The sequence below is a fragment of the Peromyscus californicus genome, unplaced genomic scaffold, assembly GCF_007827085.1.
Source record: "Peromyscus californicus insignis strain IS unplaced genomic scaffold, ASM782708v3 Scaffold_8__1_contigs__length_139910024, whole genome shotgun sequence".
In the NCBI taxonomy this organism is placed as follows: domain Eukaryota; kingdom Metazoa; phylum Chordata; class Mammalia; order Rodentia; family Cricetidae; genus Peromyscus; species Peromyscus californicus.
Window position 1 is genome coordinate 119,129,675 of NW_026294606.1, and position 71,204 is coordinate 119,200,878.

The 71,204-nt window shown below is 45.1% G+C and overlaps 2 protein-coding genes across 2 annotated transcripts; one reads left to right on the plus strand and one right to left on the minus strand.

Moving 5' to 3' along the window:
- Positions 1–7,435: 7,435 nt before the first annotated feature.
- On the minus strand, positions 7,436–11,112 carry Irx5 (iroquois homeobox 5). Its single transcript, XM_052728017.1, has 3 exons — positions 10,422–11,112; positions 8,944–9,349; positions 7,436–8,792 (listed from the first exon to the last, which is right to left on the minus strand). The coding sequence occupies exons 1-3, from the start codon at positions 10,665–10,667 to the stop codon at positions 7,990–7,992; spliced, it is 1,455 nt and encodes a 484-aa protein (XP_052583977.1). The 5' UTR covers positions 10,668–11,112; the 3' UTR covers positions 7,436–7,989.
- A 1,256-nt stretch (positions 11,113–12,368) lies between these two features.
- On the plus strand, positions 12,369–35,908 carry LOC128104590 (uncharacterized). Its single transcript, XM_052729518.1, has 5 exons — positions 12,369–12,520; positions 12,652–13,191; positions 17,928–17,990; positions 29,385–29,529; positions 32,668–35,908. The coding sequence occupies exons 1-4, from the start codon at positions 12,369–12,371 to the stop codon at positions 29,452–29,454; spliced, it is 825 nt and encodes a 274-aa protein (XP_052585478.1). The 3' UTR covers positions 29,455–29,529; positions 32,668–35,908.
- The last annotated feature ends 35,296 nt before the right edge of the window (positions 35,909–71,204 follow it).

Genomic DNA, 71,204 nt, shown 5'->3' on the forward strand with positions numbered 1-71,204 from the left:
CAGATTCCCGGGGGCTGGAGGGGGGCATGAACAAAAGAGGAGCTCTGATCACAACATGCTAACATCTGTGGCTTTGGGAGAGGAAGTGTCTGCTTTGGAATCATCCATGGACACAGGCATCTTATCTGGGCATTTGAGTATTTTTGTCACAGGCTTCCCAACACATCCCTGAATTTGCTCCAACAGCTTGGGTGTCATGTCAAAAAATATCTGGCTTTCTTCTATCTGAAAAAGGAAATTTCTTTCTTCCTGGGGGAGAAGACTTTACTTTCTCCCTGGCTATAGCTACGACACTGGTCCTTGGTGCGTTCTTCCCTCGGGATTCTCTGTTGGCCTCCTAACTCATGTCTCTCTCTAACTGTCCACCCAGAAGCTCAGCTCACACATGGGAAGCTTATAAATATGAGTTAGATACTCAGAATCCACCACATCATCTGTCTATCATCACCAACCCCAAAGATCTCATTGGACCAACAAGCCCCCATGTAAATTGCCCCTGGCTTGGGCCCTGGCCTTCTCCCACAAAGGTCTCCCTTAAACCTCAGAAGGTTTGTGTTTCCTGTTCTTTGTGCTTACAACTCTTCTTTCCCCAAGTTCCTGGTTGGCAGGCCCCCTAGCATCTTCAGGTTCCCTGTCACATGACCACTCCAAAGGCACTCACTGGGCTCCCTAACTGAAAGAACCCACTCCGTACCCTCTCCATTTGCCCTGTAACGCTCATCACACAGATACGTGGCTCACTTGTTGAGCCACTGTCTGGCCCTCTGAAGTAAAAGCACAAGGAGGGTCGAGCTTTGCTTTGCTCAGGCTGCATCTTTAGTCCACAATAGATCCTCAGTTAGCAGGACAGACGAGTTGGAGTAGATCTGCATTAACAAAAAAACCACCTTAACAATACCCTAGAAGGGTCAATGCCAGGGTCTTTCCTGCCTTCTCTTCCAAGAGGGTGGATGTCTTGGAAGCAAGGGTGGAACTGATTGGAAGTCTGGGACAGACAGCGTGAATGGGCATGAGCAAGGTGGTGAAGACATTGAATTCCAAGAAAAGAATCCTAGATAAACTTAGAAGTCTTAGAGGCTGCAGATTCTTGATTGAGACCAAAGGGAGTAGCCCAAAGGTCCTTGTAGATGTATTAAAAAATCCTGGTCAAGGATGCAGGGAGCTTGGGAAACAGCCTGAGCAAAGGGGACATAGGCAGTTCCTGGTGGTTTTCCCAGGTCAGCCCAGCAGATCATTGGTGGGTCTGACTGCCTTTCTAGGCTCCCCCAAATTTTCCCTTTAAGCTCCTGCCGGTGCTACTGGCCAGGGGAAGTGGAGAAGAGTGCCAAGGAGGAGCAGCTATGCAGGCAGGATCCTGCCTCTCCTCCTAAGCCTGAGCTAGTGTCTGCAGGGAACCTGAGTCTCTAGGAGAGCATACCTTAAGAGCTATACTGAAGGGCACTCTGTGCCATGCACCGTGCATGTGCCATGCACCGAGCATGTGCCATGCAACCCCCCGGGGTCGGGGGTGTTTCGGTCCCTTTTCACAGCTGAGAACATCAGGTTCAGACTGGGTATTGAAACTGGACAAGAGCACTTAGGAAGACAGCTTTGAGCCATCCCTGCCCAAGCAGCCACCCAGTAGCTATGATATATCCGGAACATAGCCCATGCTCACAGCTCCAAGTTATCTCAAGCTCCCCAGTCACCTAGGAATCCCGGAGGCTTCTGCGAACCTGTGTCCTCCTCCATCAGGCCCAGCCCTGTCCCAGGCTTGAGCGTCCTGCCCGCAGGGGGCGATGGCGGCCAGCTAGAACCCGCTCTCCTCTTCCAGAACCTCCGGATTCCATTCCCACTTCTGAATCTGGGGTCCAGGACCGCCCACAGGAAGCATCCTGGGTGAAAGCGAAGCAATGCAGCCAAGGCTGGGCACGTGGGAAAACCCTTGTAGGCGCTGGAACCCGGAGGCTGAATCCCAGCTGGGTTGAGCGCCGCCGCCAGGCTCCGGATGTGTACGCAAGCTCTGAGTCCTTGTTTGATGAGCAGCGGCCAATAAATTCATTAATCATCATTTTATGCCTCATCAAACCCCCTCCAGGCCCCTCCATGGGAGTTACACAAATTAGCCCCTGAAAAGACAGTAATTTCAGTTTAGCGAGGTAAATGCTCCGCACACACAGCTCTCCTGACAAGCCCATCCATCAGCTCGTTGGGACCCAGCATGTAAGCGACATCGGTGCTGCCCAGCCCAGCCCCTCGAAGCCCAGCTTTGAAGCTGGGTCTACTGGGAGAGCGTCTCCGCCCAGGGCGCCCCTCTCTTCTCCTTTACACTCGCTCTCATCGACCCTCATCTTTTTGAACCGAAGAGAAACTTTTCCAAGAAACCGGAAGCCCAATTTGAGAAGCACAGAAGGATCTCCTGGCTCTAAAGGTCTAAACTGCTGTCTCAAGGGAAAAAAAAGCGTCAGGCAGTCCTTTCCCTCCAAATAGTTGTCCGGACTCCGAGACACCTTGAAATTATTGTATCGTGTATTGAGTGCATACAGTATTTGGGGGTTGGGGAGGGGATTCCAGGCGATTCTGAAAGCAAATTCAGGCTCCAAAAGAAGGCCCTGTAGGGACAGAAAAGGGATCCTTCCACGATGAGGACCGCTCCACCTGACCCTGAAGGCAGAAGAGGTGGTCTGCTCTCCACCCGCCCGCGTCCACACCCCGGGGTCTTTCTCTCTGCACCCTTACCTAAGGTGGAAGAGGTGCCTTGGGAAAAAGGGGGGTTTCTGTCTAATGTACTTAGCTGCTGTGACCCAAGCTCCGGGGTTTGGACGAGAAAGCAGAGCGGGAACAAGCCGAGGTGGAGAACGACGAGGACCCGGTATTTGCAAAAGAGACAACAGCCTCTGGCCTTCTCATCTTCCCAGGCAGGCTACACAGAGGGTCCCAGGGGGAACACCACCAGGCTTGGAGGGCCTCCATAAAGGAGGGCGACGAGGTGGCGCAGGCCTCGCAGCGCGGGCCTGTCTGTGCACCACCGCTGCGAAGAGCTGCAGAGCTGAGCAACGCGCTGCGCCTTCATTAGCTTCCCCTCCACGCGGCGCTGCATGCCTCGGAAAATAAGTTAGCAAACGGGGAGCCGTTTATCTCTTTTATCTTGGGGCCTGATCCAATTAAATAAGTGCACATTTACATTTGCATCCATCAGGCGGGAGCGCTGAGAGCCTGGGGTTTGCTCGGAGCAAATAAAAGCAGATTTCACTGGGAAAGTGACGTCTGGGCGCGCGGGACTCGTTCCGGCGTCAGAAACCAGCGCTGCTGGGCTAGCAGCCTTGGGGAACCCAGGGTCGGGGACTGCAGCCCAAGAGAGGCGGAAGACCAGGAGCAGCCCCGTGGGGCAGGCCGGACAGAGTTGCAGACCTGCCCCGAAGGCGTTCTCCTGTTAGGCCACAATCCCGGTCTGCCCACTGTCGGTGGCTCAGGTTTGTATTTATAGTGAAAACGAAAAGGAGACCGGGTCCAACCTGGCCACAGAGGTAGACATGCAGAGTGGGCCTAGGGACCTTGCCAAAGCTTTGGCTGGCGAAAAGAGCGCACGACAAGGTCCCATTCGGGTCCGATTTCTGTCCAGTTCGATGGCCCAGAAGCAAGGAACGCTCAGAGCCAGTCCGAAGGCACACAGTACTCTCCTCAATATCATCCACCCCATGGCACTTCTGTGCCTTACGTGCTCGCCGTGGTGAGCACTGCAAGCTTTGCCACTCAGATGCCATTAAAGGTACTGTTAAAAAGAGGGGGTTCGAAGCAAACTGAAGGGGAAATAATCCTTCCCTTATTTTGTAATGTCCATTCCCGGGTCAAAACGGTGTTGCCAGGTTAGTGGCCTGGTAGGCTCCTCCCGAAATGGCAAACCACAAATTAAACAAGACTGTGTGGGATTCCTGGCGCGCGAGAGTGGAAGGATCAACAGAAATGGGGTACACGTGAAACGAAGCGGACCACGATCGATCGTAGTCGCGTTAAATCCCCTACCTGCAGGCTACTTAAGCCCGGACTTGCAGGCTATGGGTCCCACACTTCTCAACTGCCCGCTGTCTGACTTTTGAGTTAGCTAGGACGTGAATCCGTAGAGTTAAAGCTGACTTAATCAGGGCCTGCTACCCAACTTCCCTGTGCTAACTAGGTCATAGAGTCCAGGGCCTAGGCAACTTGGAAACAGCTTGAGGTCGTCCAGCTGAAGGGCAGAGCCAGGGCAGGGCCGCGAATTGTGGCCTGGCCAGCTTCTTCACACTGCGAACCCCGTGGCTCCGGGGACCAGTAGGCGGCGCCCTTCCTAACCTGCAAGCCCCGGGCTCTTCTTGAGAGTTCAATTCTGTTCCTTTCACTTTGGGCCCTTTGAATTGACCTGCCCCCGGCTTTCACCTGCGTAGCAGGCTAGTTGTGGGGGGACAGGTGAGCTGGAAGACCCGGCTTGGGCCCAAGCCACACACAAGATCCTCCTTCCCCGCGTTGCTTTGGGCCCCAAGATTTGGGTGGTAAATGGCAACGAGTGGTCCGAAGGTGTTTACAACGTAAAAGGTCTGGCAAAAGCTCTTCCCCCCGGACTGGGAACCACTTTCCCCAGGTCCTAACATCCGACTTCTGGGAGCAGGACTCCCCCCGCTCCTTTGCCACCTCTCAAGGCCCTGCCATTCGCCCTGGAGATTTCACCAGGCTATTTCTTCTTTGACTACTAAATCCCTTAAACTGACTGGGCCTGCACAAAGGGATAAGGGATAAGGGAAGGAACCCTGCCTCAGGAGACTGACTGCAGAGACCCCCCGAGTCCCTAAAGGACTCGGCTCCTTTTAGTCCCTAAGTGCCAAACTAAGGTTGGGGGGGGGGGGGGTGTCCAAAACTGACCTAGCCAGGCGCAGGTGGTTGACACCAGCACTACTCAGCTCTGAGGCATTTTAAAGGTTTTAAGCACTGTCTTTCGCGTCCGAATCCAAGCTTGCAAACAAACCCTGACAAGGAGCACTGGCAAGGAGCACCTCATGCCCATGCCTCTAAGATGCATCGCCTCCTAGACCTCTTCAGAGGAGTCAAAATGGAGGTTCAGGGTCACGGGCCACACAACTACTGGGATTAAACGCAGGTGTTACTGTCTACATGTCCCAAACTCGGACCTGAACGGCAGGCTACCTCCAAACTAGAAAATCTCTAGAAACCAGAGAAACCACTGGTCACCGAAATCTAGTTCTGCCAGAAGGAAAACCCCGGGCTTCCTTAGGAGTGTGTACAGTAGTTGAAGTACGCAAAGAAAACCACATACTGCAGACGCCAAACTCAGGAGAGATGCACGCAGGGCACAGCGACTCAGGCAACAGCTGGCCAGGCTGGGTTCTTGCGTTGCCCCGGCCCTGAGCCTCCGCCTGCAGCCCCTGGATGCGGAGAAAGGGCGCGCGCTTCACGGCGGGCGGGCGCAGTTCCCGTTCCCAGGCAGCCCGGCGGGTATGCGGCTGGAGATCCAGCCTTCGCCCGCGGAACGGGGAGGACCGGCCACGTCATTTGCATATTCCCAGGAACACAAGGGGGCCTGTAATTTTCTTTTAAAATTCGTTGGGCAGAGTCTAGGACCAGTGCTTCCAAAACCCCGCCGCGTTGACGTGGTCTTTAAACTTTCCCTTAAGAAAAGCGAACTGCCTATTCTTCAGACTTTTCAGAAAAGAAGATGACTCCTGGGGTTGCATAAGCATGGCGGGAGAGGGGAGCCGATTGTGAACTAGGCTGGGGAGAGGGGGCGTGAAGGGGAGGGGGCAGGGCAAGTCATCTCTGGAATGCAATTGTTTTTTAAAAAATCATTTATAATTAAAGGGACAAAATAAAATACGATCGTTACATGTACGCTTGTTTAATTGTTCACACTACTAGCTTTATAACCATTTTTCCCTGTGAAAGTTTTCTATTTTAAACTTCGATTTTTTTTTTTTCATCACTTTCTCCTTAAAGCCTCTGGCTAATGCAGCTTTCAAACTTGTTTCAGTTCGGATAAGCGAAATGAGTCCTGTTGCAGGTTTGTGGGGGTGGGGGGGGACGAGTAAAAGCTACAACAGGGTGAAAGTTTGGGGTGTGCTTTTAAAACCCGAGTAGGCAAAGGTAATGGAGGAGAAATGCAAATACGTCTGTTCTGCTTTAGTCTAATTATGCTGCCGTTGTGTGCAAACACGTCCTATCCCAACACTCAATCAAATTAATTCCCCTCGCTGGGGTATGTTTTCGCTGTAGCGTAGCCTTCCCCCAGTCCCAGTCCCGCGTCCCCAACGCCACAGAAAAATTTCCATGAAGTAAAAGGCTTGGTGACTCCACATCTCAGGTGCAAAATGGAGACTCGAACAGGGTAACTAAGACAGAACCCCGGGGTTGGTGGGTGGTGGCGCTGGGGTGCTGTCCCTTGCTCATTTGGTACCGAGATGAATCACAAGTTTTCACTGAGCTGAAATAAAGCGGACTAAAACGAGAAAAATAAACCCTCAAAAACACTTTTGTAGCAATCTGAGCTGGGAAAAGTGCTAAAGCGATGACAAGCCTCATCAAGTCCACAATGGCCTCTTTATCTACGCAAATGGCCTGGAGCTTTTGAAGCCACTTATCCAAAAAGGAGCCCATGGGGGGAGGGGCCTCCGACTCCCTTTGGGGCTCTGTTCACTGCCGCTGGTGACTGCGATGCTCCCTCCGCCTCCCACCCTTCTTCGGCCCATGCTCCCATCTCAGACGCTGCAAAAAGCAGGCTCGAAATTCAGGACAAGTGTGACACCTACCTGTGAAAGGGGGGAACCGTCGAGTTGCGGGTTTGTGGTCCCTGCCGGGAGGCTGCGCCTACATCCACAAGGCCGCAGGCCACCCTCACGGTCGCGGATGGAACAGTCACTGATTTAATCAAATCCAAAGAAGAGATCAATGCCCAATTTTGAAGGGGTAGAGGAGACTGTGACTTGGGGAAGCCTTCCCATTTGGCATCCCCTAACGCTCCTTGCCCGCATTAGCTCACAGCACCTTTGAAATAGTAATAAGGGCTAAATCCGGCATAAAATCGAACTCATTAGCAAAGTTCACCAGCTGATTGCTTTGCATAAAACACGACACTGATTGGAAGTAATTAGGTTAAGCGATGGCTCTCGAGCGGTGCGCGTATCTGCCTTGGTTTGCCATCTTTTCTCCCTTCTGGCACACACTTGGGTCTCTCTTCTCACTCCTCCTCGAAGATCCACTCCCCCTCAAGCAGCCCGCTATGGAGATCCAAATCTGCGTTCCCAGACTGGGCCGCTTCCCCGGGTTTGTGGCCTAACCACGGTTTCCCCAAGCACACTGAGAGTCTGCGGACAACACCTTTCATTCCCCACTTTGAAAAAAGTTACAGTTGCACCTTTTGACCAAGGCAATTGACAATTTATTGAGGCTTCTGAGAAGTAATGAGTGGCTCTGATTATGTTAAAATCTCCTTTAATTAAATATTTTGCATTTTACAAAGACCACTGCAGTTTCTTTTACTTTTTAAAATCTAAGAGTATAACCTGTTTTCTTTCTGTAATAATACTTTAGCTCATACCCAGAAAAAATCAATAGGTGTAAAAAATTAAATTAAACTTGTATTTTTAAACTATGAAACAGTTTGGGGGAACACAAATGTATATATTTATATTACAAAAAACATTAAATGCCTGTACAGGTGTCTTGATTTCATAATTTACTTCAAAGATACTGAATTATCAATTTAAATACAAAAATGCTACATTAAATATACAGAATAAGATTTAATACAAATCCTCTTAAGTTTTTTTTTCTTTTCAGTTGGCTAAAACAATTTTTTCGAGTGTGGAGATGTATACATTTTTATGTCATCCACCTCCATAAACTATAAACTTCTGAATAAGAGGGGTAGTTTATTTTTTCTTTCTCTTTCTCTCTCGGTGATGGAAAAATAACTGCCAAGGCCATGGTTTTAATAAATTAGGAAAGTCCGGGAGTACCGCACCCGAGTTAAATGTCGGACATACCTTTCTTCAATTCATAGGGAGTGTCTTTGCACAGGTCTAGCTGAGACTGGCTTCGCAACATTTTCGGGTCTTTAGCCAAAACGTCCGCTCGATTCAACACCGTCTGGTTTAATCCATTGAAATGAGAGCCAGGACCCGCTGTGGGGCCTGGGCCTGGCCCTGGGTGGCCGTGAAGGTGTCCGAAGGAGCCATAGTTCGTGTAGCCAGGATAGAAGGGCGCGGTGTAATAGAGCGGCCGGGACAGTACCGTTCCGCCCGGAAAGGGACACTGCGCCGAGGGCGAGCGCGCGGGCGCTGGGGCAGGAGACGCGCGGCTGCCTCCAAGGGTTTGCCCGCCCACGGGCCCGGGGCACGGTGGGCACGGAGAGCCCTCGCTCCCTCCGCTCCCGTCCTTGACCTTGTCCGAGGAAGTGGCTATCTCTGCCAGAGACCACAGTTTGGGCTTGGCGAGCACGGCCGGAGGCGGCGGCGGAGGTGGAGGTGGCGAGTGGATGACTGAGGGCCCGCCCGAGCCAGGGGGCAGCTCTCCGGCCGATGGGTGCAGGCCAGGCGCCGGCGCGCCCGCGGGGTAGTGAGGACCAGCGTCCTCTGCCAGACGCGCGGTTGCGGGCCCGGCTGGGGACTGCCCGCCTGCACGCGGGGGCCTGGGCAGCTCATCGTGGCGGCCCTCGGAGGGCGACTCCTTAAAATCCGAGTCGCTGAGGCTGCCTTCCGTCTCCTTGCCGGCGGGGCTGGGCGGCCCCTGCAGCCTTTCGCAGCCCGCAGCAACCTTCTGTTCTGCTCCTCCTGTGGGTGAAACCCAGGCTGTCAGAGGCGTGGAGGCCACGCGGCGGGGCCCCGGTTCCTGCCTGCAGAAGCAGGGACCCGTGCGCGCCCCCTCCAGGCCCCCTTTGCCTTTAAAGTCCCGCTCAACACACCCTTTCCCGTATCCACCAACCTGCTTCGGGGCCCTCGAGGTCGCCCTTGTCCTCGGGCTTCTGGGGCTCGTCCTCGTCATTCTTCTCCAGATCAATGTTCTCCTCCTCCTCCTCGTCCTCGCTGCGGTTCCGTGGCGTCCACGTCATCTTGTTCTCCTTCTTGAGGCGCCGGCGGGCGTTGGCGAACCAGGTGGACACCTGGGTGAGGGTCATCTTGGTGATGATGGCCAGCATGATCTTCTCGCCCTTGGTGGGGTACGGGTTCTTGCGGTGCTCGTTGAGCCAGGCCTTGAGCGTGGCGGTGGCGTCCCGAGTGGCGTTCTTCCGGTACGCGGGGTCCCCGTAAGGGTAGGAGCCCAGAGGCGCCGCGTAAGGGTGATACCCCAAGGAACCCGCCATACCAGGAGTGTGGTCGTAGGGAGAGCCCTGCGAGGCGGGGGGATAGGCAGAGATTAGGTGAGTGGTGGGGGGGATGTGGGCTTCACCGCCACCTAAAAGGTTGAAACCTACTTTCCCTCTGTCCCTGGGTCTGCATGCCAGCGCGGCCCGCACTCCAGCTTCCCCTGAGGCAGACAGAGCTGGCTGATTCAAACGCAAGAGTGACTCCCTCCCCCTCCTCAGAAGGCAGTGGGCCCCCCAATTTCTAAATCTGGTCCTTCAGGATCCCTGAGGCTGTTCAGGGCTTGGCAAACCACCTTAGAGGCCCTCATCTGCTGGGAAACGTCGGTGCCCAGGGCTTACTTAGATCTGGCCTCTGCCGCAGGGCCCACGGTTCACGTAGAGGCCTGAGCAGCCTGGGAGCTCTACACCAGGGCGGCCGCACGTTGGGCGCAAGGGGGTACAATAAGGGAAGTCAAGGCTCTTTCTTTAATCCTCAAAGAAACTCTAAGGGCAAGCTGAGCTTTAGTCTGCTCACCGACGGTACAAAAATGCTATCCCTAACCGAAACCGTTGCGCTTTTCCAGAAAGCACACCCGGCCGAAAAAACCCGGATACACCGCAGCTCGCTGGACGTTTCAGAATTTAATACTTCTAAATCGGATTGCGAAGATAGGATTACGGATTTGCAACATTTTGGAGGATTAATTAAAGGCGAGGCCAAACACATTTACATAGATTTTGCATGCTACTACTGTTCAGAATTCGGTTCTGCTTCTTTTGAACTACTTTTCCAAAATGGCAAAACAAAAAGAAAAAAACCAAAAGAAATTTGCGGGTTAGCCCAGAGCTTTGAGACAAATGTTGCTCTTTAAGAGTGAGGACCAACCCCCCCAAACCCTTCCCTTCTTCAGCTCGGCAACCCCAGCGAGCGAGACGCGGCTCTTGCCGGAGCTACTCGGGAGCCCAAGGCTCGGGTGAAGGCGAGCAAGACAATTGCTCAAGTTTGCAAGGGCCGCGAAGCTGGGCGGACGAGGTGGCGCCTAGGCCCATGTCTCCCGCAGCCCGGGTCTGCAGGCCTGGCCCCGCTGCCCGCCCGCCGCGGACCCAGCTCACTCACCACGTACGAGAAGGCGGCGGCGGCTGCAGCCGCGGGGTCGGCGCCGTACTGGAGGTGCGAGTTGTAGCCCGGCGAGGGAGCCGTGAAGGCAGTGGAGCCAGCGTAGGGCGAGAATGCGGAGCCCGAAGACGAGCGGCCGAGCTCATCCGTGCGGGGCCCCGAAATGACGCTGGTGCTGTATGCGGGGCACGAGTAGAGCGCCAGCGAGGCGGACGGCTGGTACAAGTAGCCCTGCGGGTAGGACATGGCCACACACGGGCATGGGGCGCGCCGCGCCGCGGCGGCCAACGAGCCGGGCGGCGCCCTGCGAGGGCGAGCGAGCGGGCACCTGGCCTCTCGTTGCCCCGGGCCGCAGCTCTTCGAGCCCCGGCTCCCGGGCTCCGGCCCGCGGCGCCTCCTGGTTGGCTTCCCGCGCGCCTCCGGCTGCCACCGCCGCGCCCGCTCCTCTGCGCGCCCCGCTTGCCCGGGCTAGGCTTTCTCTCCCCCCACCCCCCCTCGCTCTTTGCACCGGGGGGCTCTGCTTTTGGCTTTGCAAAGGTCCTGCCAAGATGCTAAGTTGGAAATTGAGGATTCTGACGCCTTGTGCGCGCGCGAAGCTCCTCCTTCCCGGGGTGTAGTCGGTGGGGGGACTGGCAGGAGCCTCTGGGCGGCCGCAGCCAACCCGGCCGCCAGGCGCGCCTCGCCCTCTCCCTGTTCCACCCCGGCTCCTCTCCCGCTCACTGGCGCTCCCCTCGCCCCTCCCTAGCGCCCGCCTCTCCTCCGCCGCCCCCCTCTCCTCCTCTGCCCGGCCTCCCCCTCCTCCCTCCCCGACTCTTCCTCTCTTCTCTTTCTCAGACTCTCGAGCGCCGGCCCCAGGATGACAATCACATCCCAAGCGCGCCGATCGCTTCCAACTTTCCTCTCTTCTGCTAACTCTGGGCGGAGCGGCAATCTCGACGCACGACTAGCCCTGGTCGTGTGTCGGGCCGCTCGGGAACACAAAGGGAAAGAGGCAGCGGGCTGTGCTTGGGTGAACGCTCAGCGTCCTCCTCGCCAGTGCAAACAGCGAAGTTGGCGGATGTCTTGTTCTCCGGAAAGCTGGCCTCGGAGGTGGTTCATCACTCGCTCAACAGCGGCTTCTCCCTCCTGCCGGAGGTCTCTAGGTTGAGCTAGAGACCTGGAATTTAGGTCCCAGGGAGAGCCAATGGATGCCTGCGCCCAGGGCACGGGGAGGCCAGGATGACTGCCTCTCTGTGCCAGCCGCAGCAGCAGGTGGGCAAGAGCCAGGCCTAGGCTGAAGGACCCCGGCTGGGCCTTCCTTCCACCAACCCTTGCCAGGCGGCTAGAGGAGGCGAGAGGACTCGGGGGGCTTTGGGTGGGGGTGTGGCTTTTCTCTGAACCAAGGGAGACAGTGGGCAAGACGTGCCAGGCGGAGAAGCAGTTACACCCGAGTAGGTCTCCCAGTCGCCTCCGACCCCATTGCCATCCCACGCAGCGTTGCCTGCTTCTCATGGCTAGCTACAGGCAGCTCGCCCTGCCAGGTCTGTTGTGACGGAGGGTGTGGGATCTCTTCCCTTTTGTTCCACTAAGTCGCCTTCCCCGTCGCTCGCACCCGCCCCAGTTCCACTGCAAACACTGGGCAGAACAGTGTCCAACCCAACCGCTGTTTGTTCAGCGAGGCGCTGGCCAGGCAAACACACAACACTGAGTCACAGGCAGACCTCTTGTCGTCCCCCTTGCCTCCCCACCACACCAAACGGCAACACAGTGAGAAGGCAAAACAGACCCTCACCCCTGGTCTCCACCTCCCGCCGCCGCAAATTACAAACGCACTGGAGCTCAGGGACAGACAGGGGCGCTGGTGAACCAGGACCGCGGCCGGCAGAGCGCACAACCCAAGCATTTTGTGGCCTTTCACAACCCGGCAACGCGCAAGCTGGAGCATAACTACACACAAAGTTTCGCGCAATGATTTTTGACCCGCGGGACACACAGTTTGCTGAGCTGGGGGCCACAGCACTCACAAACCCCACCCTGACCACACCGGGACCAGCTCTGCGGCGCGCCTTCACGCACGCGCGCAGGCTGCCCCTTGCCCGGCACTCGGGCTGCAAGGTTCCGCCCCCAAGAGGTTGGACCCCTGCGGACTACATTCTCCGAGAACCTCTGGGCCCTCCCCGCCCTTCCCTTACACAGCCTTCGCCTCTGATTGGGCGCCGGCCTCCATTAGACCCACCTCTCGATGACGCAGGCGCTTCCTTCGGAGTCCCAGCGCCGAGGGGGCGTGGTTGGGCGTGGCTTCGGCTGCGTATTGTCATGGAGACCAGAAGCTGTCCGCGGCTGAAGCGGGCGGCTGTGAGCCAGACGGAGCGGCGCGCGGGGCCGGAGCCCCGGGGAGCGCGCGACGGCCCGAGACTGCTTCTCGGGCTGACCGTTCCGGGTTCCGGGTAGGCTCGAGTGTCGGCAGGGAGTGTCCCCGCCCCGACGCGAGGGTCCCCGCCTCCCGCGACCGCACCGCCCCCGGCTCCGCCCGCTCAGCCCGGCTAACGGTCGGCGAGGCCTGCCACGAGGGAGCGTCCGCGGCCCGCGCAGAGCCGCGCACCAAGCCGATGGCGTGGACGCGGCCGGGCCCCGCGCGTGGGCCGCTAGAGCCTGGGACATGCCATGCGGGTGCTTCAGTCCGCGTGCAGGCAGGCGCGCGTGGGCGTGTCCCTCGGGCCCACGCGTGTCCCCCTGAATCAGTGTCTCGGCTCTCGTCCAGGACGACGACTTCTGAAAGCGAGCCAAGGAGGTTTGTGCCACCGAGAGCCCGAGTCTGTCACGCAGACATCCTCATTACATAATCCTGCCGCTTGGGTGTCTTGGCTGTTTCTGTTCCCCCTCCCCAGCTTGTTCCCCACCCTATTTTTTCTACTACTGTCTTGTTTTGGGTGTGAAGGACTAGAAAGAATTCTGCAAGATATTGAAACATTTAGAATTTATGGTTCTGTTTCCGTGGTTGTCACCTCCGTTCTACATCAAATTTAAGGCTCATTTCTTAAGGATGTCTCTATTTTCTGCTTTATTTGCACATTGATGGCTCTGCTGCTCCGCTGGCCTCAGCCGCCTGTGGCAGATACAGAATTGTGTTAATAAGTGAGGGAAGGCTAAGGCTGATCATTAGCTGGCAGACGGAATTCGGATAGCATCTGGCGGCCTTTCTCCCTGTTTATAAGAAAGCATTTGTATTCTCACTTGGTAAACATAAGGTTTTAACTTTTTATCTTAATACTGAGGGAGGATGGACACCCCCCCCCAATATACACACACACACACACACACACACACACACACCCCTTTTCCTTCCCGTTCATCAGCTTTTCCATTTGGGGACTTGCTCACTTGTTAGCTGTAGTTCCGGCTCTCTTGTTGCTGAAGCTCATTTTCCACGAGCAGAGGTAGGACCTATCTTCCCTCAGATCAAGTCACCAAGACTTTTTATTTCCCTGACTGCTGCATTCGTGTATTTCTAAACATGTACTCGGGGTAGGCTGCTCTGGTTGTTTTTAATGTAGCCTTGTTAAGCTTCATTTTAAAACTTGCCAAGGGTTTATTGGTTTGTCATGTCTGCACGGATCCAGTTATGCCTAGCTCTTAAAACATAGAGCTTTACAATAAGACCCCGATTGCTCTGCCAAGATGTGGCACGGAGCTTGCTCTTCAAGTTTTGGACAAGTAGAGTTGTCATTGTTTCTATCAAGTACAAAGGAGGGGATGCCTGTTTATTTAGTGTAATAGCTGTTTACAGTTAAAACTTTAAAGACTTAGAAAAGCAGATCTGCTGGATTTTAAAGATCTCATCTTTCTTGTGGCAGAGATACAACACCGGCATCAGGAAAGGCAACAGATTGCTTCTCTCATATCGCTTTGCTGTTTTCGAGTGTACTTAAAGGATTATGATTGATAAGGCTGTCTTACGGGAGAATGTTGACACAGGTGTGCATCGTTATCTTAATGAAGATCCAGAGAAAATGTTGTCTGTAAATGGAGACATACGAAGAGGGCATAATTTTGTACAGTTTTGCTTCTGGAGAATTTAATTGCACTGGAAACCTGTCTTTGAGCCTCCAGGTTTTGTGAGCAGTTTGGCAACAGAAGTTTTAGAGAGGAATGATAGTTGAATGTTAAGTGTTCTGGCATGTTCTAATACTACTTGTGGCTTTTTGGCAATACCTTGTGTCGGCTCTCTTTGTACTCTGTCTTTGTGGAGTAATGGCTTCTAATTTCGAAAGCGAAGCATAAACTAGAGGGCTGTATTGTTAGGCAGACATTCATTAGTGGTCAAAACCAGTCTGTTGAGGAAGACACGTTCAGTGTGCAAGGAAAAGGGATCTAAGGAAAAGGTAATAGATGAGAAATGAATGCCTTTTAAGGTTTGGGGAAGGAAACAGTCTCCCCAAGTGCCTTCATGATCTAAAACAATTCGGTTTTCAATGAAGTGCATAGCTACAATGTTTATGGAACGGCTCGTTTTCATTTGTAGAAACAGAGGGAAACTTTTACTCCTTCCAAAATACTATATTATGTATTTTAACTGGTGAGCAAATGATGATACAGTATTAGTTTAGAATCCAATTTATGACCTGGGTAATGGTTAAAATAGTATCACCATCCTTAGCTAGGAATCTCTCAGTGTGAAGACAATGACATGGGGGATGCTGGTGGCCACTTGCCCTTGGCTTACCCTGCACCTCGTACCCTTTAACATAAGTGCTACATTAAAATTCCCCTCCTCTTTGTAGCTCGACATTTCCTGGAAGCTGGCTGTCAATCAGCATTTGTGTAAGATGTGGCCGTGCTTTCCTTCAATATTAAACCTCAGGGTAGAAAGAGGAAATGAAAGTGGAGGGGACCGTGGGCATATGATGGGAAGGGCCAGGTGTAGAGTCATGGCTCATTCTTGACTTCAAGGATAATTAGCTGGTTAGAATTACACGGGGAACTAGAATCAAAGGAAGACTTACTTAGATTTGTTTGCTGAAACTGAAACAAGAGCGTTAATTTTGAGATAATTGCTTTATTATTCCCCCAGACCCCTTCATCGAATGTTTTTCTCTGGCAGCTACAGTCCCTATCTTTTATGCTGTTATGCATGTGTTATTTTAAAACTAAATATATTGTGTTAAAAGATATGGAATATTAATACAAATGAATTATCCATTTTAATTAATAATACAATTATGAATGTTTATAAGTTCTAGAAATCTTAGGAAAGATTAAAATGTTCTTTAGTTGATGAGCTGGAAATGAATGAAATCATGTAATCCTTTGTGAATTGAATGGGTTGTTTAAAATAGATTATGAGCACAGTGTCATAGTTGGAACAACATTTTAATTCTGAAATAGCACCACCTGCTTTGAGTGGTAGCATGTCTGTCTTCATCTATTCCTCTTCAGTTTCTACACTGCATTAGCCTCTGTTTTTAACATCATTTGGGTAGAGAATAGTTGTTCTTAACAGAACAGCAGCTGACACATCTCTATGAACATGTAAAACCTAGGGGTGATTTTTTTTCCCTTGTTCTGTAATGACTAGTTTGCTTTCACAGCTCTCCTCGGAAGTGCAACACTGATGACTTATTTCTGTATAAATTGGCTGTGTTTTCATAGCGCTAGTACACCTCAGCAACAATTTAGCTTGCAAATCAACTTAGATGCTTCAAAATTGAAAACCAGTATATTGTAACATAGTTTGAGTGTAAGTCTTTATTAGTGAGAATGCACTTAACGTTTGTTCAGGAAAGGAGAATATCATTTTCTCCTGCAGTTGTCATTTGTATAATCCGTTTTCCAGCCTCTTCTCAGGCTAATGATATTCCACACCTTGATACAGCTCTTATTTGTTTATTTACCATAATATGGAGTGATACCTTGGAGAAAATTGGATTAGCCGTTCATATCTAATATCCCCAAAGTATTGCTAGTATTCTGTGTTCTCTTACACAGAGTCTTTTCTATTTCCTGTACAGGTGACAAGTACAATGTTTCTATAATATATTTGGATATTTAAGCTAAATTCACTTCCAGAATATGGTGTTATTTCACATATGGACTGAAATGTGTTCTTGCACATACCAAGACTTATCTGCATGCTTTGGGTGTGCAGATAAGTACACTCCCACTGTATGTGACGCTCCCAAATAGCACCAAGGTGGCTTCAGTAGAGTATACATGTTATAATAGGTGCTAAGTGTGGATGGTGGGTGAATGCCACTGGAGATCTTTGATTATTAGAATTCTATTAGTGCACTAAACAGGAATTTGGTAAATTTAAAAATTGTTGATTTGTGGAATGTCTGAATAATTTATCATTTGTTTTGGAATTTTATTGAATAATTTATTTGAATTATATCATTGGGTAGTAAGATTTATAAACAGGTTTTTACAAATAAAATCAAGACCAAGGTTGTAATATTTAATAGAATTTAAATTACTATTTAAAGGAGATAATAGTTACAACAAATCACATTTTGGAATTATATTTATGATCTGGTTCTTTTAAGAATAAATTTAGCACTATCTTCAGCCATTGGCATCAAGCTCTTAATTATAGAAAGTATACAGGTATATGCAAAACCTGTCATTGTTATTAAAAACAGGGCTCTGGGTATAGGTGAAGAAGTAAGGCTTTGAGAAAGAATTACTTTGCAGAATATTTGTGCTGTCTAAGGAATAGAGCAAGGAACTGGACTTAGTAAATTACAACATTTATTATCAATAAAGTTGGTGGCTGACCCCACACCCATAAGATAATTTTACTGAAGGCAGTCTAGTTAGTCTAGCCTTTGCTAGAACGAATGCTTCTCTATGAATTGTTGTAGACATTAGCGTGCTCTTGCTGTAATGTGAAATACTATTTAATTGTTTGTAAATAATAGACTTGTGTTCCCCATACTGATTGGAACCTATGGAAACTCAGGCTAAAGCATTACAGCAAGCTAGAAGCTCAGCACAAATGTAAAGAAAATGGTAGGCAGGCACAAATAGGATTCCTCTTTGTTTACCTTTAAGCTTAGGGGTCTGTTCTGATTTAAGCCATGATAGAGTTGTTGAATTTAAACATAAGAGGATTGAGGTTTTTTTTTTCCCTAAGCATAAATATTGAGAGAGATACATATGAATGAAATATTTAAGCATTCAGGTTTATCAAGTTTCATATCTGTTGTGAGCTGGATTTACTATCATGACTCAAGTTTCATTAAAGGTATTCAAATGCATTAGAATTCTTCGTCTTATATGAAATATTTGCAGTGGGGGGCACTCTTGAAAATATCAAGAGCCATCCTTTTTGAAGTAATGGGTTATGGCTGATTAATTGAGAAGGTTGTACTAAATGTTCTTTAGTGGAGATAGCTAAGGAGTGTGCTTTTTAAGAAATGTATCATCCACGAATAAAATCAATTGAGCTATCAGTAATTAAATTGTAATTCCATGAAGGAAGGAAGCGGTAGGAGAGATGAAGCTAACTGTGGCCGTTTTCTCTTTAAGAATCGCAGTTGGTAATGGAGCTCCTGACTGCCTGTGGAAGAAGGTGATTCGGAAGACAGGGAGGTAATACTATCTATCGTCAAGAGCACTTTTCTCTGCAGCCCTGAACCTTTATCATACATGACAACTCTGTCCAATGGACCACAGTTTCTTTCATTTTGAGCTTTGGGAACCATCCTGTTTTTCTCCACTAACTTTCTGAGCCTGCTTCTCCCAGGGCCACGGGCTGTGTTTAGAGAGCTGAGAAATAGCATTTCGGCCTACTCAGCACCCTTAAAATAGCCTCTTTCTGCGAATTAGATCTGCGATGGCGTCCTCCACAGCTCTAGCAGATGACATTTCAGTTTGGGGTTGACATGAGCTCAGCCTGTTGTCCAACTGTCCTCATTTACCTCCTATTTCTTTGGTGCATTTACCTAGGGGTGTGTTCTCCATGGTGGCTGACCACCAGCAACCCCTCCACCACCAGCCCAGCACAGGGGAAGACTTGCAGGTTGTCCCTGGGATGCAGAGACCCAGTGAGAGGCTGACTGGAGATAGCGGGCCATGGTTTCTTTGCCTGGTTCCAGCCCGAGCTCTGTTAGCTTTCAGAAACCCTGGCCAGGCTTTTCCCTTCCCACTAAACTAGGTTGGCTACTGTGTACTCTGCAGCTGTTGCAGGGGCTCACACCGAATAGAAGGCTCGCTGCATTCTGGATGGCATCTCTGATACTTTACCCATGTGCATTTTTGTCTTCAAACCTGCTGCTGGCATTGAAATCTAAGATTCCTGAAAAACAACATTGGGCTCCAACTATATCTTCAGGAGAGGCTCTGTCATCTGGCCCTGTGTTACCACGTTGACCAAGAAGGTTCAGTTATAAATCAGGCCATTCAGGAGAGCAATTACTTTGTCTGGGAATGTTGACACAGACCTCAATCGTTTAATAGTGTTTATATCTGTTTGTTTTTCTTTTTAAGAAAGGCAACATTTTCCCTGTCATCACAAATTTCTAGCCCCTGACCTATATCTAGTAAGGGACATTAATAAAACAATAAAGGGCTTCATGGTGTCTAATTATATAATTAGGAAAATGGTAAGAAATGTGGTAGCTCAAATTGATTTCTTCCATTAAAGGTACTAGAGCACATTTACAATCACAAACCTTCAGAAAAGACTCCGGGTAGTCTGGAAGTTCAGTGATGTTGGGGGAGCCCTGGAGCAGAGCGGGGAATATTAGTTTCAAATGCCTTTCCCCATGTTCTCTCGCAGGGTGTCAGCAGCTGGGGAACCATTACAATGTAGTCAGAAAATGCTGATAGCAGAGTGCTCACTTGGAACGCAGTTTGCATTGGCGCAGCAATTCAGCATCATGACCATGACCGGCTTCCCACCTGGCATGGCTGGATTATGACTCTTGCTTTTAATACAGCAGTTGATGGTACAGCTTTTGTTTAGAGGACGCCATGTTTTCAAGCTGACTAGGTCTCACTGGTCATTTAGAACACTACAACATTACAAAGTTGAAATATGTTTATTAATAGAAGGAAAATGTACAATTCAACCTTTGGGCATCTGAGACCTTTCTGCCAATTTTTTAGGTCATGAAATTATGATCTTGACTTATATAATTCTATTTTTTGTCATTGTTATAGGGATAGAATTGTAGAATATTCTGGAATCTATGTGTCTTATTTATTAATTCCAAATTTTGTTTTCTATAGTTTTTTTTTTTTTTAAGTAAAAAGCACAAGTGTTTTAGAGAGTACAGTTCGAGTCATAGGCTAACTTCCTACCCGTCAGGACATGGGGAAGCAGCCTTGATTAATTTCGAGCTGTGAAAGGGGCAGGTAAAACTGTTCACAGCGGAAATTTACTAATGCACCAACCATTTCAATTAAATGTTTGTTAACATAATAGTGATGGCATTTTCTCCTCCTCCTCCTCCTCGTGGTTTTGTCCAACTCAATGTTACAGCGGCCGTTGCCCTGACTGTTAAGTGTTTAAATGATGACACCATTATGTGAAGTGATTTGAGATGAGAGACTCCAGCCAGGAATTACATCTGCTCCCATCTCCTTCAAATCATACTCGATGGCAGGACAGATTATGATTGATTTGTTTGTGACAGATTGCAGGAAGCAGTCATTGATTTTTCAATATTTTACCTTAAAATTATTTACAGTTGTAACCATGGGGAGGTATTTCCATGGGCTGTCAGCCCCTGAAAGACTAAGATAATATTCCCTGCTCTCTGACAAGACAAATTACCTGTAATGAGTGCAGTAGCTGAAGGGTATACTTTTATTTTAAAATATGTCAATAACCCCAGTGACTAAACGAATATTGATTTAGCATAATGAAGCCTGAGTAATGTGAAAATGAGCTTTTTCAAGGGGCACGGAAGAGACTTTCTTTTTAGCTGGTTGTAAGAAGCTTTTCATTCCTCCCAGCTAGCTAGGGAAATGCAGTTTTCATAAGCAGCCCACCAGAATGACGGTGTCGCTGTGATAACTGGGGTCTCGAGGCCGGGTCCTTGGTTTTAAGGGTTCTTCTCATCTTATCTTGAGCCTTCATTTTAGTCATAGACTAGGTGCTGATTTGTCTGATGCTGTTTTTAACTGGCTTAATATTTGGACAGTTTCCACATTAAAATAAAGGTGTACACACAGCCGTCTATAGATGACATGGGGTGTATTAAGACATTTCACATGGGTTGTTGTAGTATTTGATGTGCAGTGTTTCATGGCAGGCCACCTCTGTCTTGACACTGTGACGATTAATCCCGAGTGCTGGTTTTTAGACATCATCGCAGGCCTTCATTTTTGTCCGATTTTGTTCCCTTCTTTCCCATGATCTTGGCCTTTTTATGAACTAAGATGTCAATACATAAAATCCTTCGAAGAAGAAATAAATGCCCATGTATTTATACATCAGAATGTGTGAAAATTTTAGGTCTAACTCATATCCCCATGGCTCCCGTGGCAGGAGAAAGTGTTGTGAATTAAGCTGGTGACATTTACCTGGGAAAGACACATTCAAAGATGATGATAACACAATGATATTTCATGGAAACAGCCCATTTTATGGCAACTAAGTCATAAAATCACTATGTAAAATCTTTTTAGAAATTAAAAACAAGCTGATTTGAGGGAAGTTTGGCCAACTGTGCTTACTCCCTTATGAGCTGGCCCTGGACATGTGGAGAAGAAATTGACAATGCAACGAATATCTAAGTGGAGAAGAGGACCAACACAGAATTGTGATTTCATGTTGTCCCCAAGAATTGCCTAAGGTGTGGCACAGGTGGCCTCTGTCACTTGTTTTGTTGTGCCCTACAGAAAACTGGGTATATTATGAAAAGCTGTATCTTTGACTGCCTGTGTCCAAGGGCTCATCTCTACAAACCCCCCCCCCCCAGGTTCTTCCTCTCTTCCTCTAAGTGGACTTTGGAAATAAATATGAGGGATGTGCCATTGAAACCAGTATCTTAGAGTCTTCAGCCATTTATATTGCATTTAAAGTTTTTAAGTTAGTGTAATAGCCATGGAATTTTATCTTTTAAGGACAAAAGTACAGTTTCCCTCAATAGATTTTGAAATAAGGTATCTTTTCCTCAGACCACACTATGTTAAGCAGAAACACCTCTATTGTTGTTTAGTTTATTTGGGGAAAAATAAAGCATTATAGTAGTAACTTATGGCCCCACCACTTAGTGTGTATGTCTTCATTCAACAGTGCAGGGAGAATTATCTTTGTAAATTAATTTAAATAGTTAAAGTTTGTTTTGTTTTGTGAAGAAAATTATTCCCTTGAATATTAGACCGTTCTCTATTTCTTTTCTCTCTTAAAATCCTGTCCCAGTTCTTTAGGGAAGAACTATTTGTAGAAAACACTTTTGTTTTTAAATGACGTATGTGATTATCTAGAAATAATAACGGAAGAAAGACCCTGCTTTCAAAAGCTTTCTTGTTTGTATTAAGACAAAGTTTACTCTGCCATGGTTCATAGCAGTCTACTTCACTTTTTCCAGCATTCACTTTGCGGTGTTTCACCTGACCTTCTATGATAACTTAATATAGGAACAAGTTAGCATATAATTCTACTTTCCATATGACCTCCACCGCTTGCAGGATTGTCCCGCCCCTTCCAGGGGAGCTTTGGTCACTTATTCAGACCAGCTTTTCATGTTCGCAAAGGCTGCGTGCACCCTGGCTGACCTTTTTGTTATTGAAACCATTTTAAAGTATCAGTTAGAGGGAACACTTCACCCCATTACTAAGTTATTAAAATGCCTCTACAAGGTAGCATTTTCAATTAGTGTCCACAATTGATTAGTGGTTTGTCTTCTCCCAAGCATGAAGCAGCATGGCCAAGTTAAGCTGTAATCAGTGGTGTACAAGATGTTAAGGACTGACAATGATCATGACAAATAATTATTATTTTTAGACTCAGCCAATGATCTTGGGTTTCCTGAGATCTGTTTCCATCTAGATGCAAAGGACATGGAGCCCGTGGGCACTCAGTGATGCTGGCGTGCTTGGGCAAGGTAGCTGTTTCTAGACTACAGTATTCTTCTAACTCCAGTCCTCAGTCCTGTGTGGGAGGAGAACACTTCTATATCACTAGTTTTATTGAAAATGTTTAATATTACAGAGGATTGTTGAATATTTGCTGCTTTAATCAAAGAATAGGGAAAATCGAAAACATTTTATGTTGTTTTTTTTCTAAAATGTATTTATTTGATTGAATGAATATTGATGATTGAAAAAGTTTTATAAATTCTTTTGCTGTTATGATTCTTCTGGCAATCAAATATCATTAGATTCCAAATCACTTTCTAACCTGCCTTTATTATACTTATGGGAGAAAAAAAGATGATAGGCATTGCTTATACTGTTTAATTGTCTGTATTAGTCCCCTCCACCCCCAGTAGAACATTTCCTCCTAAACAAATACATCAGTGCCGTTCAGATTCTGGAAGAAAATTGCCTCACCTGGCAGAGGCTTCATTGTGTGTGGGAAGATCAGATTTGTGTAAAGAAAACTATCATCCCTTCGACCTTTGGGAAGCTGTGACCTACTTCTTTGCTGTCTGGGAATCCATCACAGGAGCCTTTGTAGCATCAGTAGAAAGGGAAGGATTAGTCTACAGAGGATGCCTCCCACCCCAGTGGCAGGAACCTGGAAAGTGTGTGTCTACCTAGAGATCACCCCCAGGCAAGGAACCAGGGAGACTGAAAATGCCAACAGGTGCAGAAATAGCTCTGGGTTTTGTGTGAGTGGCCCAGTCTGTACTTCATCCACCTCCATGGTCATTACAAAGACTCCAAGCCCAGGGGTGATTTCTGAAGCTTATATCTCAGTATAGCAAAGCAAATTCAGTAGCTAGAATGTTTTCCTTCATGTTTTTGTTTTAGTGTGTGTGTTTTGTTGTTGTTGTTGTTATTTGTTTTTGGTTTTGGGGTGGTTTTTTGTTTTGTTTTTTGTTTTTGTTTTTGTTTTTGACATATATGTTTTCATATATCCCTGACTGTTCTGGAACTCTCTATATAGAACAGGCCAGTCTCAAACTCACAGACATCTGCCTGCCTTTGTCTCTTGAGTGCTATCACACCTGGTTCCCCTTCTTAATTTTATTTTTAATTAAATGTTATATTTTGAGATAATTTTAGAATCAAAGGCAGTTGTATAAAATGTTAGACGTGTCCTTGAACCCTTTCTCCAGTTTTCCCAGCAGTACTTTGCAGTATATTCAATGTCACAGCCTGGATATTGATGTTGAATAATCAAGATAGGAACATTTCCATCACCACAGAGACTTCCTCTTTCCCCTTTGTGGATACACACACACACACACACGCACAGCTGCTTCGGCCATTAGTCTGCCCTCTATTCCTATGAATGTTGTCTAAGGACAGCAGGTGATCTTTGGGATTGGCTTGTTTTAGGACGTTTCATGTTGTATGTGTGTGTCTATTTTAACTGCCTCCCCTTCGGTAGCAACTCAAAGCATAGGGGTGCTGCAGTTTAACCCCACATGGTTGGGGCATCGTAGTTCTTTCTGGGCTTTGACTATGACAGGTAAAGCTGCTGTGCAAAGTCATGTGGCTGTGTGTGTGTGTGTGTGTGTGTGTGTGTGTGTGCGTGTGTGTGTGTGTGTGTGTGAATATAAGCTTATTTTCCTGGGATGCGTGGCCACTAGTGGAATTGTGGAGCACACCTCTATCAATAGGTGATTATTTTATAGATTGTAATTGATTTTTGCAGAGAGAACAAAAGCAAGGAGGATATCTACGTTTTTGTGGAATTCTTATAACAACTACATTAGTTAATGATTTTAAAACATATAAGCTATCTTAAATTATTCGTTGTTAAATAGAAGATCACATTGTTTCAGAATCTGGGTTTTGTTCATTCATGCTTAGAGGAATACTTTTTAGATCATTTCTCTTCTTGGTAAATTTTCCTGGGTGTGGAAAAGTATACACACTGTTGCTGTGAAGCTCACAGTTTACTCAGGAAAATTTGGGCCAGTTTTCCAGGTTTAAAAGAGACTGGACATCAAGACTGCACTGTGACTTCTGGATTTATAGATGGACATTTTGGCCACTCCATCTCACCTGCAGAATTACCTACATGGTGTCAGATTGGCGGTGATACAGAAAGTGCTTTTAATTCATCTTGTGCACTTAATTAGAGAAAGAAAGAACTAAAAAGCAAAAAGTAATCCTTTTGGGGTATATAGCCCCTAAATAATGTAGCTACTTTACACAATGCTTAATGGGAAAAACAGCCCTGATTCCTACCCAGCCCTTATGGGATTATACTGAGTCACATTTACATTTTACTTACTGAGACAAGCTATATCTTGGAAAGCCATATGTGATATTTTGGAAAGACCCATATAAAGGAATTTTAAGAAGTGTTGTTATTCTGATTTCCTTTCATAAGATGTAATTCCTTACATAAGATACAATAATGTGACACCTGGCTGTCTTGGATCTGGAACTCACTCTGTAGACCAAGCTGGCCTAGAACTCTGCCTGCCTCTGCCTCCCAAATGCTAGAATTAAAGGCATGCTTCACCATGCCCAGCCCAATCTTTTTCTTTCTAAGAAATATTGAGTGTAATTAATGACCCAGTGATCCCATCTATAATCCAAATTATAAATCTCTAAGTTTATTGAGTGAGGAACTAGACTTATGCCTACCCCTGTCTTTCAGTGGCTTTATCTTTAGCCTAATGTGGTCGTAATCATCATTATGTAAAAAGAATAAGATAATTAAATGCTTTTTCACCTAATAAATGACAAGCTAAAAGATGAGATGTACACACAAACCCTAGAAAGCTATGCAGTCATTGATTTGTGAAAAATGTATTGGAGTGTCTATCCAGTGTCATAGTGCTTTGAGTCACTGGGACTCTAACAATAAAGAAGACGTCACAGTGCCCTGCCCCTCACTCACACTTCTAGACTGGGGTGTAGAGATAAGGAAAACGTCACACAAGGAGCCCACACAGTGGTGCATTATTAGAGCTCAGATTCAGGAGACAGACACCAGTGATGATGAATGCTATGAAGCAGCACTGGATAAAGAGACCAAGTGCCAGTCAGGCTTGTGTCCTGAAGGAGACGCACGTGACCTGGGGAAGCAGGACAGTGGCTGCAAAGAGGGACACACACTGGAGTTAGGCTGCAGGTTACCAGAGTGAGGTCGGGTCTAGCTACAATTTCTTGAAGGATGAGCACGTCTGCCCAGACAGCTGCCCAGACAGCAGTCTATTTAACAGCTTGTTGTGTTTTTCTGAACTCATCAGAAATGAGGTGTCCTGGAAAAGAATTTATAGGTTTGGGTTTGTGAGCCTGAGGTAGAGCAGTAGACATTCACCTAGCCTCTGGGAGGCCTTGGGCTCCCTCCAGGCCACAGTGAGGAAGAAGAGCTTTGGGGCTGAGTGCAAATCAGATAGAAGCTTGTTCTCATAAAACACACTTGTTAGACTCTTTCAGGTCAGGAGGTTCAATCCAGTTCCTCCTTCGTATTTGTTAAGGAAAATTTTGTACTTGTCTGGTATCTTAAATACATAATCTGTAAAACTATTACGTTTCAAATTGTAGTTCATTGTAGACTTAAAGTAGCCAAGACATGTAAGGTCTTTGGAAAGATCTTCAAAATTAAAACCAAAATTGCCCAGAGAAGAAGGTAGAGAGTAACTTGGTAAGACTATATTGAGTCAATGTCCTTATTAAGAAATTGCTTTGGGCTGGGCATGGTGTGATGCACGCCCTTAATCCCAGCAGGAGGCAGAAGCAGGCAGGTATGTGTTTGAGGCCAGCTTGGTATACAGAGTGAGTCCCAGGACAGCCAGAGCTGTCTTGAAGAAAAAAAGGAAAGAAATTGTTTGGGGTAAGTGTGTACATATCACTATTTTCTAAGTGCAAGGTCAGAAGAAAGTGCTTGAGAGCCTTTGCTAAACTCCATCAATTTGGGGAGCTTTGTTGTGGTATAGGCCCCTTTAAGAAGAATTTGAACATCCCCTCCCCAGTGTATACTAGGCAAGCACTCTGCCACTAAGATATATTCTCAGCCCTCTTTTTATGTTTCAAAGTTTAACACAGAGTTCTCAGGTTGTCCTGGGACTTGGAGTCCTCCTGCCTCAGCCTTTTACTATCTGGTATTACAAGTCTGTGTCTTCAGAATGGCTGAGTTGTTTCTGAATTTATATGAGTCACAGACTTACTCAAAGTGGTTATAAAATACAATAAAATTAAGACACTCGTGATTTTATATTTAGTAACAATATTGATTCCAGTAGCTCTACAATTGTGGCACATTTTCATAGAAATGGGCTCGCCTCTGGCCAGCCAATCACTTGGTTGATCCTAATTTCCTACTTTTCTTCTATGTTTTAAAGTACTCCATTCACTTTTAAACTTTTTTTTTTTAAAGATTTATTTACTTATTATGTATACAGAAGAGGGCACCAGATCTCATTACAGATGGTTGTGAGCCACCATGTGGGTGCTGGGAATTGAACTCAGGACCTCTGGAAGAGCAGTCGGTGCTCTTAACCGCTGAGCCATCTCTCCAGGCCCTCCATTCACTTTTAAACAGTTCCTCCCAGTCTGATTTAACCCCTCTGGCCCTGTCTCTCCTCTGGTGCATGGGGAATTGTTGACCTCCTTAGCTTTCTGCCTTTTGGGAAGCTGTGGACAAGCTGTGGACACGTCTTCCTATCGGCTGTCTCCAGCTGTCTCCATGATCTCATCCTATCCTGTTGTTTAGCAATCCAAGGGGCTTTTTGACAGCTTGTAGTCTACAGCTCTCATCCCACTTAACCTCTGTGTGCACATCACAGTGTCTCTGGCTCCTGCTGCTGGACTCCATCTTGGTCCTCAAAGATGCTTGCCCCTGGCACACTGCCCTCCACCTTGGCACTCTCCATTGCCTGAACATAGGTGTGTAACTTTCCTGCTTTGCTCTTTCTCCTCTGAGCCCTCTTCCTCAGCCTTCACTGTGACTCAAGGCATCTCTCCTGCCCCAGTAACCCAGGCATCAAGTCACTTTTGTAACGGTGTCTTCTGTCCTCTGTCAGCCTCACTTCCTCCTTTCCAATATTCTTCCTTCTTTAAAATCTGTAGATCCAAGTTTTCTACCTAGACATCTCTCCATGTTCTCTATGGTCTGTGTAATATTTATTTTAACCTTTTTTTTTTTTTTTTAAAGACATGGTCTCACTATATTGTGCTGGCTGGCCTGAAACGCACAGAAACCCGCCTACCTCTGCCTCCTGAGCATTGGGATTCATGCCCAAGCTGTTAACCTTTTTTATTTGTTTTTTAGTCATTTTTTCCATGTGCTTCAGTTTTGGCAGTTTAAATGACAGTATGTCCTTACTCCAAGAGGCTTTCCTCAGTGGGATCCATACAGTAAAAACACCTTCATTTATGTTGGCTCTCTAGCATCGTGTATTTTGTTCCTCTCTGCTGGTATTTCTCTTCTGTCCTCGCGCACCCTCTTCTTTCTCCACTGGAGTTGTTTCCTGTGTGGTGTCTTAGCTGACCTGTGTTGCTATAACACGGTGACAGGATGAGTAATTGGAAGGAAGAGGATTTACTTCCATAGTTCTGGAGGCTGGTGAAGGCCTTCATGCTCTGTCCTCACATGGCAGAGAGGGAGAAGAAGCACCCAGTCCTTCAAGCTCTTTTTATAGCAGCATTAATCCATTCGTGACATCTCCCCATTCAGATCCACCTCCAAATGCTGTTGCATTGAGGACTGAGTTTCCAACACAGGAGCTTTGGAAGTGACAGCATCACACAAGCCACCGTAGTTCCCCTCGCTTTAAACGTCTGCCTTGCTGTTTGCATTCGGCCCCAGCTCTAGCTAGTCAAAGTGGGCTTTTCTCCTTACTGTGGTTTGTAGTTTCCTTCTGACAGCTGGGTGAAGAGCTGGTAAACAATGTAGCCTTCAGTGGTGTGTGGAGAGGAGGGGAAGCACGCTGCAGCCTTTAGTGAGCCCTCAGCCCTGTACCTCCCAGCCGACTCTGCTTAGTGATGGCCAGAGCTGGGTGTTGTAGGAGCTTGGATGAGCCTGACACTGGGAACTTTGCTGGTTAGACTAGGTTAAGAAGCTCTTCTACTGGGCAGATCTTAGTAGGAACAGAATGGAATAGAATGTTCTGGCATATTTCACAGGGCTTACTTTCTCTTCCCCTGCCAGAAGCCCAAGGAAGATTTATCTCTAGTATAGGCTCTGGACCTTGACGAAGCTGAGGAGAGACATTTCAACAGCATGGGGCTCCAGCTGACTATACTCTCCTAGTTCTTCCTGGCCAGATTTGAATGCAAGACTCCAGCAGCTGGTCAATCCTAGCCTGGACTTTCCTACTGTGAAAGTGTTTCCCAGAGGTCTCTGCTATGGACAGTCATTCTCTCTATCTTCCCAACTATCTCCAATTTTGGGGTTAACATTTTTCTCTGGAACCTCAGATTGAATTAGAAGTCATTGATTTTTCAAATTGGTCAGTGTTTACTTCTCAGGGGTGACTCTATATGCCAGGCTGAAAACTATAAAGCAACTTTAAAAATATAATAGTAAACTGTGACAAAAGAAAAAACGTAGGAACAAAACAAAGCATTTACAGACTTGTAATTTGACATTACTCCAAAGACCTCTTCTAAAAGATTGGCCCTCAAGGTGGTACTATTGGGAGGTCACAGAATCTGTCAGAATTAGGGCCTAGAGGTCATCAGTGTTGTGACCTCAAAGGATTTTGTGTGTCTCTGGTCTCTTCTTTGTTACCTGGCCTGCAGTGTAAGAAGTCTGGCTCCATCATGCCTTCCTGCTGTGAATGAGTGGCCTCAACATAGGTCCACAGCAGTGAGCTGACTCATCAGGACTTAGCCTCTAAATCCATGAGCCCAGATCAGCGCTTTCTCCTTGTAAGTTCTTTCTCTGGGATCTCATTACAGTGCCAGGAATCTAACAGCACATTACAACTTCAGAACAAAGCAGTGGACTCTAACATGGTTTCCTTCTTGAAGACGGGAGTGTGGGAGAGAGTCAAGAAAATGAAGATTTGGGGTCCACCAGCTCATCCTTGCAGTTGTCTTAAAGGTACAAGGGGAAGGTTACACTCTATGGGGTGCTCAGGGAAGGAGAGTTGGGGGTTTTCAGAATGTATTTGGTGTTGAAAACAGAGGTATCCTACATTCCCATCACCTACTCCAAGTATCTTCAGATCAGCCATTGTCTTCTACTATTAAACTCAACCAAGACAAGACACTATTACCCACTAGCCTTTGCCCCAACTCCCATCAAAGTCAGTGTACAGTATACACTTTAGACCTTTGTTTTCACTCTAAACATCCCCCAAAGAAAGTTGACAATAGCCTGGTATCTCTCTTTTGCTTACCTGGCATTTAAGCAGTATGTAAATTACAGCTCTGCTCATGGACAGGTTATTAAGCACCTACTGTGTCTTTGTGATATAACATTGAATCAGAACAGTGCAGAGTGTTAGTTGAACACACAAATGCATAAGCTGTGTTTGTTTTCCTAAGACCTCTTCTCACCTGAAGTGGAGTATATGTAAGTTCACATTTAGCTTTTCATTTTGAAATTCCATTGTGAATAAATTTATCATCAGTTTCGAGGAAGGCGGGTTTATCTTAGTTAATGCTAATGTTATGCCTGAGCTATTTACTATGGGCTTAGTTATTGACCTATTTTATTTGTCATTTTATGGCATACATATTTTCAGCAGAGATGCTTACACTAAGCTATATTTATTTATACTGCAGTGTATTAACCATAAAACTATCTAAGTACGCCCAAGCCACTATGATCTGCAGCCCTCAGGGAGAGGGTTTTCAGAATAGTCAAGTCTTAAGAATTAACAGTGGCTGTTGGTATTGGAGATCTTGCTAAAGGAGCCTATCTACCTCTGAAATAATGGGTGGGGTCTCATGAGGTCTTGGGGCCAACTCAGGGTCATCAGTGCAAGCCGGACTGTAAAGCTCAGTTCTCCTTAGAGGACTTGGTATCATTTTATTTTAGTTTTTTCTGACATTTCTTAAACTGCTTCTGTGCCCTCCATTGCTGCCAGGGGTATCTCTCCTGGCCCTACCTGTAGATCTCCTCTGCCCTGGGCTTTGTGGGCTTGGAGACCAGGTGATAGAACTAGACTGATGTGGAATGGTCACTTGGAAGCACCGAGCTAAAGACCAGCATTCAGTTCTGTGAGTTTTATTGTTTTGTTTTTCCCACTCAAGTGTCAGGATGGGAACTTGCTCTGGCTCCTCCTTTCCAGTCATTGAGGTCCCTTAGCTTCCTGCAAGACTCATTCTAACCAGGGGAGGGGAACTCTGGAGTTTAAGCCTCAGACGTGGGGAACACACTCTCGAATAAGAAAGTCAGTTTTGAAACAGGCCATATCAAAAGTTCAGTGTATTAAACAATGCCTTTATTTGTCTTGCCGATTCTCCATTATCTTTCTTTGTGGAGCTGGTGATGGAGTAGAGAACCTTGGGCATGCTGGGCAAGCTCTTCACCAATGAGCACATCCTCAGCTCTCGTCCTTCACTTGCAAATGCCAAACAGACCTGCTTTTGGCTTGTACTCTGTGGGGACTAAAGATAAAGCTTTAATTCTTAAAAAGCTCTTGCAAGGCCCATAGTGGCTCTGATTTTTCTCTCTGCTCTGCATACTGATATGGATGCATTACACACAAGTCTTTGGTGACTTGTCTCCTCAAGTCTTCAGACACTGAGGAGTTAAGCTGTCCCTTCTCTGAGCGGGGAGACCAGAGGAGGCTAAGCATCAAGAGGTTGGACCCAGGTCAAACCAGTTAGGAGCTTCAGGTGGACCTGGATCCTCTGCTCTCAGAGCCCATGGTGAGAGTGTGGTTGGATAACAGGTAAGACCTAGTTAGGACTGTGTGGCTGGGCTGCCAGCCCCTCTGCACATGTGGTATGCTAGGTCACACTGAGGGAGGAGGGAGAGGGCACTTGATCCAAGAGCATGTGATCCCAGCGGGAGATGTGGTTGGACAGTGATGAAGACTGTTCCTGTGGGATCTAGTGACTGACTCCAACTGGCCAGCCAGGCCCAATAACTTGGGAACATTGGTACTAAATACACAGGCTTTAATGATTACTGTAGTCACAGTGTTTTTAAAAGATTAGGTTTAATTTGTTTGGACCATATATCTGCTTATTTGTTGTTGTCTGACAGCATCTCCCTGTGCAGTCCCAGCTGGCCTTTAATTTGAGACCCTCCTGCCTCCATCTCCCAGATGCTGGGATCATAGGTGTATGCCACCACACTCAGTCTTAGCTACAGAGTATTAGTCAGTTAGTAAAATGACTGTTTTTCAAAACTAGGAACATGAGCCTTTGGGAACAAAATTCAATCCATTTCTTTCTCTTCTTTTCCTCAGTGCTGGGGATTGAGCCTAGGACCTCACACATACTAGACAGGAACTCACTGAGCTACATCCCTCTCAATACAAACAGTATCTGAACCACTTATATTGAAAGTGCAAATCCTCTTTACTTTTCAGTTTAAAAATATAGTTTTGAGGGTCTGGAAAACATCCATACTTTTGGTAATTAATTATTTGTATATCTAGATTTGATATTACTTATGTTCATGTGTGTGCATGTATACATGCCATAGCAGGAATGTAGAACAACTTGTCGGGGCCGGTTCTCACCTTCTACCATTTGGGACCCAGGGATTGAACCCAGGTCATAAGCATGGCAGCAAACACCTTTACCTACTGAACCAGCTCAACAAGTCGTCATTGACAGATTCAATGGTTTCTCATGTTAAGAATGGTTGATGATCCCCAACAGCAAAAAAGGAATTGTTAGTAACAAATATATTAAGCTAGTGGTCTATTAAGATGTTATACTCCATATGGATTAATATTTCAATAAACCTTCAGAGAATTTATATTTTTCTTCTCTATGTGGCCATGTGTGTTTTCCAATGATCTTGGCATTAATACTTGAGAAGTCAACTCAACCTCAGAATTCTAAAAAGTCCTCATTATCCACTTTAGTCTAAAAGAGATCAGCAATTTAGGCTGATCTATTTATATTAACTGACTGGTACTTCCATGCTAATCCTGTAATTAAGATTCATTTCTCAAAGATGTTACTATAATCTTAGAAATATTAAAGATTTAAACCCTAAAGATTGGTATGGAAATGATTAAATTTTCTCTATTATTTCTTCCCTCTCTCCCAGAGTGATTAATTTCACTTGCAGTGCCTTCCTTCCCGAGCTGGAGTGCTTCTGTGGAGACTAATTCAGTGAAACCTGTTTAGGGGATCATCCCTGCTAGACAGACAGCTGCGAGGGGGCATTCGCTTCCCAGCATGGATTTCAGATTATGACCAATCAAGAGCCGGTGCTAAGGAACACCTGTCAGCGACGTTGGCTACAAGGAGACCAACTCTTTAATCAAATTTCATTGTACTTCAGAAAAAGGTTTATTTTAAATGTGGCATCTGCTTTTATGATTCATCCTTCTCAGCTGAGACATCAATTTGGGGCTTATTTATGATGTTATTCTAGGGTGAAACAAGAAACTGCAAGAAAGTATCTCAAAAAGGCGGCCTTTCCCAAACATTCAATTAGCAACTTTCTCATGTGGGAAAATAAAAAAATCAAAAACTTTAGTTTTGAGCTTTTGTGTGTGACTATAATTAGTGATAGGGATTCTTTTGAGCACATTTCAGAATGTTGAAGCTGGATAGTAAATGCTTGTCATGAAGTCTGGGGAACTTTCTGGTGGACACCCGTCCACTCATCTGTGAGCAGCGCAAACTATCATTGCTACTGATGGGTTCTGAAAGGCCATGCTCGCTTTCAACTTAGCCCTAATTGGAGGCCCCGCTAAGCCCATAATACCAGGTACGTTCTCACAGCTGCAGACCATCTAGTGAAACTTCATGTGCAAGACAAACTTCACTGTGCAAACTGTAATTTAATGGTATAACTGTGTGCAGCCCAGAATATCAGTTAATTTTCAAAACATTTTATTCTACAGCAATTAGCTCAGGTCCTGGAGGGCAAAATGACAAGAGGTTACTCGTTCACTATGTATTTAATTAATTGAAAAATGCTCCAATTGCCTTTACAGTTGTTATTAGAGAGCGGAATCAGTGTTGCCAGCGCTCAACCATAATTGGAACCCCGGGGAATTAAATATTTAGCATTAGTAATGTAACAGCACTTAGGACACAAATTTCTATTTTCGTAATGAAAGCTATGCACTGTGAGTGCAAGCGGCTGAAAGGACAGCTGTGACAAGCGAAACGGCCTGGGACATTTCAATAAGACACCTCATTGGACAGCAAGTCTTACCACATTATGCGTTTGTAAGAGACCTGCAAGTTTAATTCCCACGAGGAACTCGTAGCCCAAGTCTTTAGCGTCCTAATTGCATGCAGGATGAACGGTTGGGCAAATGTCTTGCCATAAGTGGCTGGAATTCATCCTGCTTTCTAAATAATCGCATAGAAGTACGTGCCTTTGTCAATTTACAAATCCTGAGACTGTCAGCGACTAAGGATCTTGTTTGTTTGCCATTTAATTATATTTTAAGCACACATGCTTTCTGGGCTACAGTGAGAAAAGTTGGCTATGGGCTCTAATGAGCTGCACTGCTAGACGCTGGAGACCCTGAGGGACTCACTCCGTAAATTAGCTGGATAAAAAGTACTTGGTTAGGATAGAGTTGATGGCTGAGCTGTGCGTAGAACCGGTTACAGGACTGTCTCTCACTCCCATTTCATTCTAAACAGGCCCTGTAGAGACTTTAACAGCTGCCTGTTAAAGCGGCTCAACTTGTCAAAATGTGTTCTATTACTCCACTAATAAATAGTATTAAAGGGCATTTGACTTGGCCTCTCATTTTCAGAGGGGATCAGGTTGATAAAGACAACTGGCTTAGGCTGGCCTTCTTTTAATTTGTTTATGTCAGCTAAGTAATACTGAAGGGCCGGGTTTTAAATTTGCAAACATTACCTTCCCAGGGAGGCAGAACTTCCAAAATATGATACGGAGTGGAAACAAGGAATTGAGACACTTATTGTAGAAAGTTTCTCATTGAAAGATGTCTGATTTTGACATTCTTAGGCCATGTTTAAGAATTTGAGAGCCGCTGACTAAGCTGACGTTCTCAGAAGGGCTGGATCCTTTGCAGTTTTCACTTCCAGGAAAATAAAGCCACAAGATAAATAATTAATGTCACAACCTTCTTTTGATTTTCCATTGTTCCTGTGTCTATTTTGGATTATTCTAAGTGATCGTGATTATCTAAAAATTTTTAAGCATTTTTTCAAAACAGTGCATGTTTACTTAAAAAAAAAAATACTTTATTTGATGAAGTCTTCCTTAGGCCCTCTCCCAACCCTGTTTCCATGCCTGGTGGTCTCCTTTGATAACAGTTTTTTAAATTTATTTTGCTTTTTGCATGTGCATGTGTATATGTGTGGTGTGCATGTGTATGTGTGTGGTGTGCATGTGCATGTGTGTGGTGTGCATGTGTATGTGTGTGGTGTTCATGTGCATGTGTGTGGTGTGCATGTGCATGTGTGTGGTGTGCATGTGTATGTGTGTGGTGTGCATGTGTATGTGTGTGGTGTGCATGTGCATGTATATAGGAGTGTGAAAGCCAGAGATTGACAATTGACATCAAACATCTTCTTACTTCACTTCCCACCATATTTATTGAGGCAGGTCTCAGTTGAACCCGAAGCTCCATGATCAGCTAATCCACCTCACCAGCTTGCTCTGGGCATATTATGCAAATGCACATATTGGGTCTATGTTTATAGATCATATTGGTGTCCCAGATCATACATGTTTTTGTAAATTTTGTTACATTATTTGTTTTTTGTGTGTGTGTGTGCGCGCGCGCGCGCGTGTGTGTGTGTGTGTGTGTGTGTGTGTGTGTGTGTGTGTGTGTGTGTTGGTCAGAGGACAGCTTGCAGGAGTTCTGTCTTCCTACTACGGAAATCCCAGTGATTAAACTCAGGTGAGGCTTGGCAACACGCCTCTGTACCCAATGAGCCATCTCACTGGCTGATGTGAGTGGTTTTTAACAATTAGTCCATATTGTACAGGTACAAAAATGTATTTATCTGTTGGATGTCAGTGTCATTCAAAGTAATTCAGTTTTGTCATAGTAAATGATGCTATGCTGAACATCTTCCTAAGCATGTGAGTGAGCTTGGATGGGCACAGGGCTCTTGGATGGGCACAGGGCTCTGTGCATATATCACAGAACAGTGAACCATCATGGATGGCACCATTACTCTGTGCTGGGCATCATTCCAAATGCCTTTAGTAACTCATTCCATCTTTACCCTAATTAAGAGTTAAGGTATAGCCAGGTGGTGGTAGCACACACCTCTAATCCCAGCACTCAGGAGGCAATGGTACTCTGTGAGTTCAAGGCTAGCCTGGTCTACAGAGCTAGTTCTAGGACAGCCAGGGCTACAAAAAAAAAAAAAAGAAGAAGAAGAAGAAAAGAAAAAAGAAAAAACCTGTCTTGAAAAAACAGAGTTGAGGTGTATTATTGGCCCTATTTTATGTAGAGAAACTGAGGCCCAACGGCATTAAACCCCTCAACACCATCAGAGTGTGCTATTAGCCAGTCTCTTGTGTCCCCCGCCGTCCTCCCCCCCCCCCCCCCCCCCCCCCCCCCCCACCCCCCCCCCCCGCCCCCCCCCCCGCCCTCCCCACCAGTATGTTCCTTGCACGTGGGTTCTGCTGTTGTTTCCCATACTTGCTGCCATCACATTTCTGAGAACTAAACTGTTCATGTCTCGTCTCATTTTATTGTAGTATCATGGCCTCAGCAGGCTACACAAAGATCTTGACTGATTATGGCTGTCTCTTGTTTTGGAGAGCTGAGCTTTGGACCTCCCATGTGCTCTACTACTGAGTGACAACTCCGAGCACTCTTGTTTTCTTTGGAGACAGGATCTCACACAGTCACGCAGGCTTGAACTCACTCAGCAGCCCAGGAAGGCCTTGAACTGGACCACCTCCTGCCTCAGCCTCCCTGTAGCTGGGATTACAGGCTGTGGCCTGGACGTCTCTGATACAGATAATCATTTCTTCCCTCAGTCCCTTGCCTATATTTTCATTTTATGTTAACATTACCAAGATTTGCTTTGTGCACTGGGATGTAAGGAAGCCTTGTAACCCCAGGGGTGCAAATATATTTCCCTATATAGTTTTCCACACTATTAATTTCTTTCAGGTCTTTATCTTAGACCCATATTTGATGTTTGGTATATATTGAATGGATGAAAATCAAGTCTCTGATTGGCAGTAACTTCTGCAGCCTCCTCTTGCGAGCTGTCCTTTTCCTCCATAGCTGGAAATCCACCCTTTGTCTAATGTGATAGCTCCACTTGTAGGTTCTCTTGATAGCCAGTTCTTCTGGAATATTCCACTTGTAGACTGTCGGGCCTTGGAACATTGCATTTTCTGTTATACGTGTCAAATCTCTTCATTAAAATGATGTCTGTTGTGTACATTTAATTTTAAAAAAGTAGTGCATACTCTTTCAGGCGTGGTGAATGAATCCCAAGCTAGACAGGAGGATGGTGAGTTCAGGTCATCCTGAGCCACGTAATAAAACAGCCCATGAGGATGCTTAACAACCAATGGCAAGGGGAACTAAGGTTACAGATGCCCAGGGTGATTACTCCGGATTACCCAGGAGATCCCAGCGTAATCAGGAGGACTGTTAAATGTGGAAAGGGGAGGTGAGGGAGTGAGTTTGAGAGTGTGGCAGGATGAGAAACTCAGCAGAGCCCTCTGGCTTTGCACCTGAAAGAATGGGGCCCCAAGCCAAGGACCGCAGGCAGCCACCGCCACTGAAGAAGACAAGACTGTAGCCTCCATACTCTCCTGAAGAAAGGAAAACTTGGCCTGTGCCTTTGATTCTGATCTGTGAGATGGGAGTCTGTGGACTGTGATTTGTTACCACAGCAGGGTAGGCAGGCGGTTCACACTGAGACAGGAAAATTGCCAGAAACCTAGTGAGACCTATCTCAAAAAACCGAAGCTCAGCAGACAGGAAGATAAAGCCAAGACTCTTGGTTCTTGACTCTCCTCTCTCTGGTTGCTTCAGGCCAACTCCCACCAGGAGAGCTAAACACTGGGATGTCTGACTCCACACATGCTTTGGGGGCATGCCTGTTACTCAGACAAATTGCTTTCCTATTTCAAAAAAAAATTGTAATTTCTGACATTTGCTTTTTCGGTGAGCCTTAGAATCTGCAAACAATGTTTCAAAGTTGTCTGAGGGTTTGTTTGGGAGATGTATAGAGTCCTGTGGGGGAGCAGATAATAGCATCCTGATCCTGACTCCTTAGGTTACCTCTCCATCCTTGAGTAATGCATAGTCCTTGAATCAATGAATCAAGGGATGAATACAAATTTCATTTTTGGAGCAAAGAAGAGAATAAATACTTGGTTATCTCGAAATATGTTTCTATTTTTTTAAATCCACTTAAAATTTTCAATTTATCATTTTAAAACTCTCCATAGAACTTTCATTTAGAAATATCCTCAACTACCGGGTGGTGGTGGCTCACGCCTTTAATCCCAGCACTGGGGAAGCAGAGCCAAGTGGATCTCTGTGAGTTCCAGGCCAGCCTGGTCTACAGAGTGAGATCTAGGACAGGCACCAAAACTACACAGAGAAATCTTGTCTTGAAAAACCAAAAAAGAAAAATTAAAAAAAAAGTCCTTGATATCTGTGCTTGTGTCTACTCTCTTTTTATTTATATGAATGAATGTTTTGCCTGCGTGCATGTCTGTGCACCGTGTGTGTGCAGTACCCGGGGAGGCCAGAAGAGGGCGGTGGATCCTCTGGAACTGGAGTTACCGACAGTTGTAAGCCACCATGTGGGTGCTAGGAATGGAACCAGGTCCCCTGGAAGAGCAGTCAGTGTTCTTAACCACTGACCATCTCTCCAGCCCTGTGTCCACTTTCTTAATCCAAATGCAGTTTGGTTTCTATGTTTCTTTCCTCTGTCACACCAGAGATTTATTGGGGTTTTTTTTGTTTGTTTTTTATTTTAAAAACATTTCAGGATCTGGAGTGATGGCTTAGTGGTTTAGAGCACTTACTGCTCTTGCAGAGGGCCCAGGTTTGGTGTCTTGCACCTACAGGGCTGCTTGCAGCCAACTGTAACTTGAGTTCCAGGCAATCCAGTACCCTCTGACCTTGCCCAGCACCAGGCACAGATGCAGTGTACCTAACATGCAGCCCAAACACTCATACACATAAACACTAAAACTTTCCTGGGTACACTGACTGAATGCCTAGATTTTGGGTTTGGTTTGGGTTTGGGTTTTTGGTTTTGTTTTTTTGCTTTTCGTCTTTCTTGACTTTTATAACTACTTCTAGGCTGTGAATTATCCTCTAAGTGCCCTTTTCATTTCATAGACCAGCCCTCCTGCTGCAGCCTCTGTGTGACGGGCTTAAAGGTGTCACTCGCCCTGGATTCTGTGAGTGCCAAGTCTAACGTTCTGCTGTTTATCTGCTGCCTGCTACTTCATTCTTTGTCTTGATTTGCTATATATTTAATAAACTCACTCATTTGAAACCAAAAGCATGGTCATTGTGCATCATTCTTGGTGTAGAAGATATGCACGTTCAAAAAGAACGTGTGATGAGCTTTCAGTTGGCTCGGTAGGTGAAAGGCCTCCATGAGTGAAATGGACAAGAAAGGAGCAAACCTCTGAGGAGCCGCCGCTGAAGCCCTAAGTGAGCGTGCACCATCAGGCTCAGGGAAATGGCAAAGCTTGGGTAGGAATGTTGAATGTGTGCAGAAAGCGTTGACCAGCCTCGCCCTCCTCAAGGTTTACAGCCTGAGACTGCCCCACTACAGCAGCCTCCTACTGAGAAGAGCTGACCCCTCTTCCACATGTCGTATATTGTAACTCACTGAGTTTCCAGGCTGCATAGGTGCGTCAGAGCCAGCACAGCCCACGCAGTCCCAGGTTTTCTGTGTGTCTGTCTGCCATTTCTTCATTCGTCACCCCAGTCACATTTCCCGGATCACACTGTGCAGGATGCAGTAAGAACCAATTTCCAAAAGTGGTCCTCTGACTTCCACACACACGATGTGGCATAAGCATGCCTGCACTCACACATGTCACGTACACAATCAAAGTTTAAAAAGAGTGTGTGTTGTATTGCTTAGGAAAAGTATCTTAGGTCTGCTTAATAAATGAAGCCTCGGCGCTGAGCATCACAGGAGTACAGGTTTTCTTCCACTGTGTCATTTGGTAGATGCCCCTTTGATTGATGCACCTTGACTCTTTTTGTCCCCTTCAGTTGTGGGAGGAAAGCTGTGCCTGTGGCACTCCTGGCTGGAAACTGCCTTGTGATTTTTCTTTCCTTCATGTTTTAGAAGAGTGGAGTTCTTTCTCCCTGTGCCCCAGCCCCCAGGCAATGAACTGTCTGCAGTGCATTTCTCCTGTTAGGGAAGCACACTGAGCTGCATACTCCCTAGCTGTGACCTTCTGTGCCTGGATTGTTGGCTTGAGATCGGTCAGGCCCGCAGGGTGCAAACTGAGGCATCATTCTCAGGGTTGAGCAAGGTCTGCTAGGTCTTTACCGTGCATACCTCCCTGACTTTTGTGTTGCAGGCACTTGGTCTGGCTCTCTGCAGACTCCACCCTGCTAACAGTCACTGTCTGCTTGTCAGTGATCTGGGTCTTTCTTATTTGTTATCTCCATGTTTATCTTCACTCCATCAAAAAGGAAAACCTTCATTTTCATAACAGCAACTGCTACACCTGCTTGAGCCGTAGGATACTCTGGTGTTTCAATTACTTTAAAAAATACTTTAAATGCATTATTATTGTTGTAATGTGTGTGTGTCCTGTGTGTGTGAATGCAGGTGCATTTCCTAGTGTGGTTATTATGTGTGTGTGAATGCAGGTGCATTTCCTAGTGTGTTTATTATGTGTGTGTGAATGCAGGTGCATTTCCTAGTGTGGTTATTGTGTGTGTGTGTGTGTGTGTGTGTGTGTGTGAATGCAGGTGCATTTCCTAGTGTGGTTATTATGTGTGTGTGGATGCAGGTGCATTTCCTAGTGTGGTTATTATGTGTATGAATGCAGGTGCATTTCCTAGTGTGGTTATTAAGTGTGTGTGAATGCAGGTGCATTTCCTAGTGTGGTTATTGTGTGTGTGAATGCAGGTGCATTTCCTAGTGTTGTTATGTGTGTGTGAATGCAGGTGCATTTCCTAGTGTGGTTATTATGTGTGTCAGGTGCATTTCCTAGTGTGGTTATTATGTGTGTGTGTGAATGCAGGTGCATTTCCTAGTGTGGTTATTGTGTGTGTGAATGCAGGTACATTTCCTAGTGTGGTTATTGTGTATGTGAATGCATGTGCATTTCCTAGTGTGTTTATTATGTGTGTGTGTGAATGAAGGTGCATTTCCTAGTGTTGTTATGTGTGTGTGAATGCAGGTGCATTTCCTAGTGTTGTTATGTGTGTGTGAATGCAGGTGCATTTCCTAGTGTGGTTATTATGTGTGTATGAATGCAGGTGCATTTCCTAGTGTGGTTATTAAGTGTGTGTGAATGCAGGTGCATTTCCTAGTGTGGTTATTGTGTGTGTGAATGCAGGTGCATTTCCTAGTGTGGTTATTAAGTGTGTGTGAATGCAGATGCATTTCCTAGTGTGGTTATTATGTGTGTGTGTGAATGCAGGTGTTTGCATTTCCTGGCATGTGTGGAAGTCAGAGGACAGTTTCCAGGAATCAGTTCTTGCCTTCTATTGTGGATTCCAGGGAGGAAACTCAGGTCTCAGGCAAACTTCTACCTGCTTGCTGGCCCGTCCTTGTTCTCTATTTTTATCAAATAAAATGTGATGAATTAGTTGGTAATAAGTACCACTGAGAAGTTTATAAAGGAAATGTGTCATTGTCTCACCCCTCTTCAGCTATTCTTTAGAACAACCCTTTACAGTTTCTTTCAGTAGCATATTTCTCTTACAGATTATAGCTAATGAACACGTGACTCTTTAAGGAGCTCTTCCAATATGAAAGAGAAAGGTCTAAACAAACAAGGGAATGGGATTTGTAGAAAACATACTGCAGAACCTCAGGAACCTCCAAGAAATAAGAGAGGATTTTATATTTTATATATACACACACACACACACACACACACACACATACATACATATGATACAAGAACAGACTGCCATGGAGCAGGAATAAGATAGATGGCGCTCTTGGGGAAATAGAGCATAAGGAAGTAATCAAATATGAAAACAAAGACATTATTAACTTTAATTATTCAAAAGCATGATCAAGGAAGTATTGAAACTTTCCCCAACAGTAAATTTTATTTGATCAATAATAATTGCAGTACCAAATCCTTATTTAACCACAAGTTATACTGGGCCAAATGTGATGCCATGAGCCTGTAAAGTCAGCACTGGCGAGGCCGAAGCAGGAAGATCACAAATTTGAAGCCAGCCTGGTCTACTAACTGAGACTCTATCTCAAACAAGCAAAGATCCTGAAGTGCATCAGACCCGTCCTGTCAGCCCGTGTTCATTAAGCACCTACTTCTGGAACCTCTCATTTCCATTGCCCCATTGAGATAGTTGTCTGGACATAGGAGGGCTTGGGAGTATGGCTGCTGCATGCAGGTAGATGCTCAGTGTGCCCTCATGTTAGCCCTGGTCCCTCATCCACCCTGTACCTGGCTCCTGATTCCAGAGCCTTCATTTTCATTGAGCTCAGTTTGCATTATTCCATCTGCAGGATTCAGGCTAAGCTTCTCTCTAGAGGCAGTCCATCAGTTCTCCATCTGCTTTTTGCCTAATGAAATGATTCCTTTAAAATTATTTGGGGGGATGGCTAGAAAGATGGCTCAGCAGTTAGGAGCACTGGCTGCTCTTCTACAGGACCCTGGTTCAATTCCTAGCACCCATGTGGTGGCTGTTATTCCAGTTTAAGGGAATCCACTGCCCTCTTCTGGTCTCCAAGGGTACTGCATGCACATGGTGCACAAACTTTCCACGTAGGCAAGCACCCATACACATAAAATAAAAATAAATCTTGGCCGGGCGGTGGTGGCGCACGCCTTTAATCCCAGCACTCGGGAGGCAGAGCCAGGCGGATCTCTGTGAGTTCGAGGCCAGCCTGGGCTACCAAGTGAGTTCCAGGAGAGGCGCAAAGCTACACAGAGAAACCCTGTCTCGAAAAACCAAAAAAAAAAAAAAAATAAAAAATAAATAAATAAATAAATAAATCTTGAAAATACTTTTGATATCTATTATCTAGTAGTATCCTCATTGTCTTTTTCTTTTTTAATTTTTATGTAATAACTTTGCAGAGATTAGGAAAGATGATTAAATATATGCAGTGCTCAGTTAATTTTCAACTAGATGGTCCATTCTGTTTCTGGTCCCCACCCTCCCCGCCATGATTTAACATCTTATATGCTGATGCCTCTGCTCTTGCTCACAGCACTGTCCTAGAAAATACTTGATGATTTCATCATCTATCATTTAAACTAGATGTCCCCTATCTTGAGGCAAAAAGTATACCATGCCTACTTATCCCTACACAGGTAATGTATTTATTCAAGCCACCAAAACATTTCTTACGAAATTTGTTTTGAAATTTTTAAACTTATGGAAACCACTGAAGTGAATAAATTCTTCTCTATTCTTCCTGACTCAGGAACATCCACGTTTTATTGCACTTGCTCTCATTCACTCTCAGGGATCCTGTGACTTCCGGCCCCTCCATCAGCCATTGGGGAAATTTAACAGAGATGCAGTTGTCTAGCAACTGTATTCAGATCTCAGTGGTGATCACTGCAAGTTCTTTTTTAAAGGCCCCATCAAAGCTCATCCCTTCCGTTTGTTTCTCTGGATCTTTGATCCCACTAACTAGAACCATCTTGTTGTTTTGTTCCTGTGACTCGCTGTCTGTGATGGGTCCAGGCCTGTTGTAGACTCTCCTCCCAGTCTTTCAGTCTACACAGTTGATGCGAGTTCTTCTCTGTTCATCTCCTCGGAGGGCACAAGATGTTTCTGAGCTTCAACTGCTTGATTAGGCGATGTCTGCAATCTTCTCCACTTCGTAAAAAGAAAGGATTTCTTTGTAAAGAATATGAGACCTGAGGCTGGGAGATGACTTGGCAGGTAGAAGCACTTACTGTAGAAGCATGAGGACAGGAACCATTCTTCCAAATCCATGGAAAAAGCTTGATGCGGTGTCATGCACTGGAAAGCCCAGCACTCCTCCAGGAAGATACGAGGCAGAGGGAGGAGGCCTTCTGGAAGCCTCAGGCCAGCAACCCGAATACTCAGAGCAGCAGACACAAAAGGCCCTGCAGTAACAAAGTGGGAGGCGAGAACCAGCTCCCGGAAGCTGTCCTCTGACCTTTACACGTGTACACAGCCACACACACGCAATAAATCACATCAATCACTCAGTAAACATTTTAGAAGAACATGAAATTTATAGATGTTAATACATGTTTATGTCTGTGTAATGTTCACTGATATATATATATATATATAAGTGTGTGTGTGTGTGTGTGTGTGTGTGTGTGTGTGTGTGTGTGTGTGTGTAGTTTTGTAATTCCCAGGACATCATACGTGCTAGTCAAACACTACCACCCAGGCCTGCAAGATAACTTAATCCATCTTACTCTCAAAAGGAGCAAAGCTATTTTAATGTGTGTGGCAGCTAAGTTGGTCATAATATAAATCACGTAGTTCAGTCGTACCGGAGAATAGCAAAGGATCGGCAGCAGCCCTCATATCTCACTAGTCAGTGTCACTACTAACCAAATGGTCTTTCCTGTTGTCCTGAGAGGGGTGTCGTTTTCTTTGGCAGCCATTGTACAAGGGCATTATATTGTGGATGTGGTAAAATTTTGTACATTTATCTTGACCATTTCCCAGCAAATACAAAGCATCTTGAGGCCAGTGTGTGTGTGTGTGTGTGTGTGTGTGTGTGTGTGTGTGTGTGTGTGTGCATGTGTAGGGGGGGGTCATTTCCTAATTTGCACAGGTTCCCGTTGGCTTTAAGTATGGGGAGTATGTCATAATAGTCTCTGTCACTGCAGTCAGTGGCAGTGTTCAAGACAACAGCTGAGGAATACTCGAGCTACATAAGTCAGTCAAAGAAACAGGGGCATTGTATGGACCCAGGAAGTACAAAAGCCAAAGCCTTCAGGCAGGGCTCAGTCTCTAGGAGAAAGCAGACACACAGCTAGAGACCTGCTTTAGGACATGGAAGATCATGATGTAGTCAAATGGCTGGACACACAATGTGTTCTTAGAAAAATGAGCCATAGCAGGTAAAGAGAGGGCAGCTCCAGGGCTCTGGAACTCTAGCTGAGGCATGTTAGAGAAGCTTGCATGGGGAATGTCAGTCATAGGGAGGGCTTGGTGAGGTCCTGTGAGCACTCAGGAAGCAAAGGCCGAGGCAGAGCTCAGAGAAAAAATGCCCTGTTTGTCCAGGACTATCTAGCATTGAAAACATACAGGTGGTTGTTTCTATCCCAATGTCTCTCTGAGCATTATCTCCATGGTGATGAAACACCAACAGACCAACCCCTTATCTTGTCTCTGAACAGCCTCAGCTATGTTGTGTCTACCTGGACCAGACACTGAAGAAGAAGAGAGACCGTGTATGAGAGACATATGTGAACTGGACAGTTGTACACATGGGTTCTGTAGCCACACTGCCTGCACACCTCTCCTTCTGTCTCTGTCTCTCCGTCTCTCTGTCTGTCTCTCTGTCTCTGTCTCTGTCTCTCTCTCTCTCTCTCTCTCTCTCTCTCTCTCTCTCTCTCTCTCTCTCACACACACACACACACACACACACACACCCTGCACAGTCATGGTACATCTAGTTCATTGTTTCAAAGACTTGTGTGACTCCTATTCCTTCTTATGGCTTGTATGTGCCTCAGGAGCAGGTTTCAGCCCTTGGGAAAGAGCTGTTCTCAGGGTGCTATATATACAGCAGGAGAGATGCTCAATAAACACTCCTTATGGGAAGGATAGGGCAGGCCCAAAAGACTCAGGAATGAGGAGTCTGACAGGTGCTACCCCAGGAAAGAAAATGAACAGCAGCTTGGAAATGAATTCTTTTGCTTCTCATTAGGTTGTCTGTCTTAATACAATGGAACTAATTCTTAATCTAATTGCCTTATAGTAATCAATGCACAACTTCACCTTCCTATGCCTAAAATAGCTTGAACTCCAAGGCTAGGCTGTAGATCAGTGGGATAGCTCTTACCTAGTATGTAAAAGGCCCTGGGTTCAATCTTTAATGCCACAAAAAAATAATAATAAAACAAATAAGCTTGACTTCCAAGCATAGGTGTTGCATAGAGACTGCCTGTGAACAGAGAAGGTTGATCTAAAGTCTTAACAATAAAATCTCTTATTGGTTGAGCATTTACTGTATGCCAGATACCTGCTACCTGGGTAGCACACACTATTGTATTAAATTCCCCTAAAGATGTGTCTTAGTCAGTGTTCTGTTGTTATGAAGAGACACCATGACCACAGTATTTAATTGAGGCTGGCTTACAGTTCCGAGGTTTAGTCCATTATCATCATGGCAGGAAGCTTGGTGGCATGCAGGCAGACATGGTGCTGAAGAGGTAGTTGAGAGTTCTACATCCCTACCATCCAGCTGCACAAGGTCACTGTCAAGGGCCTGGTACCTCAGAAGCAGAAACAATCCACAAGGTCATCCGTCTGCCTCACCTCCTGTCAGCACTGAGCAGAGGTGGAAACCCAGTGTTCTCAGCCACCTAGCAGTCGCTCCTGGCATTGAGTGCTGTCATTTTGGAGTGGGCTCTTCACGAGCAGCCCACTAGACTAGGTTTACTGTAGAGCTTATCAAGGGATACAGGAGCCCGAGGCTGGGTCACATCATTGCCACGTATGGACGTATCCCTTGTCTCCAGGACAAAGGAATAGTTTGAACAACAAATTTTCTCTATTTCTTACTGATGGAGAAGGGGTGGAAGACATCTAATAGTCCAGTGGTCAGCTTTCCAACTGCTCTTTGTGTTGCCCACACCACCCATCATGTTCACAGAACAACACAGATAAAAAACGGCAGCACCTGACTCTAGAATGTTCAGTATGATGCATAAGTTTAACTAAAGCCATAAGACATTTCTTCCTTGTCCTCCTACCAGTCGGTCCCACAGTTCCTGACAACAAAAGGGGGTTGAGGGCAGAGGGAACAAAACCAAAGGAAGCAGATTCCACATCCTGGTGGCATTTATCGCTGCTGCCCGTGGCCCTGCAGAGGAGCGGAAACGGCAATGGATAGGGTCACCCCTTACGTTGCCTGTGTTCATTTTCGATCCTTGCCCTTTCTAGTTCCTAGAGACATAAAGGAGCAGAAGACCATGGGGAGTTGAGGGGCTTCTCCAGATAAGACACCAGAAACTCCAACATTGGAACAACAGATTGCATTGGCCTGGAAGCAGCACGCTGAAGCATCACTAACTATTGTCTCAAGCTGGGATGTGTAGACATGAGACACACAGCGATGCTGCGTGAGTGCCAGAGCGCCTGCTCTTCAGAGAAGTACCGAGCTTTGCTTCTCGGAAGAAAGCAGCCGCTCCAAGCTTTTCCACCGCATGACAGTCCTGCTGGTGGTGGGCAAGGATGGCCTTCGAAGGTGCTGCTTCTGCAACACTAGGAAATCCGCCACCTGTAAACCTTCAGCATGCTCTGCTGGGAAGCATGGAGGAGGCTGCTATAAATCTAAGCTATGTGGACACCATGATTTCTGAAGTCCTGCTTGTGACTAGCTTGTCTTCTTTGTTTCTTTCTTTGTTTGTTTGGCTGTTACTAGTTTCCAGAACTGGAGAGGGCTTTTATAGTCTTCTAGATAGCTTCCTGTGTTGAAAATAATTCGACATAATTCTTCTTTAGCTCTACTTTTACATTTTAGATGGCAATTTAAAAGAGTACTACCAAATTTTTGTAAATTTTCCAACTTTTTAACAGTACAAAAAGTAGCTACATGCCTGGCCTGGGGTTCAGGTTGTGTCTCAGCTACTCAAGAGACTGAGGCAGGAGGATCGAAAGTTCAAGTCATGACCAGACTATAGAGTAAGCTCCAGGCCAAAGTAAGCCACTTAGTAAAATATCGTTTCAAAATAAAATCGTGGAGTGCTGGGGACATAGCTCAGCGACAGAGCGCTTGCCTAGAATTTGTGAAGCTCTGGGTTCAATCCTTAGTGTAACAAATAAAAAGCTGCTGTATAGAACAGCTTCCTTCAGTAACAGAACTGGGGTCTGTGAGTGGAAGCAGACTGGCTTCTTACTGTGGTCACCGGGGGTCACAGACTGACTTCTAACTGTGGTCACCGGGGTCCGTGAGTGGAGGCAGACTGACTTCTTACTGTAATCAGCAGGGTCCATGAGTGGAGGTAAACTGACTTTTTACTAAGTGTCGTCTGTTGACAGATCCTTCAGTTCCATCTCTGTGTGGGCATTGCTCCCTGCCACAGGCACCTTAACTGTACTGCTTGTGAAATGCCTGACCAAAACAACCAGAGGAAGGATTTGTTCTGAGTCACAGTTGCGGGGGGACAAGCCTATGGTGACAGGGAACAGAGGACATTCACGTGGTATCCCAAATCAAGAAGCACAGAATGAAGACTGGTGCCGCTCTTCTCCCTCTTTTCATTCCATCCGGAACCCCCACATTTAAGATGGGGCAGCTCACCTCAATTAACCTACTCTAGACACTCTCACAGATGGACCCAGAGCTTTGTCTCTGTGGTGATTCTAAATTCCATCAAGTTGAAAATCCAGATTGATCAGCTCAGCTGGTCAGAACTCCAAGGTCCCTTTTCTATCTGCCTGAGGCAGGGGGATGAGTTGAGCCTTTGGTGGGGCTGATCACAGTGATCTTGGTAAGGAAAGGACCGGGTTCTCCCTGAACCCCTTGCTTGGCTTGAGTCCAGTTCTCTGGCACTGCCCCTCTACTTCCATCTTTGACCCTCGGAGTGGACTGTGGTTAGAGCTGAGCTAGTGGTTTCTCCACAGAAAGCATCTTGGCTCTTTGAGGGCTTGCACCCACAACCTCAGACTCTTCAGCATCTTTACATAGATGCTTGACCCTTGGAAGCGGTGTTGGTGACTCTTCGCTCAGAGCTACTTTTTGTGGTGGGTTGCAGAGGGGCCAGTGACTGGTGCTTCCCTGTCAATTCAGACCACTCTTGGAGTAGGAGGTATGGTTCCTAACAGAAGCAAACTGAGCTTGGGTAGAAGGGACCCCGATATTTCCCTCTAACTCTAGAGTGTGTCTTCTGGGGCTTATGCTCATGTATTCCACATTCACATTTCACAAGCGTTAAGCGGCATCTATGGGTTGCAAAGCCATTAATTACCAGTGTGTGAGCCTCAGACCTACTGTTGTATGGCAGCCCAAAGCCTACCAGGATAACTCGCCTTCCTCTGCATGTCTGGGGTTCTATGTATTAATGAGTTCACATTTTATAGTAACCTGAAAAATAATCAGCAAATGGCCTTTGATGGCTTAGTGGTTTTTCTTCTGTTCTTAAGTAACATGCTTAAATGTCACAAGAACTATACATATACAGAAAATTAGTGGATTCAGCATGGCTAACAAGGCATTGAATTACATCCAATATTCAAATTGTCTGAGCTTTGCTGGCCTTTAATTAGAGGATGAGTATGGGAGTCTCATTGGCCAATGTCCCCCTTCCAGAATGGTGACCACGCAGCTCATTCACTACTAGCCTCTTGTCCTCAAGCTATTCCTAATCCATTGCACTGGACTTTTCTGAGCCCAGATGTGATCTTGCAACCTTTCTCAACACAAAAGGAGATGCAAGGGACTGGCTACTTAAGAGAAATTTACATGGAGGCTCCATCTCAGGTAGCTTCAGCCAAGAAAATGTCAATGTCCTCCTCTTAGTTACACGGACTCATGCCATGTAACTCCAGTGTGTGTGTGTGTGTGTGTGTGTGTGTGTGTGTGTGTGTGTGTGTCACAGCTTTGAGCATTACTGTCAGCAGGCTGATGTCCCTATTCATAACCTGGACTTACAGCATATGCTGTAGGAGCCACAAGAGGAGAAAGGGTTCGAAGTCACCTGCATATTCAACTTCCTGACATGATAAACTGTTACAGACATCAGCTTTCAGCCCATGCATGTAGACCCTACTAGTTTAGAGAATTGAGTGCATTCAGTCTTTCAATTGAAGTTTCACAAAATGTCTATTGGCTGGAAATAAAATATTTTTCATATTGTGTTTTAATACCTCAGGACATGTTGCTTTTAAGCCCAAACTAAGGCTCTGTAGAATGTGTTTTTATTCACAACTGAAACAACAGTGAAATCATTAATTGAGCACTCACTGTTTGCTGGTTACTATGGTCATTACTTTCAATATGACTTGTATGTATTCATTTGTGGGAGTTGCCCCCCCTCAAAAAAATCATGAGCTGAGTAATCTCAGCCACAGATATTGATCTCTCACCGTTGTGGAGGTTAAAAGATTTGGTTTCTCTGGAGGTCTGACTCCTTGGCTTGCAGATGGCTCTAGCCCATGACTCCTGCAATGTGTCCCCTTCCCCTTCCAAGGACATCAGTGGGTTAGGTCAGGATCCACTGTAAGGGTCTCACTTGAGTCTAACCAACTTCTGAAAGACCTGGTCTCCAGCTGTCACCGACTGAAGTCACCTGAGGGGGACATACTTTGGCCCACAATAACATTGATGCCTCTTGAGTTTATCACCACGTTAGCAAAAAAAAAAAAAAAAAAAAAAAAGGAATAGAGATTGCTTGAAGGGAACACGGAGCCTGGTGACTGACACATGGCAAGTAACATGTACAAGCACACTTGCACATTCTCAGAGCTTCATAGTCACAAAGTGTGTCACAAGTCAAATTTGATTTATGGAGTGAGTTTTAAAGAGACATACTCAGGTTTCTAGACTGCTTTCAAGAGCGATGCTTGTGTTGAGCAAGTTTGGTGAGTTCACTTCTTGGGCCCTTGGTTTTCTCGTCTAGAAGATGAAGGTTCTACTAGCAACTGACTTACAGGACTGCTCAGTGGGGACTCCGGGGTGACTCACACATGCTATGTGTGGTAGGTAGTGGATATTATTTATTTATTGGTCACTATTAGTATGTGTGTGTTGTCATTGTTATGAAAAGGATACAATTTTAGAATGCAATCAAATGATTGTTAGCATTCCATATTAGCATCGCAAGTATCATCAGCTGGTTCCTTGGGCCCATAGATTATCACAATTTTAAATGTTATCATTTTCAGTATGCTGTGTCATTTTACATTGGCAACATGTCAGAGGCCAGTGTCGTATGTCAAAAGGCTTTACTTCCTTGGCTGGGTGTCATACATGTGGCACGGCACTGTGAATCAGACCAGCAGTGCCCGAATAGAACATATGTTGGGCAGGCAAGTGGCTTTTCTTGGAGTTAGCTGACATGATAGCTGTTGAGTCTGCCAAAATTGTTTTCTCAAGCTCCTAAAAGACCATAAAAAATGATAATTGTGCCCTTAAAATCAGTTTCCAAATGCCCATGGTCACCATGGAATGGTGGAATGGCCATGCAGTCATTTGTTGGTTTGAGCCCCAAATCAGGCAAGTGGAATGCTGGAGAAGGATGTCTTGGAAATCCACAGAGCTGCACAGAAACACACTGGCAAGCAGTCTTCAGTGCTCTTGGTTTTCTGTTTTGTTTTGTTTTTAAATTTTTTTATTTGAAAAAGATTTTTTCATACAATATATTTTGACTATACTTTCTCTTCCAGATCCTCTTCACACCCCTATCTACCCAACTTTCAAGTTGTTCTTTCTCTCTCTTTAAAACAAGCAAAAACAAAACAGTAACAACAATAAAAAACAATAAGAAGCATACACACAAATAAAAATTGAAATAAGCAAGAGACTGATAAGACAAAAAAAATGCACAGAGCAAAATGAGACAAAAAGTCTACAAAAATACCATTGAGTTCACTTTGTGTTGGCCAACTGCTCCTGGGCATGGGGCCTGCCCTGAGGCATGGCTAAGGCACTCAGTGAGACTTTGCTGGAGGAAGCTGGTTTTTCCTTTGCCCTAGAGTTTCACTTGCAGATAGAGTCTCGGTTAGGGATGGGAGCCTGTGTCCACTTCCCCTCCAACCTAGGGACCCCTGCATGAACCTATGCAGGCTTTATACAGGCTTTCACAGTTTCTGGGAGCCCTTCTTCTGTTTTTAAGAACAAACTGAAGGCAAATCAGATGAATTAGGAACAATCAAAGATGCTTCATCATCTTTAGTTAGCTAGTGGACTGTCTGATTTGTATATTTGAGTATTTCTATTATTTTTTTATGCCAACAAAAATAAATGATCTAACCAATAAGTTATTTTGACAAAGACCAATGGGCCAATTTTGTATTTTCTCAACAGAATTTACTTTTAGTAGACCCCGACAGAAAATACAGAACTTTCAGGCTAATGTGATGGCACATGCCTTAATCCCAGCACTTGGGAGGGAGGGGCAGGTGAATTTCTGTGAGTTCGAGGCCAGCCTCCTCTACATGGTGAGTTTTAGGACAGCCAGGGCTACATAAATAAATCCTGTCTTAAGAAACAACAACAACAAAACAGAACTTTTATAAAGGCATGGAAGGGTGCACTATTCTTTTTCATGGGACTCGGACTGGAAGATATGAACTTGCCATAGTAACTTTCTTACTTCCTGGTACTTTGCAGACATTGTCATTTCTAGGGCGACAGATTCTAGGTAAGTGCTTGGTGGCCTACTGACAGTTCAACTGGGTAACGGGATGGGGGAGTCAAGGAATCTTGTATGGACAGCTTAGGCCAAGTAAGGGAATGATGGGGAGAAGCTGTGCATAGGTGGGATACTTAAACTCCTGCTCATCTTGCTAGATTCTGTTTATTTGTTTATTGGCTCTGCTGGGGGTTAAACCCAAGGCCCCGTATACAGTAGACAAACTCTCTTATACTGAGTTACATTTCCAACTCTTGTGGAATAGTCTTAATTGTCTGCCTTTCATCTCTCCCCCAGGAGTTAAAGATTAATCACAGTCTATTTAACAACACATCTCACCTGGCTCTTACAGTCCACATAGCTGGACCATATTTAGCCAACCTAAGGGTGAAAGTAACTTCATCGTGTGGTCATTCTACAGATGAGGATCAAACCACGGAGAGAAATGCAGTGCAAAGAAGAAACTAACAGATATTTCTGTTACCATTATTGTCAAGTGGTTGAGTTGCTGCTCCTGGGGAGCATTGGAATTTGCTGGCTTTCCCCCATTGCTGGTGAGTATCCAGGCGAGTGTGAGAACAAGCTTCAGTTCAAGTGATGGCTGGGGAGAAGCCATCTGCATTGGGTCTCAGCACCCAGTGACACCCTGAGGCTCATGTCTCACATGATGGAGTGTCACCATGGCCATAGGCGTGCTGATGGACACACTAACACTACCGCTGTGGTTCTGCAGCCCCCAAGGCGCATTTAACAAGCTTCTTACCATGGTTGTGCCACAAATTAAAATCACCTGAGCAGGGAGCCACACTTGAGGAATTTCTTGAATTGCCTTAATTGGTGTGGGAAGACCCACCCTGAAAATGTGGGTGGCAACTTCTGGTAGCAGCCAGTTCCTTTTGTTTGTTTTTTTTAAGGGGCATGGCAGAAGGAAGAGAATCTGCCCTTTGCTAACCTGGCCTTCTCTCCATTGCCCTGTCCTGTCTGTCCTCGCTGCTCCTGATTCCTTTACTGGTGTTAGAACCAGCATTCCCAGGCTTCCAGCACTGACTGAGGACCAGCAGATCTTCAAGAAGCCTCCAGTTTTTTTAGTGCCAAATTGGGGCTGATGAGGCACCCAGTCCTGTGGACTACAGACTGAAGAATTTGAGGGTTCTTTCCAGGGAGAGACAGCCACCGTGAGTTGTAGTCAGAAGTTTTCCTGTGTCCTAGACAGCCGGCGGTCGGAGCAAATTTCTCCCACTTGCATCCCCCAAGTAAACACACAGAGGTAACTGCTCAGCCATTAGCTCAGACTTATTACTGACTAGCTCTTACACTTAAATTAACCCATAATTTTTATCTGTGTTTAGCCACATGGCTTGGTACCTTTTCTCAGTTCTGCCTTGACATTTTGCTTCCTCTGTGTCTGATTCCTGACTCAGCCTTCTTCTTCCCAGCATTCTCCTCATCTCTTATCCCGCCTATACTTCCTGCCTGGCTACTGGCCAATCAGCATTTTATTTATCAACCAATCAGCGTAACACATATCCACAGCGTACAGAACAATATTCCACAGCAGTGAGTGACTCAGACTGCTGAGGCTCCAGCCTCAGGGCAGCTACCAGACTCTCAGCCTCTTGGTTATGAGATAGCTATTGTTATTTTAGTGTAAACTAATTCACCAAATTTTTATATACATATGTGTAGTTATTCTATCAGTTCTGTTTCTCTAGAGAACTCTGACTAATACACGTCTCTAAAGGCCCAACCAATGGGGAGTCACTGGTTTCCATGACAGGAACACTGTTTATTGGGTGTCTGTTGTGTATTACGGCCCTCTGTCATGAATCATGTGATTCTCACAGTACACTGTGAGTAGGTGTCGCCTCACTTTGCAGGTGAGGATGTTAAATGTGATCACAACAGCCCAGTTTGGTTGTCTCTCTTGCTTCTGTTTTCATTGGTTCACAGAAGTTGAACAGACACCCTTATGTGGGAATAGATAGCTGGGGACCACATGATTAGTTCTGGTCAGTAGTAAATAACCCCCCCCCCCCCCCCCCCGCAGAGATACCACAGGGGACAGCCACCTGGTACACTGCTGCTGTGGGATGTTCTGTATGGCAAATGTGTTGCTGATTGGTCAATAAATAAAACACTGATTGGCCATTGGCTAGGCAGGAAGTGTAGGCGGGACAAGGAGGAGAATAAAGCTGGGAAGTGGAAGGCTGAGTCAGAGAGACACTGCCAGCTGCCATGATGACAAACAGCATGTGAAGATGCCGGTAAGCCACGAGCCATGTGGCAAGGTATAGATTTATAGAAATGGATTAATTTAAGATGTAAGAACAGTTAGCAAGAAGCCTGCCACGGCCATACAATTTGTAAGCAAAATAAGTCTCTGTGTTTACTTGGTCGGGTTTGAGCGGCTGTGGGACTGGCAGGTGAGAGAGATTTGTCCTGACTGTGGGCCAGGCAGGAAAACTCAACCTACACACTGCCATCCACGAGGGACTTCATGGGAGTTGACTAAACCTGTGTTGAGTATAACCACTGACAATCAGAGGTTTGCTTGCTACTGGAGCACAGCCTTGCCTAGCCTGACTATATAGTGGGCTTCAGAGAGAAGCACCTGACCGTGGTTCCAAAGACACTGGTCTGGAACTTGCACCTCAGTCTAAGACTGCAAAGCCCCCTGTATCTTTTCTTCTCTTCCCTGGTTGGCACATCACACTGGAATTTTCTTAGATTTCTCTCTCCTTACCAGTCATACACTGGTGGCAGCTAGATTAATGATGTTTCATCTTCATCCTAGGCTTTCCTCCACTACCCACTTTCTAAAACAAACAAACAAACAACAAAACAAAACAAAAACAAAACACAAAACAAAACCCTACTACAGGGTAATGGAAAACAAAAATGCTCACTTCTGGAAGGATAGTGACCAGGTGAGCTGTGACCCACTCTTCTTTTTACAGAGAATGGATGATCTGTTTGGTGTCCCTGTCCACATACACAGGCTGGGCCCTTTTCTGAGCCAGGAATTCACAAGGTGGACAACCCTGGATTAGAGAAAGCACGCTACCTACACATTCTCTCTCTGCGTCTCTGTTTCTGTGTCTCTCTGTCTGTCTCTGTGTGTCCGTGTGTCTGTGTGTCTGTCTCTTTCTCTCACTCTCTCTCTCTGTCTCTCTTAAATCTTGTTATTGTACCTCAGCTGGCCTGGAATCTGGAATCTGTAGTCCTCTTGCCTCAGCCTGAGTGCCCAGGAGACAGTTCTCCGGAACATCTGGCTGCTCTGTGGGAAGTCTCCTTGCTGGAAGAAAGTCAGTGGTGAAGATGAACTCATGGGAAATACATTCTCTCTAGAGAGTTTCTGCTAATATTATCATAGCCGGGACTGAAGAATCATGGCTCAAAAGCTCAATGCCATGACGTTGCTGGCCTCCATGACACACCACAACACTTCTAGAAAACGAAAGATAGAATAAACCTTAAAAATCAGACTGTCTTCTCCTCCCTTTACTGCCAGACTGTTCTGTCATCACAAAGGAAGCAATTTCAGCCGGTTCTTTTTAAGCATTTCCCAGAAAAATGTGTCAATCTCCTACCAATAGGTATGCATTTTTAATCTAAAGGGAGCAAGTTGTCTCTGCCTTTCTGCTTTGTGCATCTGATAAGCAGAGCGTCTGAGCCAAGTGCAGAGTGGTTGGATCTGCATGGCAGAGGCAGCTCCCCTTCATTAGGCTGCAGCATCGTGGGGTGCTCAGTCCTGGACTCGTTACTTCTTACTGCCCTGCATCTCTCTGGTCACCTTGTTGAAAGGGTTTTTGCAAGTATTTTCCTTGATTAAATTCCCAGCATGGGACTGCTGAGGTAAAGAGCAGGCACATCCTCTGTTCTGATAGAAATGACCACCCAGCCTTCCACATGCTGAGGACAGCCCCGCTGCCACAGTGGTGAGGAGGAGAGAGCCTGTTTCTGTCCACAGTTGGTATTGTCAGGTCTCATCATTTGTGCCGACATGCTAGCCTAAGGATATTCTGCCATGGTTGCTATGATTTGTGTATCTTTTTTTTTTTTTTTTTTGGTTTTTCGAGACAGGGTTTCTCTGTGTAGCTTTGCACCTTTCCTGGAACTCGCTTTGGAGACCAGGCTGGCCTCGAACTCACAGAGATCTGCCTGGCTCTGCCTCCCGAGTGCTGGGATTAAAGGTGTGCGCCACCACCGCCCGGCGATTTGTGTATCTTTATGAATGAACTTGAGCACCATGTCATGTATTCATTTCCGGTTTGGCTTTGTTTCTGTATGCAAAATGTCCATTTTCTTATTGGACATGCCTTTTCCCAGATGAATTACATATATAAGCCCTTTGTTAAAATAACAATTAATGCTGGCAAGGATGGGGATGCTGTGTTAGCTGTTAGTGAAAATGTCAATTAGTAAGGCCATTCTGGAAATCAATGTGAAGGTTTGCAACCAACTAAAACTAGAGTTATCATTTGCACCAGCTGTACCATTCCAGGGTGTGCACCAGAAGGAGCGGGACACCCTGGCGTACCCTGCTTAGCAGTGCTACCCAAGGCAGCTGATTGTGAAATCAGCATAGGTGCCCAGAAAGAGATAAGTGGCTACAGAAAAATGGTCTCTACACAGTGGAGTTTGAGTGTGCCATAAAGAAGAAAGAAATCATACCATTTGTGGAACTGGAGATCGGCATGAGAAGTAAAAATCAAGAAAGAGAAATATGGCATGTTGTCTCTCATGCAGAGTACAGAGAAAGGGGAAAGAGGAGGACAGGGCTTGTTTAAGTAGAAGGGACCCCATCTGGGGAAAGAATAAGTGGGGTAATGGGACCTGAGGGTAAGGTGGGAGTGAATATGAGTGAGGCATATTATATCCATGCATGACAATACTGTAAGACAATCATTTTGTACAATTAATACACACAATAAAAAACACAAGCAAGCAACCCCTTTTCATTTAAGGTAACAAGCCCTTATAATAACTATATATTGCAGTGTTTTCCCTGAAAACTTTTGGCTTTAGGCCATAAATTTTGAAATTTATATGTGATTAAATTTACCAACCCCTAAAAAATTGGTTGATCATTGGATTAGACCTCAAGATCCCTCCAGGTTTAAAGAAGACTCAAATATTAGCAAACACATGAGCTAAAGCAGCCATCTAATGGTCAATTCTGGCTGCATTCCATGCACCCATGAGGGTGACCTGGCTGTCAGCCTTCCAATGGTTCCTTGAGCTTTTCTTTAAGATACTCAATTGCACACGGTAATAGTTAAATAGCTAATCCCAAGCGGAAGTGTGAAGGTGCAGTCCACAAGACCTAGCCCACAAGAGACGTAGGCAGGAGGAATGTGAGTTCAAAGCCAGCTAAGCCTCCATAAAGAGCCCCTGTCTCAAGAACAAGTAAAAATCCCAACAAATAAGTAGTTGATTCTATAGTCAAGACAGGGCTTTAAAGTGTCTTTGTGGTTGTTATGGAAACCATATCATTATCACCTTGTCTGTGTTTTAAAAGACAGGATGGCACAGTTCCTAAGCATCATGCTGTGGGTTGGATGAGTGTAATTGACTGAGGAAGAGGTAGACCTTCCCAGAAGGCCTTAAGATTTCTTCAAGGGGAAGAGAAGAAAATTTAAAAAGACAAAAACAAAAAACAACTCGACTAAAGACTTATTGTAACTTCCTTTAAGAAAGCTTGAAACAACTAACTTGTGACACAGTTTCAAACTCTTTGTGGAACAGGGACCATCATAAGCTGCAAGCTTTCACAAGCTGTCACCCTTAAACACGGGAAGAGAAACAGCCACTTCAATTACAGAGCTTCTCAAAGCCTGGATGCCTGTGTCAATCACCCAGACTCCTGTTAAAATGTAGATTTTGATTTGGGTGGCAGTTGATAGGACCCAGGTTCTGCACGGCTCAACAACTGCTTGGCCTCAGCCCTTCAACACCCATGTGCGTGAGCACACACACACACACACACACACACACACACACACACACACAGAGCCCTTGACCACTTGTCCCAGGCTTGCTGTCCCCGATTCCTCCCCTTTTTTTCCTCCCACTTCTCTTGGCTCACCTGATAGTATTTATATATGTGTACACGAATGCTAATATATGTCTTTATTTTTCTGCTTTCTAAAACACCAAGAAATGGGTTGTTTTTCACAGAAACCACAAAGCATTTCATGAAAAACCATTGGGCACAAAAGCAAAACATCAACAAATTGATACTTTCTTGCTTCGTCACGCCCGATTTAAGGAAATGAACACAAAATAGGCTGTGATTTAGAAACTGACTTCAACCACATTTAAACTGTTCTCTTTTAAAAATATTAGCAGTTGAGTGTGTAAGCCAATATTTATTTTCTAATCAAAAGTTTGTGGCAGATGGTTTATAAATGAGAGAAGAATGCCTCAGAAATGTTTCTGGTAATCGAACTGCAAATAAGCTATTTTATTTCTTTAAATGGCAAGCATTGGTCTCCATCTCCTAAGATTCTTCCTGCTCTAGAAAAAGTGAGAGCTCAGAGAACTGGCCACTGCACAGAAGTCCAAAGCCAGCACTTGCCACCAGACATCACCATAAATAATTTTTGTAGAAGTAAGTTGAAGATCCTGATACATTAAGGGAAATCTATTAACAGAATGACTGCGTACAGAGGACCCCTTAAGAGATGCTTCCAGAATTCCATTATCTCAACTGTCACTCGCCACCGGATTTGTCTTGGCGCTGTGTGTTTTCATGAATTATCCGAGCTGTTTGTTTTTCCTTTATCAGCCATCACCCTGTCAGCCGGGCCATTCATAACAACTTTTGGCAGCTCATCAGGGGAGTTCAGAGGCTGAATAGGACCCTATCAACTCTCACACCTCATTGTGTGAAACTGTTTACCAGCACTGCCTTTTCTGTAAATATTACAAGCAGAGCCCTGAAAGGAAAGATGTGTGAAAACAAAATGGCCTGCCTGGGAGCCCTTGGCTGGGCAGCACAGCTAGGTGGAGGGAAGCCTGGCAAGTGCGGTTCTCACTGGTGGTGCTGAGTCCCACCTACGCCTCCTGCAAAGTTGTGTGTGTGTGCTGGTTAATTAGACAACATTGAATTTGACTTTGTATCTGTGTGGGAAAGAATATGGAAGTGGGACTCTGTAATTAGGGCGTCCAGATCATTTCTGTCACAGTTCCCCTCCTGTCTTATACAATGCCTCCTTTTCCAGAATTTTCTTACATTGCCTCTTGTACTTGACTGGTAATAGTGCCGCTGTTACATGAATAAAGCAAGGGGACAGTCCTAGGCTGCGTTTTGCTGGTCACTAGTCAGAAATAACTTCCTATTTGAAATGAAAGCCACTGATCCTCTGCCGAAGCTCATAACATTGTAGATGGCACCCCCCCCACCCCATTTCTTTAGTCTTTATTCTTACCCGTTACATAGGCACAGATTTTCAAGTGTTAAATAATTCTGAGTTTATGAAGAAAAATAAAGCCTCCCCAGTTTCCCTCGTGATCCCCTTGGCCTCCGTGTGTGTGTGTGTGTGTGTGTGTGTGTGTGTGTGTGTGTGTGTGTGTGTGGTTGTGGGTGTGTGGGTGTATGAGTACCCACCATGGGGAAGGAGCCTTACTTTGACTATTTTGAAGGTGATAGAATTGAACCGTGCTATTATCATCATTATTATTATTTATATAACACAGGAGTAACGGGGTTGTTTAAGTTTCATGTGTACAGCTCAGTGAGTTTTGATAGAGTAGAACTTCCCTTTTCTTTGTGTGGTACCAGCAGTCACACATGGGCTGAAAATGCTAGATTTTCTAGAAATAAGCAATGGCTGTCATAAGAGTGTACTACCACAGTTCCTCTATTTTGTTATTATGTTTACTTACTCATTAGTTATGGTGCCTACTTAATACAGGTTGTCATGAGTGTATATGTACAGGACCAGGCAGTGGGGACACATAGCACAAACCTCTCTACCATTTCAGTCATCCTTTGGAAGACTTGGCTTGTATCCCTCCCAGGTGAGGGGGCCCCTGTGCTTGAGGCACACTAACCTAGAAATGGAACACTCATATAGTTCATAAAGTGTTCCTGTACCTTGCTTCCAGCCTGTCCAAAGCACACTGCTCCCAGCTCTATTGTTTACATCATATTACTCTTTCCCAAAAGTCCCATGTGCAGAGACCTGGAGGAGGTACTCTCATGTGTCTGGCCTCTTTTATCCAAAGTGATATTGAAGTGGGGTAGAAAGGCCAGGAAAGTCTTGAGAACACAAGAAGGGAAACGGGAATCAGATCCTTGAATCTGGTTGAAGCCTGTCACCAGCAGGGAGACAAGAATCCCAACACCGCTTAAGGCCTTTCTCCCTTCCCAGCCGTAAACCTACAATTTTCTAGGAATCTCACCAGAACCCCCATTTATGGGGAAAGGACCTATACTAGACACCCTTGTGCAACCCGAGTGGCTTCTGGTTTTCCTGTGTAGGATTACAGTTCCACTCAAGGCATCTCTGGAGCCACTGGTATAATCTTACACACAGGGAGGGAGAGAGGGAGGGGTTTCTTGGCAATCTTTTTATATGTAAATTGAGAGTCATCAAAAAGGTATATATGGTTAATGTTAAGACCTTTGGTTGCAACTCTGCCTTGAAGAGCCCATATCCACCTGGATATGTCTTACTTTCTTTGTGGTTAAATCTGTATTAAAAATATCTTCAACAAACTCTACACCTCTATTTCTAAACTGGCTAGTCCTGAAATTCTTTGCAGTATTGAAGCCATATATCCTGATTTGGCCTGAACTGAGGTCCCTAAGAGTCTAGAGGAAGTTCTCAGGCTACTAAGGGTGGCAGCATGGAGCTGTATCTTTCTCTCTCTCCTCATTACCAATTTTTGAGATTCACAAGGAAGTTTGTTTCTTCTAACTGCCAAGCTGTGGTCAGTCCGTCTTAGCAGAATGTTTCTGCTCATGTGTCAACACATTTGTTGACTACCATTCTGGTGTCCTCATTCTAGGTTATTGAATCAGTCTAGTATTGATTGTAACAGGCCCTGTATAGTTTAGATAACAAGTCCTTTGTTAGAAAAGACCTCAAGGACTGTGGAGATGGCTTTGCCTGCAGGCACCTGGACTGGAGCTTGGGTCTCTAACATGCACATAAAAACTCAGCAGGCCTGATAGCCCCCTGCAATCCTGCACTTGGGACTCCAAGAAAAGGACCCTGGAGCATGAGTTAATGCATTAACGATAACCTCAGAGGGCACCAAAGCATGCTGACGTCTCGTTAAGGAACGACAGCAAAGCCGTTTCCTCTTGCATTAGTTTGACCGAGAGTGAGGCACAGTTTGAATCCTCTACTTCTCTCCCTGTGCCGCTGTCTGTCTGTAGTTACTGGTCTATCTGTGACCTGTCTGGTGTGTGTGTGTGTGTGTGTGTGTGTGTGTGTGTGTGTGTGTGTGTGTGTGTGTGTGTGATCTGTCTGTCCCTGATGCTTGTGTGTTCTGTGTCTGTCTGCTGTGCCTCTCTAGTCATTGAACAGCACAGAAAACATGGCATGGGAAAGAAATGGGTGAGTTTTAACAGGAATCTATAGCAGCGCTTTACAAAGGAAGAAGTTACTTTACTTCTCTCAACAGACCCAGAATAGCATCCAACACTGCAAACAGAAGCTGGTCACAGAATATTTGTTTAACTATGTAAAGATGTGTTGCATTTGCTATGTTGCAGAATATTTGTTTAACTATGTAAAGGTGCGTTGCCATTTTATCTCGCCTTCCTAAGGCACCTGATTGGGTAATAAAAAGCTGAGCAGCCAATAGTGAGGGGGGAAGTATAGGCGGGACTTCCAGGCAGGGAGAGTAAGGAGGAGGAGGAATTTAGGGTCAGGGAAGAGAGAAAAAGAAACAACAGGGGCCAGACAGACAGACACAGAAGAAGCAGGAAAGTAGGACAAACAGAATGAAAGAAAGGTAAAAAGTCCTGAGGCAAAACAGATGAAGAGAAACAGGTTAAGTTATAAGAGCTAATGGGACAAGCCTAAGCTAAGGCCAAGCGTTCCTAATTAATAATAAATCCCTGTGTCTTTATTTGGTTACTGGTTGGCCGCACAAAGAAAATTCCAACTACAGAAGTTAGGCTGTGCCCACAAATGCTTTCAACATTCATGGTTACATACAACCGGATTTGTTGTATAAGGGGGCTTCCAAGCTGTTGGCTGCTTTCAGCAAATGATTACCACAACAAATATATACATTATATATGGGTCAGGGGCATGGAAGAGTACATAATTCAAAATTAAAGCTGGTAGCATGGAAAAATCCAAAGCACGGCGGGGTTGGTTACATTGTTCTCTTAGAGGGAGGTTAAACTTAAACAGGCTGAGCACACAGGCCAGGAAAGTAAGCACATAGTCTTCTGTATCTCAAGGCATGCTGTTACCCCGACTGTGATGGCCAGCAAAAGTCTCTCTGGAGTCAAGAGATGTTGTCATAAAATTGTATCCACACAGCCAGCAGCAAAGCTGGCTAGCTAACTAGCAGGATTGTGCAGTGTCAAGGTCTGTCCACCCAGAAGCTCACGCTGACATTCACTGGTCTTCCTCTGCAAAGCTGTTGGCATCAGACTTTGCCCTAAGCCTCCTGCCTCAGTCTCCCTTTAGCTCATGCTGTAAGGAAGAGGTTGAGATTCTTCTGGGGGTTCTATTTTTAAAATGGATATAGTGAATAGGATCATTTTTGCCAACTTTCTCCACTGGACAGACAGACAGACACACACACGTATGCAAAAACCAATTGACCATACATAGATCTGTGATCTCTTTCAGAACTCCATTCTGTTTTGTTGACCTTTAATCTTCATGGAAATAATTATAATCTTGAAAGCTGGAAATATGCTTTTCAAGCTTGTTCTTTTAAAGGTTGCACTGACTATTTCTTATATTTTGCATTCTTATATACAGCATGAGTTACCAGTATTCCTTTGTCATCAGTCACTGGAACAAATGACCAAAGATTAGCAATTTAGGGGAGAACAGATTTCAGAGAGTCTCAGTCTATCATGGCCAGGAAAGCAACAGCCTCAGAAACAGCTCCGGCTCTGATGGTGGGAGCTGGTGGTGGTGACTCTTCACATGGAGGGGACCAGATTTCAGGTATAACATTGAAAGGCTGGGCATGGGGGGTGGGATTAGCAGCTTGCTTCTAACAGCCAGGCCCCACCTCAAAAGGCTCCATCCACAGCCTTCAAAATAGAACCACAAACTCAAGACCAAGCTTCCAAAATGTAATCCCATGGTAAGAGGCTGGAGGCTCTCGGAGTCTAATCATAGTGTATACATTTTGCAAAAAACATGTTAATTCACAATAAAAATATTCCTGGGTACCCAATGTCACAAAGTCAACCCAATCCAACTCCTCCCTAGAATCTTGGGTGTTATTACACATAGATCAGTTAAAAGAGAACTGTTTCCTTAGAAACACCATCCATTAGTGTGGTTTTTAACTTCTTGTTTAATAACTTCCTGCGATATAGTCTGGCTTTCTTGTTCAATTCTTTTTGTTTGGGTTTTTTATTTTTTATTTTTTGTTTTTTTGTTTGTTTGAGAACAGGGTTTCTCTGTATAGCCCTGGCTGTCTTGGAAATCATTCTGTAGACCAGGCTGGCCTTGAACTCAGAGATCCACCTGCCTCTGCCTCCCAAGTATTGGGATTAAAGATGTGCACCACCACCACAGCTCTTGTTCAATTCTTCTATTGTTGTGGGATATTTATACACTGTATGATGTTGTGTTGCTGTGACTGGTATAATAAAAAGCTGAATGGCCAATAGCTAGGCACTGGTGGGATTTCTGGGAAGACAGAGAACTCTGGGAAGAAGAAAAGCAGAGTCACCAGCCAGACTCAGAGGAAGCAGGATGGACAGTAAGGAGATGAGGTAATGTCATGCGGCAGAGCATAGATTAATATAAATGGGTTAATTTAAGTTACAAGAACTAGTTGAGACAAGCCTAAGCTAAAGGCCAAACTTTCATAATTAATAATAAGTCTCCATGTCATTATTTGCAGGCTGGCACTCCTGACAAAAAAGTACTACTACATTACATAACTTTTATAAAACTTAAGTAATTCATGTTTTTTTCACTATTATAGAGTTGCTTTAAATTTTCATTTTAAAGCTGTTTTGATGGGGAAAATGTACTTCTTTTTGTTCGTTGACCTCAGTTCTGTTTCTGTGGCAGGTTCCTTAGGCAGTTGTGTGTGTACTATCATGCCATGCACAGAAAAGACATCCTTCTAACTTCTATGCCCTTGCCTCATCAGCGAGGGCTCCCAGGACAATGTTTTACCAGAGGTGAAAGAAGTGGAGATCTCATTTCTGCTCTCAGAAAGAAAGCATTCCATGTTGACCATAAGTATGGGGTTTTGTATATGCCCTTTATTAGATGGATAAAATTCTTCTTTTCTTGGTTTTTGGATGTTTTCATCATGCATAGTAGATTTTTTTTTTGAAATGTTTTTCAATCAAGTGAGAAGTGGTGTTTTCACTTATTTTGTTACTTGATTCACTACACATACTATTTTTTTTCTTTTGTTTTTTCAAGACAGGGTTTCTCTTTATAGCCCTGGCTGTCCTGGAACTCACGATGTAGACCAGGCTGGTCTTGAACTCACAGAGATCTGCCTGCCTCTGCCTCTCGAGTGCTGAGATTAAAGGCATGCATCAGCACTGCCTGGCCACTATTTCATTTTTAATGCATTAACCATCAATCCCATTTTAAGTTCCTATTGGTAATGTTTATCCTTTGCACATACTACTAACTTGAATTTCTAACATTGTATTCAGGGCTTTGCATCTTCATTCATGGGGGATTTTGGTCTCTCTCTGTCTCTCTCTGTCTCTCTGTCTCTCTGTCTCTGTCTCTGTCTCTGTCTCTCTCTCTCTCTCTCTCTCTCTCTCTCTCTCTCTCTCTCTCTTTCTCTCTCTCTCTCTTTTGCAATATCCTATCAGATTGTTTTCATGTTTGTTACCTCACCCAGCCTGGAACTTGCAATCAATCCTCTTACCTCAGCAGCCAGAGGATCTTGCAAGCATGTGGCTGCACCTGGCTCCCCCGAATCAGGTTCTGCCAGCAGGGATGCTCTGCTCTCAAATAAAAGCTTGGAAAGTGCTTCCTTCTGTTTTGTGTTTCTTTTTTTTGTTTGCTTGTTTTTTTTTTTAGTTTTCCAAAGACATGAGTTTGTTTGTTTGTTTATTTATTTTTCCCCAAACCTTTGGTAGAACTATGGGGACTGGAGAGTAAGGGTGCTTGCTGCTCAAACATGAGGATCTGAGTTCAAATCCTCAGAACCCTAAACACCTAGGTGTGATCATGTGTGCCTGTAAACCCGCACTTGTGTGGGACAGAGACAGGAGGGTTGCTGGGTCTTGAGAGATCCTTCCTCAAAGGAATGCAGTGGAAAGGGACAGAGCAGGTAAGCAAACTTTCTCCTCTGGCCTCCCATGTACACATGGGCACTGTTAGCCTCATATACATCCAAATGTAACACATACACACTGAGAGAGAGAGAGAGAGAGAGAGAGAGAGAGAGAGAGAGAGAGAGAGAGAGAGAGAGAGAGAGAACCCTTTGGTAGAACTAACCAATAAATCTATTTGAACTTGGGATTTTCTTTGTTGAAAGATTTTAAATCATGAATTCAATTTTGAGATTAGACAAAGGCCCTTTGACTTTTTCTGTTTTCTCTTCTAATTTTGTTAAGATGTGTTTTTCAATAAATTTATCCACTTGTGATAAGATGTTGGATTTATAGACATAAAATCATTCCTCGCTTTGTCTTCTTGGCGAGTGGAGCCCTTTATCACAATGTAATAGCCCTCTTTATCAGTGACAGTACTTCGTGTCTGAGGCCTGCGTTGATGTTAATAAAGCTGCCACCTTTCCTCTGATTTGTGTCTGCATGGTGTACCTTCCCACCCGGTCTTCATTTCTCTCCCCACTTTTACATTTTTGTCCCTTTTTGACTAATTGAGTTTTTATGAGTCAGTGTTATTTCTACTACTGGATTATCATGTATGTGTCTTTTTAAAAAAATGATTTGATCAAAGTCTATTTTCAAATACTATGATTTGACTCTGTGTCTCCTACAGCAGCACCAGATCTCCAAGCCTTCCCTTCTGATCAAGGTCTAGCTCCTACAAGTTCTGTCTCCTACAGGACGACAGGGCCCCAGGCCTTCCCTCGGGGTCATGCTCTGCTGCCTGTTCCTCCTGACAGATGTCACCAATAGGTAAACATTGTGCAGAGCAATTAAAAGTAATGGAGCATAGGGCTGGGGAGGTGGCTCAGTCAGGAAAGTCCTTGCAGTACAACATAAGGACCCGAATTTGGCCCCAGAACTCAAATAAAAGAGCCAGGCATGATGGGGAGTGCTTACAATCTGAGTGCTGGGGAGGTGGGGACAGGCGGGTCCCTTGGAGATCACTGGCCAGTCAGTCTCACTCACCCAGCCAACTCCAGGATACTGAGAGAACATCACTTTGGTAATTAAAAAAAATAGAAATGCTGACTTGGTGGTACATGCCTGTTGTCTAATGTCTCATGCCTGTAATTTCAGCACTCAGGAGGATTAGGGATTCAAAGTCAGTCTATGATACACAGTAAATTTTGAGGCCAGCATTGACTGTATGAGAACATGCCTCAAAAAAAGCAAAACAAAACAGCTAGGCATGGTGGTGCATGCCTTTCATCCCAGTACTCTGGAGGCAGAGGCAGGTGGGTCTCTGTGAGTTCGAGGCCAGCCTGTTCTACGATGCCAGTTCCAGGACAGCCAGGGCTGTGAAGAGAAAAACTCTCTCTCTATCTTGAAAAACCAAACCCAAACCAAAACAAACAAATGAATAAAACAAAAATAACTATCATTTTAATGATCTCAGACTGAAGTGAAAGGACACATAGGTGTGTACAATCTGCCATCTTTATCTGGACATCAAATTTGAATGTCTCATCGGCTTAGCAATGAGAAGGAAACCTACTACCCTTGTGCTGTGGGATGTCTTTCTGGACGCTGTGAATATGCGTTACTCTCATTGGTTGATAAGTAAAACCGTTTGGCCAATGGAGAGGCAGAATAAGTTTAGGAAGCACATTCAAACTGAAGATGGAGATGAAGAAGGGTGGAGGCAGGAGAGACGCCAGCCGCCTCCGAAGGAGCTACAAGATGCCAGCAGATGGGTAATGCCACAACCACATGGCAACATATAGATTAACAGGAATGGGTTGAGTTAAGTTATAAGAGCTAGCTAGCAAGAAGCTGAAGCTATAGGCCATACAGTTTGCAATTAATATAAGCCTCTGAGTGATTATTTTACAGGCATCTGCAGTACCACAGGGCCAGGCGGGACTGAGAAACTTTGGGCTCCACCTTTGTATCTTATTTTGCTTTTGGTAATATAAGCTTGCTTTTGTTAATATAGCCACTTTCATGATACTGATTGCTGTTCACATCTTAAAGGAATTTTGCCTTCTCAGGGAGAAGAGTACCAACCCCTGGTGTTCACTGTAATGCGCATCTGCTGCTGCAGTAAGAACTGAGCTTGTAGTAACTAATTTAACTGCTGCAGCCAGCTTCCCATACAGTAACCCATTGATCTTCATTGTTAGAGACCAGAGTAAACTAAGCTGCACCAAGATAGGTCATTTGTACAGAGATGCATAATACAATCATGACAGGATTTAAAAGCACATTTGTAGAACGCATTCATTTTCAAGGCAATGTGTTTCACAATGACGTTTCCAGCCACGTATGGCATACGCTTTGAGTATATTCATTCTCTGCTACTCTCTTCCGGTCTCCTCTCCTCCTGCTAATCCCTTCTCTTCTCAGAGAGTCTTCCTTATGTTTTCATGTCATATATATGCCTAGATAATCTGTATCTGTCTATGATGACCTATATCTTTATATCTATTTATTTAAATCCAGCTTCTGCATAGGAGAGAAAGTATGCAATATCCATCTTTCTGAGTCTGGCTTATTTTGCATTTTGCTTAATACAAGGGCCTTCAATTCTATCTATTTCCTGCAAATGGCATGGTTTTGTTCTTCTTTCCGGCTGAAGAAAACCACATGTTCTTAACCTACTCATCTGTTATTGGGCATCTAGGCTGATCTCTTAACTGTTGTAAACAGTGTCCCGTGAAAACTGGGTAAGCAGGGTGTCTGTAATTGGCTGGCTTGAACTCCTTTGGGTATACTCCCAGGGTTGATAGGTCTGGGTCATGTGGTAGTTCTTATTTTAGGTTTCTGAGGTCCTCATACTGATTTTCACAGTGGTTGGACCAGTGTACAATCCCACCTGCTGTGTGTATGGTTTCCTGCCCCGATCCCACTCCCTACCAACAGTTGCTAATGTTTTCTTGAAGATGGCCATTCTGAGGTGAGAGGGAACCGCAGTGCAGTTGTGATTGGCATTTCCTCAATGGCTAAGGCTGTTCAACATTTTTCAGAGTAATGACTACTGGAGGAGTGTCTATTCATGTGCTCTTTGATGGATTCGGGGGTGTGGGGTTTGGTGTTTCACTTTCTGAGTTTTTTACACAGTGTAGATGCTAAGCCCGGATCTCAGGCACAGCTGGCGAAGACTTTCCCACACCTGAGTCTGTCTTTACTCATCACCTACTGAGAAGAAGCCTCTTTTTTCCTGGGTCCACTTGTCAGCACTTGCTACTTGATTTGCTGAGCTGTTGGGTCCTTCTTAGGAAGCCCTTGCACATTCTCTCCAAGTGTCTCCTCTGCTTTCCTCTAGCATTCTCAGTGGTCAGATCTTCTGTTAAAGGTCTTTGGTCCATTTTGAGTGAGAGATAAAGGCCCAGTTTAATTCTTCTGCATGTAGAAGCATCATTTGTTAAAGTTGATATTTCTCTAACATATGTTTGGTCATCTTTGCCAAAACGCAGGTAGCTGAAGTGTTTGGACTTATTTCCAAGGCTTCTTTTATATTCAATTGTTCTGTATGTCTGTTTTTGTGCCAATGCTGGGCTGGTTTTGTTACTATGGCTCTGTAATACAATCTAAAGTCAAGGGGTGTGATACCTCCAGCATTGTTTTTGTTTTGTTGTTCTCCTCAGGATCACTTTGGCTCTTGATGGTCTTTTCTCCTCCTATGTAATTTTTAAGATTGTTTTCCTTATTCCTTGGGGAATGCCAATGGAATTATGATGAGGGTTGCTTAAAACCTGTAGTTTGCTTTTGGTAATATAAGCTTGCTTTTGGTAATATAAGCTTGCTTTTTGGTAATGTAAGCTTGCTTTTGGTAATATAGCCACTTTCATGATACTGATTGCTGTTCCATGAGCATGGGAGGGCTCTCTGTCTTCTAGTGCCTTCTTTACTTTCTTGCTTTAGTGTTTAAAGATTTTAATGTAGAGATCTCACACCTTAGGTCAGTTCATAGGTTGGTTTTTGTTGGTTTCTTTTGTTGTTGCTTTTTGGGGGGCATTGTGGATGGGATTGCATTCCTGATTTCTTTCTCAGCATGATCATTATTGTTACACAGAAAAGTAACTGGGTTTTGTGTGTTGACTTTGTATCCTCCTCCTTTGCTGGAAGTGTTTTCAGGCTTAAGTGCTTTGGGTGATAGCCTTAAGTACTTTGGGTGATGGTGTGCTGTGGAATAATCCTGTATACTGTGAAAAAGTGTTGCTCTCTTTGTTAATAAAAAGTTGATTGGCCAATAGCCGGGCAGGAAGAATAGGTGGGACAACCAAACTAAGGACAGGGAAGAAAGAGCGGTGGAATCAGAGGAGACACCAGTAGATGCAGAGGAAATAGGACATGTAGAAAATGAGATAACAAGCCATGAGCTACATGGCAAAGGATAGGTAAGAAATATGGGTTAATTTAAAGTGCAAGAGTTAGCTAGTAACAAGCCTGAGCTATCAGCCAAGCATTTATAACTAATAAGACTCTCTTGTGGTTATTTGGTAAGCTGCTGGTGGGACAGAGTTGATCATGATTCTGATGACAAACTTCACCTACAGTGCTGTTAAGTGCTGTGGGTGGTGGTGTTAAGTGCTTTGGGTGGTGGTGTTCAGGGTTTAAGTACAGGATCATGTCTCAGCACATGAGAATAGTTTGACTTCTTTCTTTCCTGTTTGCATTCCTTTGATTTCTTTGTCTTGCTTCTTTCTGATTAAGACTTCAAGCACTATTTGAAATAAGGCAGGAAAGGGTGGGCCCCTGTGTTCCACACCTAATTTAAAAGAAGCACTGAGTTTTCCCATCTTAGCTTATTGTCAGCTCCAGGTGACATTATACTGTCAATTAGTGTAGTAGCGCCTATGCCAATCTTTATTATGTTGAAGATTGTTCCTTCTATGCCTAGTTTCTTCAGGCCTTTATCATAAAAAGATATTGGACTTTGTGAAGGTCATCTTCAGTGTCTATTATGAAGAACCAGCCTGCCTCCATCTTAAGCTTAAAAGTCATCTTATAGTAAAGACAAACTAGGTTCATTCCTGTTTATGATTAAACCTCTATTTTTAAAGGATTGCCCTATGCCCCACCTGTAACCTTAACTACAAATGGTTCTAGGAATGGCGATCATATCCTTGCTTCAAAAAGTTATTTATAACTACCTTAAAATCCTACCTTTGTTCAAACAGTTGTATGAGCCCCTATGATCACCTAGTTACAATAACCTTTGTTTTTCACCACCTGTTACATTCTGTTCCTGTAACCCCACCTATTCCCCACCCCCCCAATTTTGAAACCCCTTACCCCTGAGCTATAAAAGCCTTGTCTTCCTCACATCCAATGATGACCTCTGGAACCCCACCTTAGGGGGAGGCAGCCGATGTACATGAATAAAAAAGCTTGCTTTAATTAATTGCTTGCTTTAATTAATTTGGCCATGATGATTTGGGTCAATGGTCCTTCTCCTCCC

What these genes read in the sequence shown, in the direction of transcription:
- LOC128104590 (XM_052729518.1), top strand. Translation starts at nt 12,369, where the DNA reads ATGATTTTTGACCCGCGGGACACACAGTTTGCTGAGCTGGGGGCCACA. An exon ending in CACTCGGGCTGCAAGGTTCC is followed by an intron (nt 12,521 to 12,651) that starts GCCCCCAAGAGG and finishes TCGATGACGCAG; the next exon opens with GCGCTTCCTTCGGAGTCCCA. An exon ending in GTGATTCGGAAGACAGGGAG is followed by an intron (nt 17,991 to 29,384) that starts GTAATACTATCT and finishes ATCTCATTACAG; the next exon opens with TGCCAGGAATCTAACAGCAC.
- Irx5 (XM_052728017.1), bottom strand. Translation starts at nt 10,667, where the DNA reads ATGTCCTACCCGCAGGGCTACTTGTACCAGCCGTCCGCCTCGCTGGCG. An exon ending in CCGCCGCCTTCTCGTACGTG is followed by an intron (nt 9,350 to 10,421) that starts GTGAGTGAGCTG and finishes CCCGCCTCGCAG; the next exon opens with GGCTCTCCCTACGACCACAC. An exon ending in CCTCGAGGGCCCCGAAGCAG is followed by an intron (nt 8,793 to 8,943) that starts GTTGGTGGATAC and finishes TTTCACCCACAG; the next exon opens with GAGGAGCAGAACAGAAGGTT.